Genomic DNA, 72,089 nt, shown 5'->3' with positions numbered 1-72,089 from the left:
TGTTGCAGAACAGATGAAATGGTCAATACGGCCACAGAGATATTTTTTGAAAAGGCACTCAATGATAATATCAAGAGACGAAATAATATCACAAGTTCCAACTGATGAGAGACTATAGTTATACCTATACCCTTACCTGCGCAAGGATAAAAATATGGAAAAAGAAGTTAAAAAAAATAGTACGCCGTTCGTAAACGAAAGTACAGGAAAGGAAATAAAACACAGGACTTGTAAACGTCAATTGGATACACTTTATAGGGAGATCTCTGATTTTTCTAACATCATTGAGAGATAAGACAATTAAAATAAATTTTCATAACGCATTATGACACACCAGCAGCAACGTACAAGATTGGGGATTCCATCTAGTCAAAGCAAGTGCGGCAAACGAAGCTATGAGCACGAAAACAATAAAAATAAATCCAGGTGTAGAAATGCACTGGGATCACCAGTTAGCAGTGGCGAGCGTGGCAGTAGAGAAGAAAAAAAGGAACCGCATTCTAACAGATACCGTATAGGAAATGAACGTAGTCGCTGGTTTACCGACGAAAAACAAGAATAAGAGGAAGGAAGAGAGTGGCTGAGAGGCTCACCTATTATTTATTGTGTTTTTACGAGAACAGACATCGTATTGAAAAAAAAATAATAAAAAATAAATAAATAAAAGCAATTCAACAATATATTCGTGTATACGGCTGCACCTCTCTAGTATATATATATATATATATATATATATATATATATATATATATATTTACATGTTCAACTCTCCAGAAATAGATTATGACTTGAGTTTTATAAAACATTCTTAGAAAGTTTTCTCTTTAGATTTTGATTACCTCACTTAATATTATTCTAGTGGTCTGACAATAATTATAAAAATTGTATTAGAACAAAATTTTTCTTTATTATATAAAACCTTACCATTTTATACATCCTGCATTTTTCTGGTAAGTGTCCCAATGTAGTAAATCTAACCGTATGTTTTGAAAAAAAGCAAAAATTATTATTTGAAAAAAATAAAACAGATTGGTTTGAGTTGAGTAAAATCGATGCATGTTTCAGAAAACCATTGTTGTAAAAATAACTTAAAAATATAGAACAAAATAAAAAAACGTGAAAAAATATAATACAGCAATAGCAGATCCTGAGGTTCATAAAATTTTTTTAAAAGTTATTATTATTAAAAAAAATTGTTCAGTAAGCAATATTAATCGATAATATAAAAAATACATAACAGTAGTAAGTACAAAGCGTTTAAAGCTTTTGCAATCACTGTATAGGTTTAATCAATCATAGCATTAAAATCGATGTAAGTTTTGATCAAGCCAGCACAATTATGCCTCCTTTTGGATAACGGTAATTTTTTGCGACGTTATTCATTTCAGAGCACATTCATGACTATAACGTACCAAAGAAATACAAAAGTTATTCCACGGAAGAAGATATTGTTCATTATAAAAAAAAGCCGTACTCTCTTTTACGCATAAATCAAATTTTTAAATTTAAAGATAAGTCATACTTATCGTTTAATTTACTCATCCCAAGAAAATAGTATATATTATACTTCGACTAGCGCTGATTGGTCGCTCCTATTTGTAATTCTTTGTTTGTGGGCTCTACTCCGGTGCACGTATCTTCCTAAATACGGCAGTGATGTCACGCACGCGACACGTAGTAACACTAGAATCTACTTTGTTGTTCGCCAGTGACTCCTCAGACTTATTCAGACGAACACTTACGCTATTAAATTCTAGTATTTTTATCAAAATGTCCATGGACGATTGTAATAATGGACCATCAGGTCTAGAAGGTTCAAGTGTGAAATTATCAACCTTGTTTGCACGGGAAGTTGATGTTTATGCGAGTCATCAGATCACGTCTCCCAGTAACACGCCCAAGGAGTTGAAACATCTTGTACTCCACAAAGATTTGCATACCTCAATTTCTAATGAGGTAAGGCCATGAGCAATGATACACACAAAAATAATATTAATGAAAAAAAAAAAAAATCAATAAAGTGGCATTTTTGTAGGATCAGAGGAAAATAGACTGCACAGAATTCGTCGAGGACACAATTAGCGTCGTTGTCAATATGGAGGTTCTTTATTTATTTCTTTTCCTTGTTTTACTTTTTTTCCTGTTTAATACTAAGATCGCAAATGATGAATTGCGGCTGAAAAAAGAGTTTGTTGAGTTGTGGCTAAATGATAATTACCGTTTCTTGATAAGTGTCGAATTGCGGATAAGTAACTTTCCATTCACTGATCGATGGGTAACGAGATTTTTTGTCCCACTTTACTTAGGCCCTATCAGTCTATAACTGTATTAACAGTCGTAAACATAAAAACTGGTGTGTTTAAAGAATGTGTTTCTGTACAATGAGCAAATTAGTTTGTCTAGAAAAAAATTTATCCAAATCGTAAACTGTGAATTAATGCTCGTCGTTGTTTATTTTGCCGCGAACTAATTCCGATAATCACGGTGAAAAATTGGTTAACGTTTTACGTTTCAAGCTATTGCTAATTTTTTTTCGATTGACAACAGCCTCTTGGACATGATTATGACGGTGGTTGTCATCATGTTCAATGAGGCCATTACGTAAGTTGAGCATTAGTAACGAACTCAACGCTGCACTTTATTGTACAAAACTGTTTTAAATCTACACGTGTACTTGTTATTGTACATGTGTGATCGTCTCCATTAACTTACACGGAACTTCATTTTTATGAAAGAAAAGTTTATTAAATTTTACAAAAAATGGCACTGGAGAGTATTTTCGCTACTTGCTGACTTGGCTAATGCCTGAAAAAATGGTAATGTTCTTTTTGGGGTAGTTTGTGCATCAACTTTCAAAATAGACGCCGGTACAGTATAGATAAAATTATAATTGGTATAAAGTAATGAACAACGTACACGATAGAATTAAAATGAACTTACATGTGTTGTAAATACAAAGAAAAAGTTTAACCACCCAGGAAAATTACTGAACCGGAATTCGATAGCGATTTAGAAACGGCTCAGTCTCAATTTGACGTAGATAAAAAAATGAAGCTCACTACTTAGCCGCACCTCGATACTGATAAAATGCTTACATTTACGCCAGCTCTAACTCGATATGAGCCGTTAAAATTAAGTTAAAAAAGATAAGCTGACTAGATGAGGTATGGATAAAAATCTCCGCTTGTCAGGTGTCTTAAGATACTGTTTAATTTAAATGTATGAAGCTTATTTTATTAGGAAAAAAAATGTGTTAATTAGAAAAATATGTTTAATTTTTAGCCCAGTGGTAAATCAATTTCAATTACGGGCATAAAAAAAAATGAACAAGACGACACTATAAATGCTTTCCCACAACTCATTATAAAATATAACATCCCAGATGAGTGCGATGTGGATAGCATTGAGGCAAGACTTTGCTCTGACAACGTTCTATGTATTCGTCTTCCTTAAAAAAAACGAGTCAGTTGTCGACGTACCAGATTGTAACCAAAATTAAAAATATCGAATGATTCACAGTTACAGTGAACACAAGAAAATGTTGCAAGAGAAGGAATAAAAAAATGACGTCAATTCATTACCTAATCAGTTTTATTTACAAATAATCAACCAAAACAATTACAGATCTTACAGGTTTAATCATATTGATACAAAGTGAAATTTTTTTGTCCAACACATAATACAGATACTTAGAGTTTGAGAGTCTATTGAAAAAACGCCCGTAATACGGTAGGTCTCGCAAATGTCGTATAAAATTAGCTCTTAAATTTGTTGTTCAAAATTGTTTCATGAGCTTCAAGTTTTTCGATGTGGACAAAATATTGTTGCTCAATAAACCCACAGCAAATACTCACGAAATAGTAGTTTTCGTACCTGGTGGCACATGTCACCAGGGCAAGCACAAAGAGTCCCTTGGGCCCTGCTTCGCTTTCGGTGGTTGGATGCGCACCAGGTGCGAACTTTATTTTTCCTACTGAGGACACAGTCAACGTCTAAATGTTCAAGAAAAAAACATCTTAAGTAAGAAAAAATATTATTCCTTTAACGTATTCGTGAGTAAAGGGTTTGTCTATATTTTCACCTATTCCTTTGTCTTTATGATTTCCCGTATGTTTAGCGAATTATGATAAATGAGTAACAATACAATTGTAGAGAGACAATTTTGTCAGTCGCATATTGGGTTATGAACGTTGATGATATTTATTAAAAATAGGCCAGTAAACGTAAATCTTGCATGTAAGGCACGATCAGTCTACTGGTATCCAGAGTAAAACGTGTCATTCTAAGTTTTAAGATTTGATTTGGGGACCATTCAAATAGTTAAGTATAACATAAATTCATGTTATAATACAATATCTTGTCAGTCAATGTAATAAAATTGAAAAATTTTATATTTCACAACAATTTTTTCGAGACTAAAAACTATTCTCGTAAGTTACTGCGTCAGGAGGACACTATAAACGGAAATAGCAAATCCAAAAAGATTATTTTAACATGATCTGTAAATTTTGTATTTGACACTATGTTCACAAGAAACATACAATATATTCAGATGCTGTGTAACGCGTTGTGTAATCGTAGGTAATTGTAAAAGTGAAAAGAAATGTACTTCTATTTAATGCTTATTTATCGATTAGAGTAAGTAATGCAAAAGATAACAGTTCACTAGCACGCTACGGTAGCTTCTGCCTGGCACGACCCATAGAAAACAATGATCATGTATAATTTTGCATTTGTACATTACACTGTTAACACTACATTGAGTTTTATACAAGTAACTACTCGCATACTACACATATATCTAACATAACGATTTATTGGCTGTTTTAAAGCAATTTTTTTGTTTGAAGTTTTACAACAACACTATAGACTACAAATGTTAATACAAAATGTCTATTTTTATGAGACAGAATGTTAAATATAACTTTCATTTTTAACGTTTTGTCCACATGTACTTACAGCATGAAAAAGTTAAACGCTATAATGAGTATCTTTGGACTTGATGGAGTATGTCATCAGAATTAGCATCGGGTCCGTGGAACTTCTTATGCTTGCCTTGGTTTAATGTGTGTACCATTGTTTTTATCTAGTAAAAACAATAACAATATTACTTTAAATAATAACAACACTAAGTATTAAAACGATTTTCTAAAAATCGAAATTTTAATGCACTTCCGCAGCGTTGAGTAGTAGTATAATTTTTTAGTTTTCAGCTCTCATCTGTCATCAAATCCATGACTTTTTATTCGCATTTGTCTGATTAGTTAGGTTACATAGAGTTTAAATTGATAGTCTTACATTTTAAGAATAGATTTTATTTCTTAATACTTTCAATATAAAGTTATTAATATAAATTTAGTTTCTTCCATAATCGCTTGAAAAACGAGGATAATGACGTTATTTACGCTTGAAATCGTCAATTAAAATCAGAGTCCATTTAGTCACTGTATCTTTACTATTTTTAAAATTTATTGATCCACACTTATTACGTAATGTTATGCGCCCACACAGTACTCACACGTGTATACTTATAGTGGCATACGTCAGCTTTAATTCAATATTTAAGAGTAATATTCTTCACCATTTAAACATTTTAAATATTATTATCTACTTGTGATAATTTCTTAGGGATTTTAATTTTTTTGCAACAATGCTCTAATTCATAGTATATCATCTTAAAATTCAATTTTGTGGTTTGCTGCTGTTTATTTTTTACCTTCGGGGGGTGTGCGTTTTGCGTAAATGTATATCTATCGTGAGGGGGACGTTTTTTTGGTGGATAGGGTTTTTTTTGAATTTTTTGAGGTACTCGCACAACTGCACCTGCCGGAGCGTCCAGGATGAGTGCCGGGTCGAAAGGTGCGATTACGAGTTTCGGGAGTCGCTGGAGAAGAGCCAGATTTTTTGCGCGAGCTGTTGCAGACTCCGACCGCGGGGCGAATTTCCCGTCACTTCGCGGAGGCAGTCGTTCAACAAATGCTTGGGTAATTATGGAAATACCAATACGATATTTATTATCGGCAAGTAGTGGCTGAACCTTCTCAATATGAAATTTTTAGCTATGAAAAGAAGGTTTAATTTTTAGCCATAATACGGTACATGATAATGGCAATAACTCCCTGAAAAGTAGCTATAAATTACTGGTATTTTTATCGCTTGAAAAAGGAAAGAGGAGAATTTTTGAGGAAAAAAAAATTGTGTTCAGGTATATTAGCAATAAATATACCCATCTCTCTGATGACAATTCAGTTTTGCTTCCGTTTTTTGAATAACTTTTTTTTTTTTGCCAATACTATTATATATTTATAATGTCACTAATTACGTATGTTTTTGAAAGATAACTTTTAGTATAAAAATGACACAATGTAAACAAGTTAATTATTTAAAACCTTTTTTTTTTGAATAACGTTTGCATGGTATTTCAGGGTACTTCATAAAATACAATCCGACGTTATGTATAATTTTATTGTATAGTAAATAAAAAGAAACACAGTTTGTTTCTTTTAAGAGTATATATACAAATCAAAAATAAACAATTCTATAGTACATTTTCAGGGTATATTGCTGCAACTCGGTACATTTGATTTTTTTGAAAACCCGTAAAATAAACTTTAAGATCCGCGTGAACCTGCAATTATATAGCGGATAAAAAGATTTCAATAATTATTTATTATTATATTTTAATGTTATTGTCATGTTGCTACTTTTTACTGTTCAGAAGGAGAGAAATATCAAATGCAGCCAAGACATATTACAGCAAATAGTTTTCCTACTTCAAGTTACGCTACTTATCTTGGCTGAATCTAGACACACTCAATTTTAAGTTGGCAATGATGAAAAAAAAAAAAAAAAATAATAAAAAAAAAAAAAAATATTCAGGCTGCGTGCGACTGCGGGACAACTCGAGCATGCCTCTGGACATGGGCCCCTTCGCGAGGCTCCTAAGCGCAATTCGTACAGCTGAGCCCGAAGGTTTGGCCGATGCAATGTCGGTGCCAGACCTGCGACACTTGGTGCTTACCATCTGGCACGGGCACTCGGTGCTGAGCGAAAGCTCGGAGCTGGGAGATTTGCGTCTCCCGCGTTACGAGCTCGACCAGCCCTGGAGTCCTTGGAACTGTGTGCTGCTCACGGAGGACGAAGCTGAGGCCCACTGTTGCGTTGGGGGTGGCGGGGGGTACTACTCGGACCATCTCAAACGGAAGATACGCTCGGCCCATCGGGTCGCGAGGATGGACTTTAGGTGGGAGTTTTTTTTTTTTTTTTTTTTTTCAATAACAACAACAACAACAATAATAATAACAACAATACCAGTAACAATAAAATTTTCTTGCAAGTTAAAAATAATAAGTTAACGTTATAGGAAAATCTCATTGAAACTATATATTACTCATTTAATTTTTTACAACATCTGTGCAACATACTCATTTGAATTTTTCTTGTTGAGATTACGCTTATTAATTTTCCATTGTATGTTAACTTCATAGTACTACTTAAAAAACTTATGAATTCCGCATGAACTAAACTTTAAACCTTGAAAAGTACGTTTACTGTATTGGTTTTATTCGTTGAAACGACAAAATTGTCATATCTTTTGACAAATGTGATATTTGTTTGTTTTTAAATCTCCATCTCCTTCTTACTTATATGGATGTATATTTCATAGAATAAAATTATTTTTTTGTAACGAACAGGGGCCTCATTGTATTTGAAGGACGCGTTGATTTGAAGAAAAAGAATGATGGAACGTCAGGAGCAAAAGAAGACGTCTCTACTACGATAGAACCGGCCAAAACAATGTCAAATACAATAAATTCGTGAAATTTCAGTCAGTACATTTACTTTATCCTAATAACGCATGCGTTTATTTATAACCGAAAACAATTCCAATAGAATTAGAAAGTCATGCACATAGACTTTTTAATTTTGCGATAAAATTCTTTGATATTAATCATAAATTAATTTGGTTGCTTAAGGTATTTGATATAACAATGAAAGGCATCCTATTAAAAGTTTATGGTTACAGTTCCGTTTCTTAAGAATAAATTTCAACAACATTTTCGTCATGTTTTATTTCTTTTTGAAATTTTACAAAAAACTTTCTTTGTATTTACAAAAAATGTAGTAGAAATTTACGTCAAACCTCATGTTTTCCCAGAAATTACATCAGGAACTTTTTTGATTAAACATAGGTTCGTAGAGAGGCCTTATTATGGTTCAATAGTAAATAATAAATTAGGAAACACTGTTAATTTCTTTCACAGTCGCTTAAAACTGAGATTTTTTTAACTACTATTACGGTCCGAAAACTACTTATTATTGTGATAACTTTTTTGTAATTTTTTATTTGCTTACGTTTAACTAATAGTTGTAAGGTTGTCTATCACCCACCACTTTTGAACTTTGGTTTTCTTTGAAAAAATGTATGTTATAGATTAAATTTTTATTTTTTGGAATAAATTATAAAAAATTATTTTTACCACATTGGTTTTTGAGATAATAAAGTTACGAGTTTAAAATCTTATCACAGGTTACCATGGGACTTTTCGAATACAGGCAAAAAGATCAACCTAAGTAACCGAGAAAATTCTGAGAAATATACCGTTAAAAATTTACAATTCGTACTATTTCATACAATTTTAAAACTGTTGGATCACCAGTATAAATACAAAGTAATGAATCATTTATCAATTATCTCGTAACTTGTCTGTTGCATACGTGAATGTCTCGAATATTTGGCAACAGAGTAGCCGCATAAATATATATATATATATATATATATATATATATATATATATATATACATATATGTATATATATCCATATACGAGTGTGTATGTGTATATCAAATGTATGACGAGTGACGAGCTGATCGACACTGTTGCCGTATTTTGAATGCACTAACAGATGATGCATTATAGACTGTCTTGTGAATGATAAACTACCTTAAAATCATATCATCTTAAAATTAATTTTTGTGATTCGCTGTATCACGATCATCTTCTTATGGGGTATAAGGCCACAAAGGGCGTGGCTGTGGCTCCCTGAACTGAGAGTAAACTGAAAATGGTTTCCCGTCATTGTACAAACGGTTGGTTTTTTTTGGTTTCCTAATTTTCTTGATTTTCCTACACGGTTTTTTCACTAAATACAATATTAACCGCTTGTGATATTTCTCAAACAAAAATATGATAAAGCTAAAGACAAATCCACTTAGTAAAAATACAAACAGTGGAGCGAGCTCAGTAATACCAAGTGAATTAAATGAAAATTCTTTTTCAATGCGATGCTTTTCTAGAGAAGCTGCTTTCATTCGAGATATCACTCCATTCTCTCTATACTTTTGAATACTGAAAAAAAAATTGTTAAAATTTTTTGACAATAATTTCTTACTTAAAAATACTTACTGATGATTTAAAAATTTAAGAAGTGGATCTCCTTTCTTTAAAGCAATACTTTTTTTTCTAGAATTACCTAGTGGAAGAGAGAACATATTGCAAAGTGACTTGTAAGTTTCTGAACTTCGCACCATGTTAGTTCCATAGAAAGCGACTTTTTCACTGCATATCTGAAATTAAAAGAAAACTTTGAATGATTCATGTACGCTGAAAAATAATCTGATTTTAAGTCATTAAATCTTTGTAGCTCTAAAAAACTTTTGAAAATTTCTCTGATTTGAAGTGCATTATTTTGTAACCATATTAACACGTACAACGACGCATATGACTTCTCCCACACACAGACACAGAGATATATTAGGTTTATTTTAAAATAAGAAATTATATTGTAACATGTTTCAATGGCTTCGAATTACTAGTTTTTGAGTGAAATTTTCTAGATATTTTTTTATGACTGTAATTGAATTGGTCTCATTTTCTACACAAAAATGTAAACAAAACTATACTTTAATAAACACTTTGACCAGTATTTCAAGAAAAAGTACAAAATTTTCTACGAAAAATAATTTTTAGATACTACTGTAAAAGATCATGCATTGGTAAAAATGTTTCAAAATTATTGACACACAAACTGAGTACTTTAAATTACCTGATGCAGAATTTCGTCCATGTTTGTAGGCATACTATCCATATCCTTCAACATGAAGCTTAATTTTTTGTTCATATCATTGTCCAAGCTCTAAAAAATTATCATAAGATAAATGTTTTGAAAAAATTTCAATAATTTTCATTAAGTTTGTGCTTTCAAAAATTACCGAAAAAAATTGATAAGATTTAGAGTTTTTCTCAATGATCAATTGATATGTACCATCCTCCAGAAGTTCACGTGAATTTCTAAATGGTATGTATGGTATTGAAACTGTCACAAAACTTGTGAAACAGCCTGAATACATTGAAATGATTATAAATGCCGTCAGATACAGCGATATTTTTGCTATTTTCGATGACAAGGAACCAAATTGCACATCTGTAAAATTTTAAAGGAACGTTAGTATAGCCAGGCAATATAGTTATCTCATTATATAGGTTATTTAACTGCTACGGTTCTTAGATTATATTCAACAGTATATGATGATTATACAAGTATTTGCACTTGTAAATGTCTGAACGGATATAAGTATTATGTACATATAACGTATAAAATTGTTTTGCTTAGTTGGTGTGAGAACCTTCTCCCCAGTTCTTTGGGAGATTATTGGACACTAGTTTTTTCTGGAAATATCTAACTTTTTCTAATTTTCTGTGCACACTTTTCTTTTTTTTTTAAAGAGCGTTCACCTTCAAGGTTCAAGCTATAAATCTTTGGTGAGAAGGTTAGTATTTTTTGTTAAACAGTTATAAGCGTAGTTTAATCAAATCAGGAGAGAAAGATTTGATTTGAAAGCTAATTTATTATGCCAAGGGTGTTACACCCGAATGGCAACTGCTGATATACAAAGGTTTTACAATTTTTACAATATCTCCAGCGAGAGAGAGAGTTAGAGAGAGGAAGAAAGAGAGAGATAAAGGAAACATACGTTGTTGTACCATGGGTGCAGAGTGAAAAAATCTCGCCCAGAAGGCGGGGTTTTATATGTTTGTGTTCAAGACACGAACATCGTTTTTTCTTCCGAGGGAGCAAAGAGTTTGCATCTATAGTGAGAAAATAGCAGTTTTCGTACCTGCTAGTGCATGCCTTTAGGGCAAGCACCAGATGCGAACTTTATTGTTCCAACCATGGGTGCAGCAAACCTCCAAAGTTTAGAAAAACTCCCTAAGTATAAAAAACAGGATTTACAACAATAGACACAACTATTTTTTCAATCAGTTAGAGCTCGTGAAGTTTTGAAGAAAATCGAATTCATATATACGTCAATACTTAATTATGCGTGCAATAAAATGCGTGGTTGCTTTTGGCCAGCCACACCGAAGGCAATGTAGGACATTCCTTGTCCCTGTTCAATGGAAAGGAAGATTTTCTATCTAGGTCAATGAAATCTAATCTAACGTCGATGAACATATACAGAATCCTTGGTAGAAAAAATAGCATTCGCCGTAGAATCGCCATCTTATCTTTGGCCCCAAATAAAGCCTTGGTGATGACAAAAACTTCTATTCTTTCAGATAAATTAGATTGTTCTTTATTTATATAAAAGAGCTTTATTTTTTTTTTTTTTTAATGTAAGTAAAAATTTGGAGGGCAAATTTTTCACCCTGAGATACTATAGAACCTTATATACCTTATATGCATTATTTCCTTCAATATTGGGATAATCTTGGTTGGATGGTGCTTACGTGGCGAGTACTCCTTTATGCTAAATCCGCTGTAATCGTCTAAATGTTGAAATTGAAAAAAAAAAAATAAAATAAAATAAAATCAACGAGGTAAAAAATCGATGCATTTCGTTCCTAGATCACCAAGTACGACTTGCGTTCTTAAATACCACCGTTGTTTCTCGTTTGTGCACAAGTTGCGAATATTAATTTTCTTACCAAGGGCGCAAAATGCAGTGAGCCTACTACTTACTGTGCGCCCAAGAACGGAAATAGTCGTTTTCGTACTACATTAGTATTTTTTTCCGCAAATGTATATCACTTTTTATGTAAGTATTAATAATGTATTTATTTTTTCTTTTAAATAGAGATGAATTAAATGATCTTTTAACATAAAAAGGACCTATCAAACTGATCGAACCGTCGTACAATCCAATTGTGCTTAATGATTATAAATTTTCATAAAAATCGTGTATGATGTGGTATCAATAACGAGGTGTAAATTTCTTTGCTATAATTTTGTCAGAAAACTTCTGCAACATTTTACCTGTTAATTCCTGATGCACAAAAACTCTCCATACATTCAAAAAGCCATCCGACAGTTTATAGATGAATCCTCTCCTATCATTATGTAATACTAAAACCAAACTAAAGAATATTGACGAAATAACTACGAGTGTAAGCACGAAAATCCAAATGAGCTTGCTGAAAACCTGTTTCACAAAAGTAAGTTAAACGTTCTGGATAAATTAAGTCATAAATGTTAATTTTAGAATTCAAATTGTTTTACCTCGAAATATGCAGTCCATGGAATTTCCATGGAATCAGGTAGTTTATAATATAATTTATCGTATACCTCCATGGTTTCAATCGTCATGTCATTCTCATCTACATTTTTAATTGTTAAATATTCATCAGGAAAAACAATACTCTCATTTGAATACTTCGTGGAATTAATTGTTGTATTCATGACACTTTCATTTAAGTCCTTTTTGTTATACGAAATGTTATCATACTTATATGTTAATCCTGTTTTTAATGCAACATCTTCAACTATTCTAGAATGAAAAGAAGGCTACAAACGAAACAAAAAGACAAGTTAGTTTTTTAACCCAATAGTTGTTTTGTTTCAAAATAAACCTTTTTATTTAAATCTTTCTATAAAGCAAAAGAGTTACCTTCCCAACAATTTTAACCGACCCACCAGTTAAATTTTTCCGTCTCTGAGCAATACCTCGTTTGTCTGTGACAATTAGTTGTTTCTCCTTGCTCCATTCGAATAATTTGTTAACTTGTAATTCATTCCCAGAGACGAAGGTAAACCATTCATTAATGTCTTGATTATCTCCACATTTAATTAAAATCTCGCTTAATGCGTTTAGGTGGAAATAATTTTTTTTAGGACATCGACATATGTTATCAATTTGTCCAGTGGCAGCTGACTTAAATATTAATAGCCAAACATGTGGCGATAGGTCATGATCCTCGGAAAAGTCCGAGAATTTTTTGAAATCATTGTCGCTGTTTAAAAATACAACGAAGAGTGTTTTTGAGTAATTTTTTATTTTGGGGTATTTTACGGGAAGATCCGCTATGGTCACTGCGACCGAGTAAACCTGTTTTTTCGAAAACGCCTTCACCATGTTAACTACTGAATGAATTTCTGTAATATTGGGACGAAAATTATTAATTTTAGGTATTTATCTCTTTAATTATTTACACTTTACTTTTGCTCACCTTCGTTGCTTCTATACACGATGCCTATGCTAGTCGTTTTATAAAAATTTTGTACCCCCAAAATTAATGGGATGTCACCTTCCATGTTATCGCTTGCATGACATGGCACCAATGGCATAGTGGTTAACATAATAATAATACCCGTAAGCATCATCATTTTTATCTAAAAATAGATTAAGAGAATATAAACGTTAGCTCACAGAATTAGATACATTATTAGAACAACGTACTCTATACGACTTGGATGAAGCGATACTATTTACCAAGAGTACATCTTCTAATGCATAATAAAACAAACATTAAATTGAATAAAAATATAAAATTTGTACAACTATACTATTTTTATTGCATGGTCCAAAATTAATTAGGCATGAAAATTGTAAAATATGTATTTCCATTTTATTGCTTTAAATATACGTTAGGCTAGTATTTAATTATTTCAGACAAACTTTTTTTTTTAATTATGCATAAATTATAAAATTTACTCAGGATTTTATAAAATAGTGAATGATGTGGTTAAAGTTTTGTAGAATCTTTTGATTAAACAAAAGCTTGGTGATGCGTGTAAAGTGACGTTAAGAAAAGTTTTTGCAAAAATTAAGCACTATTGTTATTAATAGGAAAAAAATTTGCTTTTGAACCATTTACTTCTTTATATAATTTTAAAGATAGCTTTAAGATATATATTGTGCAGTAATATACTTATTTTGAGTTTCAAATTTATTTACACTAAATAAAAACAACATAATATCGCGAATGACGAGATCAATATATATTTTTGCAATACAGAGAATTTAAGCATGCACTTACTGAATAATTTAAATTTGGTATTTACACTTAATTTCAAATCGGATTTAAAAAATTTTTTCAGCCTTTTTACCATATTTTGGCCTTAGTATGTTGTAAGAGTTATTTACAGGGACAATGAAATTTTTTTAAATTCTTGACTTCGTTTTATTTAGAATATCGATGAGTGCTGTGTATTGACAGTTACATGCATCTAAAATTGGAGCAAAGCAAAATTGTTACGTATATCATTGAAATTTTAACCTGATACGGGAATTTTAAGGGATTTATAATATGCTAATATGATGGATTTTTCAACTTTTTGAACAGTCAATTTTCGTAAGTTTTATAATTCACTTTTAATGTAAGTTGTATCATCCTCTACATTTTAATTTTATCGTAAATCTACGATGAAAAATTAAAGAAACAAAAAAACTGGTGTGAAATTAAATACTGAGGATGCAAAAAATAAGATAAGGGGTTTGCCGAGATCTGCTTAGCTTTTGGTAACATTTTTTTATCGAATGAAATCTCTTGCTGAAGAAAAGCTTGGTTAAGCGTGTAAACTTACGTCCAGAAAAAATAAGCGAAGTTACCGCCGGTTTGTAAAAATTAAGCACCAGTTCTATTTTTTAAGGAATATTTAATATGCGTTCAATATTCCAATACTTAAAAACTTGCATTTATTGTATATAACAAAATCCAAGCTTTTCCATGCTAATACTGCATTTTAATTGTCATAATTTGTGCCAAATAAATTTTTTTTTGATATATGCTTATAGTAAAAAAAGAGAAAATTTTAAGTTTGTTCCCACCAAGGCGCATGTAAAGTTATAATGATAATAATAATAACAATAATAATAATAATAATCATTATAATAATAACATTAATTATAATAATAATATCAATTATAATAATAATATTAATTATGATAATAATATCTATTATAATAATAATGATAATATTAATTTTAGTATTAATAAAGAATCGTAATAGAAATAATGTGAGTAGTGATTATAATGGTATTACAAATAATAGAAATAATAAGCAAAGAAACAATAACATAAAAATTAAACGTTTACTCTTTTATATAAATTCAAAGATATAATAGCTTTTAATAAATTGAGAAGTATTTTGCTGGTTTTGTTTTGAAACGGTATATCACTCAAAAGGAAACAACATTATATCGCTAAGGGCGAGATAAACCTATTTCGGCAAAGAGAAGACTTAAACATGCACTTACTTGATAACTTGACTCTCGTGACGAAAACAATAATTTCCAAGAACTCCTTGGACCAAGTTGGGCACGGCTGGAACGGACTCTCTTTCGATGCTGGGAGTTTTGGTGTCTCGAGCTTCGCAAGACACTTCTCGCCAATGACTATGGAGTTGAAAGCTAGGCTTCTTCGTCAAAATGAATCGGAAATATCGTACAAGACAATCACTTTATGTTGAAGTGTTGTCTAGCTGGCGCACTGACAGACAGTGTCGTGTTGGGGTTGTGCCTTGAAGGGTATGGTATTCTATTTCCCACTACCAAAGTTTACTGGCCATCAAGTGGGAGGAATGTCACGCCCATCAACATACTTTATCCCTTCCACACTTCCCCTCTTTTTTCTGTATTTTTGGGAACAAACAAATTTGAAGCCAATCTATGTAGGACGGATTTCAATGAAACTAATAAATGACAAATTTTTGAATCCCTTTAATACAGATTCAGTATTCTTAACGATTAACTTTTTAATTACTTTGTTATTTTTTAAAACATTTGATTATTTAAATATGTTTGTAAAAGTTTATTTGGTAAATTTAAAATAGTTTGATGTTGCTAATTTATAAAAACTTTAATTAGTTTTTAGCGTGCCAAATCTATTGAATGATCGAAATTTTTACGACCAATTTTCGTACGAATCATGATTTCTCCATTTTTTATGCAATTTAGAAATTTTTTGTTAAATTAATCCTGAAGGTGCGAATATGCTTTTTAGTTTTCTTTTATGAAATATAAATTATTGGGTAGTTGAGAGAATAAGCGTATTTTACTTGGTTTCCGGTAAAAATTGCAAAAAGTGAGAGATACTTTTTTGCGGATTGTGAGGAAGCAGTTCGGTGCACAGTCGCTAATCTTCATATGGCAAGGAGAAAATGGAGCAGTACAATAAAACCAGAGATAAGAATTTATACTAAATACCTTTTAAGTAATAATCACTTCGTATTTCTATTTTTATGAATTGATTTTATAAATTAATAAATTAAAAGACTAATCTACCGCTGAGTTTTTTTTAAACTCGAAAATTGTAATATGTTAAGTTTGTATGGTTTTAATCGTAAGAAATTTAGTATTATTTACTTATGAAACCCAATGAATGAAAAAAACTAACGATGAAAACGTTAATACCAATTGATATTGAATGAAAATTAAAAATAATAACTTGGTCTTCAGTGGATTAAGTTAAGTGAGACATTTTTTTTTTTTTTAATGTTTATTTTCTAGAGTTAAATCATTGAAGAATCGTATTATATGTGTTAGTGTTCATCTGTGTGCTGTAAATGTATATGTTGCTACTATATACAAGCAACATTATTTGAAGTCAGGGATTAATTCAAATGTTGCATTAAGATTTGAGGCATCATTTTATATTTTAGCTATTTCTCTATGATACGCTTTACTAATCTAAGTAAAAATAAAAAAAATAAAAAAATAGTAAAAATTAGGCTTTATTCCGAACACATACGTATACAAAACCCCCTCAACGCACCACATACTCCAGCGGTTAAGGACATATAATTATAGGCTTTTATAAAAGTTTCTCCAAGCTTTTCCTTGCCAAGGCCAAAATTTCCGATGGCTCATCTTTACTTTCTGGCATAAAATGAACTAGTGACTGTCTAGAATTGAGCCAAGGAAGAATATTTAATTCCCTTGTATAGCGCGTGTCCGTACTGATGCGTTCAATGTGCATGACAATAGAATTTTACCACCTTCTACTACGCAGCTATGCTTATAATATATTTACAATTATTCGTATATGTCCTGCGCGTGTTTTTATTTCTCGTTTATCTTTCCTACAATCTGTTTCTCTTCCAGCACTGACTCACTGGTAAATACTTCATGTCATTGATCTAGTGCCCATATTTGGATGTTGGTAGAAAAAAACAAGCTAGTTGTTGGTGTGTGTATTTATATTTAACGTCAATGCGGTGACGTTTTGATGAGCACGTTGCTGTTTTTTCGGAGAGGAACAAGTATCAACAATAAAAAATGTATTTTAACCAGAAACTAAAAAAATAATCAATAAAACACACCTAAATATTTTGTTCAGCATATATTGAATAAAGTTGGATGAAATATTTTTTTTTTATGTTGACGTTTGAAAAAATATTTATGCATTCATCTCTATTGTAGTTTAATTTTTAAGTTAACTACATCTCAAAAAATGAGTAACAATTTTCGTTAATGAGTGTTACTTTTTTGTATGGTACCAGATTTTTTATTTTCTTCTGAAATATGAAAAAAATAAGGTGATCCAGATGTGGATTTTTAGGGATCAATTTATAAATTTTAACCAGAGCATCCTATCAATTTTAGAGTACATAAATTTTCGACTTTTTGCATATAGTTGAAACAAAAATAAAGAAGATAGTATTCTTTTTTTTATTTTCTATACCTTAACTTCTTTCTTTGGTCTCTGCTTACAACGGGAAATATTCCATCGAGTGAACCGACGTGTGCGTCAGTGGTTTTCAATATCAATGCCATAGTTTTTAGTAAATAATATATTGAGCCACCCCTAACATCATGACTACCACCGCCAAACTAGGTCGATGGAACATGAAGTCCATTGCTCCAACCAATTACAATCCAAAGTAACGCCACGTACCTACTAACAGCAAATAAGAGCTACTGTTGCTCCTACTCTTTAAGTACGACAGCCAATCTACTCAAACTCGATAGCTTTTTTCTCCTACCCTACCTGCGCCAACGAAGGTAGGGTTGACCAAGCGCCTTTTTTCCCCTGCCACCGCAAGATTTGGATGTTTTTGGCCTCTCCTGCTACTTATTTATGAGTGTACAAGAGATGTATTGATCTTTGGCGTATAGTACGTAAAATAGTTTACAATAAAGAGATTTTGTTGCTGTTGGTTGATAGAAACGACAATTTAGTAGACGTGCAGACATTCCTACCCGTATTGGAATATCCTATCTTGTGTGTAGTATTAGGTATGACTTTAAATAGGAAAGGGAAATTCTTATTTGAAATGGTCAATAATTTTATCTTGTAAACTTTTACAAACTTGAACCTCTAGATGATACGAATACTTAAATGTTAGTCTGAGGTTCCAAATTTTTAAAAACTGAAGTCGTTTGGGATTTTAAGATTTTACGTAATGACCACGGATGACCATACCGTTTCTAATGAGAACGATGTCAATCGATGAATTTTTACTATATAGTTAGTAAAAAAGACTGAATTGCTTGACTTTAACTTGTGATTATATCGTGTTACCACATGAATAGTGCTCTCCGCAAGTTTTTGTTGCAGAACAGATGAAATGGTCAATACGGCCACAGAGATATTTTTTGAAAAGGCACTCAATGATAATATCAAGAGACGAAATAATATCACAAGTTCCAACTGATGAGAGACTATAGTTATACCTATACCCTTACCTGCGCAAGGATAAAAATATGGAAAAAGAAGTTAAAAAAAATAGTACGCCGTTCGTAAACGAAAGTACAGGAAAGGAAATAAAACACAGGACTTGTAAACGTCAATTGGATACACTTTATAGGGAGATCTCTGATTTTTCTAACATCATTGAGAGATAAGACAATTAAAATAAATTTTCATAACGCATTATGACACACCAGCAGCAACGTACAAGATTGGGGATTCCATCTAGTCAAAGCAAGTGCGGCAAACGAAGCTATGAGCACGAAAACAATAAAAATAAATCCAGGTGTAGAAATGCACTGGGATCACCAGTTAGCAGTGGCGAGCGTGGCAGTAGAGAAGAAAAAAAGGAACCGCATTCTAACAGATACCGTATAGGAAATGAACGTAGTCGCTGGTTTACCGACGAAAAACAAGAATAAGAGGAAGGAAGAGAGTGGCTGAGAGGCTCACCTATTATTTATTGTGTTTTTACGAGAACAGACATCGTATTGAAAAAAAAATAATAAAAAATAAATAAATAAAAGCAATTCAACAATATATTCGTGTATACGGCTGCACCTCTCTAGTATATATATATATATATATATATATATATATATATATATATATATATATTTACATGTTCAACTCTCCAGAAATAGATTATGACTTGAGTTTTATAAAACATTCTTAGAAAGTTTTCTCTTTAGATTTTGATTACCTCACTTAATATTATTCTAGTGGTCTGACAATAATTATAAAAATTGTATTAGAACAAAATTTTTCTTTATTATATAAAACCTTACCATTTTATACATCCTGCATTTTTCTGGTAAGTGTCCCAATGTAGTAAATCTAACCGTATGTTTTGAAAAAAAGCAAAAATTATTATTTGAAAAAAATAAAACAGATTGGTTTGAGTTGAGTAAAATCGATGCATGTTTCAGAAAACCATTGTTGTAAAAATAACTTAAAAATATAGAACAAAATAAAAAAACGTGAAAAAATATAATACAGCAATAGCAGATCCTGAGGTTCATAAAATTTTTTTAAAAGTTATTATTATTAAAAAAAATTGTTCAGTAAGCAATATTAATCGATAATATAAAAAATACATAACAGTAGTAAGTACAAAGCGTTTAAAGCTTTTGCAATCACTGTATAGGTTTAATCAATCATAGCATTAAAATCGATGTAAGTTTTGATCAAGCCAGCACAATTATGCCTCCTTTTCGATAACGGTAATTTTTTGCGACGTTATTCATTTCAGAGCACATTCATGACTATAACGTACCAAAGAAATACAAAAGTTATTCCACGGAAGAAGATATTGTTCATTATAAAAAAAAGCCGTACTCTCTTTTACGCATAAATCAAATTTTTAAATTTAAAGATAAGTCATACTTATCGTTTAATTTACTCATCCCAAGAAAATAGTATATATTATACTTCGACTAGCGCTGATTGGTCGCTCCTATTTGTAATTCTTTGTTTGTGGGCTCTACTCCGGTGCACGTATCTTCCTAAATACGGCAGTGATGTCACGCACGCGACACGTAGTAACACTAGAATCTACTTTGTTGTTCGCCAGTGACTCCTCAGACTTATTCAGACGAACACTTACGCTATTAAATTCTAGTATTTTTATCAAAATGTCCATGGACGATTGTAATAATGGACCATCAGGTCTAGAAGGTTCAAGTGTGAAATTATCAACCTTGTTTGCACGGGAAGTTGATGTTTATGCGAGTCATCAGATCACGTCTCCCAGTAACACGCCCAAGGAGTTGAAACATCTTGTACTCCACAAAGATTTGCATACCTCAATTTCTAATGAGGTAAGGCCATGAGCAATGATACACACAAAAATAATATTAATGAAAAAAAAAAAAAATCAATAAAGTGGCATTTTTGTAGGATCAGAGGAAAATAGACTGCACAGAATTCGTCGAGGACACAATTAGCGTCGTTGTCAATATGGAGGTTCTTTATTTATTTCTTTTCCTTGTTTTACTTTTTTTCCTGTTTAATACTAAGATCGCAAATGATGAATTGCGGCTGAAAAAAGAGTTTGTTGAGTTGTGGCTAAATGATAATTACCGTTTCTTGATAAGTGTCGAATTGCGGATAAGTAACTTTCCATTCACTGATCGATGGGTAACGAGATTTTTTGTCCCACTTTACTTAGGCCCTATCAGTCTATAACTGTATTAACAGTCGTAAACATAAAAACTGGTGTGTTTAAAGAATGTGTTTCTGTACAATGAGCAAATTAGTTTGTCTAGAAAAAAATTTATCCAAATCGTAAACTGTGAATTAATGCTCGTCGTTGTTTATTTTGCCGCGAACTAATTCCGATAATCACGGTGAAAAATTGGTTAACGTTTTACGTTTCAAGCTATTGCTAATTTTTTTTCGATTGACAACAGCCTCTTGGACATGATTATGACGGTGGTTGTCATCATGTTCAATGAGGCCATTACGTAAGTTGAGCATTAGTAACGAACTCAACGCTGCACTTTATTGTACAAAACTGTTTTAAATCTACACGTGTACTTGTTATTGTACATGTGTGATCGTCTCCATTAACTTACACGGAACTTCATTTTTATGAAAGAAAAGTTTATTAAATTTTACAAAAAATGGCACTGGAGAGTATTTTCGCTACTTGCTGACTTGGCTAATGCCTGAAAAAATGGTAATGTTCTTTTTGGGGTAGTTTGTGCATCAACTTTCAAAATAGACGCCGGTACAGTATAGATAAAATTATAATTGGTATAAAGTAATGAACAACGTACACGATAGAATTAAAATGAACTTACATGTGTTGTAAATACAAAGAAAAAGTTTAACCACCCAGGAAAATTACTGAACCGGAATTCGATAGCGATTTAGAAACGGCTCAGTCTCAATTTGACGTAGATAAAAAAATGAAGCTCACTACTTAGCCGCACCTCGATACTGATAAAATGCTTACATTTACGCCAGCTCTAACTCGATATGAGCCGTTAAAATTAAGTTAAAAAAGATAAGCTGACTAGATGAGGTATGGATAAAAATCTCCGCTTGTCAGGTGTCTTAAGATACTGTTTAATTTAAATGTATGAAGCTTATTTTATTAGGAAAAAAAATGTGTTAATTAGAAAAATATGTTTAATTTTTAGCCCAGTGGTAAATCAATTTCAATTACGGGCATAAAAAAAAATGAACAAGACGACACTATAAATGCTTTCCCACAACTCATTATAAAATATAACATCCCAGATGAGTGCGATGTGGATAGCATTGAGGCAAGACTTTGCTCTGACAACGTTCTATGTATTCGTCTTCCTTAAAAAAAACGAGTCAGTTGTCGACGTACCAGATTGTAACCAAAATTAAAAATATCGAATGATTCACAGTTACAGTGAACACAAGAAAATGTTGCAAGAGAAGGAATAAAAAAATGACGTCAATTCATTACCTAATCAGTTTTATTTACAAATAATCAACCAAAACAATTACAGATCTTACAGGTTTAATCATATTGATACAAAGTGAAATTTTTTTGTCCAACACATAATACAGATACTTAGAGTTTGAGAGTCTATTGAAAAAACGCCCGTAATACGGTAGGTCTCGCAAATGTCGTATAAAATTAGCTCTTAAATTTGTTGTTCAAAATTGTTTCATGAGCTTCAAGTTTTTCGATGTGGACAAAATATTGTTGCTCAATAAACCCACAGCAAATACTCACGAAATAGTAGTTTTCGTACCTGGTGGCACATGTCACCAGGGCAAGCACAAAGAGTCCCTTGGGCCCTGCTTCGCTTTCGGTGGTTGGATGCGCACCAGGTGCGAACTTTATTTTTCCTACTGAGGACACAGTCAACGTCTAAATGTTCAAGAAAAAAACATCTTAAGTAAGAAAAAATATTATTCCTTTAACGTATTCGTGAGTAAAGGGTTTGTCTATATTTTCACCTATTCCTTTGTCTTTATGATTTCCCGTATGTTTAGCGAATTATGATAAATGAGTAACAATACAATTGTAGAGAGACAATTTTGTCAGTCGCATATTGGGTTATGAACGTTGATGATATTTATTAAAAATAGGCCAGTAAACGTAAATCTTGCATGTAAGGCACGATCAGTCTACTGGTATCCAGAGTAAAACGTGTCATTCTAAGTTTTAAGATTTGATTTGGGGACCATTCAAATAGTTAAGTATAACATAAATTCATGTTATAATACAATATCTTGTCAGTCAATGTAATAAAATTGAAAAATTTTATATTTCACAACAATTTTTTCGAGACTAAAAACTATTCTCGTAAGTTACTGCGTCAGGAGGACACTATAAACGGAAATAGCAAATCCAAAAAGATTATTTTAACATGATCTGTAAATTTTGTATTTGACACTATGTTCACAAGAAACATACAATATATTCAGATGCTGTGTAACGCGTTGTGTAATCGTAGGTAATTGTAAAAGTGAAAAGAAATGTACTTCTATTTAATGCTTATTTATCGATTAGAGTAAGTAATGCAAAAGATAACAGTTCACTAGCACGCTACGGTAGCTTCTGCCTGGCACGACCCATAGAAAACAATGATCATGTATAATTTTGCATTTGTACATTACACTGTTAACACTACATTGAGTTTTATACAAGTAACTACTCGCATACTTCACATATATCTAACATAACGATTTATTGGCTGTTTTAAAGCAATTTTTTTGTTTGAAGTTTTACAACAACACTATAGACTACAAATGTTAATACAAAATGTCTATTTTTATGAGACAGAATGTTAAATATAACTTTCATTTTTAACGTTTTGTCCACATGTACTTACAGCATGAAAAAGTTAAACGCTATAATGAGTATCTTTGGACTTGATGGAGTATGTCATCAGAATTAGCATTGGGTCCGTGGAACTTCTTATGCTTGCCTTGGTTTAATGTGTGTACCATTGTTTTTATCTAGTAAAAACAATAACAATATTACTTTAAATAATAACAACACTAAGTATTAAAACGATTTTCTAAAAATCGAAATTTTAATGCACTTCCGCAGCGTTGAGTAGTAGTATAATTTTTTAGTTTTCAGCTCTCATCTGTCATCAAATCCATGACTTTTTATTCGCATTTGTCTGATTAGTTAGGTTACATAGAGTTTAAATTGATAGTCTTACATTTTAAGAATAGATTTTATTTCTTAATACTTTCAATATAAAGTTATTAATATAAATTTAGTTTCTTCCATAATCGCTTGAAAAACGAGGATAATGACGTTATTTACGCTTGAAATCGTCAATTAAAATCAGAGTCCATTTAGTCACTGTATCTTTACTATTTTTAAAATTTATTGATCCACACTTATTACGTAATGTTATGCGCCCACACAGTACTCACACGTGTATACTTATAGTGGCATACGTCAGCTTTAATTCAATATTTAAGAGTAATATTCTTCACCATTTAAACATTTTAAATATTATTATCTACTTGTGATAATTTCTTAGGGATTTTAATTTTTTTGCAACAATGCTCTAATTCATAGTATATCATCTTAAAATTCAATTTTGTGGTTTGCTGCTGTTTATTTTTTACCTTCGGGGGGTGTGCGTTTTGCGTAAATGTATATCTATCGTGAGGGGGACGTTTTTTTGGTGGATAGGGTTTTTTTTGAATTTTTTGAGGTACTCGCACAACTGCACCTGCCGGAGCGTCCAGGATGAGTGCCGGGTCGAAAGGTGCGATTACGAGTTTCGGGAGTCGCTGGAGAAGAGCCAGATTTTTTGCGCGAGCTGTTGCAGACTCCGACCGCGGGGCGAATTTCCCGTCACTTCGCGGAGGCAGTCGTTCAACAAATGCTTGGGTAATTATGGAAATACCAATACGATATTTATTATCGGCAAGTAGTGGCTGAACCTTCTCAATATGAAATTTTTAGCTATGAAAAGAAGGTTTAATTTTTAGCCATAATACGGTACATGATAATGGCAATAACTCCCTGAAAAGTAGCTATAAATTACTGGTATTTTTATCGCTTGAAAAAGGAAAGAGGAGAATTTTTGAGGAAAAAAAAATTGTGTTCAGGTATATTAGCAATAAATATACCCATCTCTCTGATGACAATTCAGTTTTGCTTCCGTTTTTTGAATAACTTTTTTTTTTTTGCCAATACTATTATATATTTATAATGTCACTAATTACGTATGTTTTTGAAAGATAACTTTTAGTATAAAAATGACACAATGTAAACAAGTTAATTATTTAAAACCTTTTTTTTTTGAATAACGTTTGCATGGTATTTCAGGGTACTTCATAAAATACAATCCGACGTTATGTATAATTTTATTGTATAGTAAATAAAAAGAAACACAGTTTGTTTCTTTTAAGAGTATATATACAAATCAAAAATAAACAATTCTATAGTACATTTTCAGGGTATATTGCTGCAACTCGGTACATTTGATTTTTTTGAAAACCCGTAAAATAAACTTTAAGATCCGCGTGAACCTGCAATTATATAGCGGATAAAAAGATTTCAATAATTATTTATTATTATATTTTAATGTTATTGTCATGTTGCTACTTTTTACTGTTCAGAAGGAGAGAAATATCAAATGCAGCCAAGACATATTACAGCAAATAGTTTTCCTACTTCAAGTTACGCTACTTATCTTGGCTGAATCTAGACACACTCAATTTTAAGTTGGCAATGATGAAAAAAAAAAAAAAAAATAATAAAAAAAAAAAAAAATATTCAGGCTGCGTGCGACTGCGGGACAACTCGAGCATGCCTCTGGACATGGGCCCCTTCGCGAGGCTCCTAAGCGCAATTCGTACAGCTGAGCCCGAAGGTTTGGCCGATGCAATGTCGGTGCCAGACCTGCGACACTTGGTGCTTACCATCTGGCACGGGCACTCGGTGCTGAGCGAAAGCTCGGAGCTGGGAGATTTGCGTCTCCCGCGTTACGAGCTCGACCAGTCCTGGAGTCCTTGGAACTGTGTGCTGCTCACGGAGGACGAAGCTGAGGCCCACTGTTGCGTTGGGGGTGGCGGGGGGTACTACTCGGACCATCTCAAACGGAAGATACGCTCGGCCCATCGGGTCGCGAGGATGGACTTTAGGTGGGAGTTTTTTTTTTTTTTTTTTTTTCAATAACAACAACAACAACAATAATAATAACAACAATACCAGTAACAATAAAATTTTCTTGCAAGTTAAAAATAATAAGTTAACGTTATAGGAAAATCTCATTGAAACTATATATTACTCATTTAATTTTTTACAACATCTGTGCAACATACTCATTTGAATTTTTCTTGTTGAGATTACGCTTATTAATTTTCCATTGTATGTTAACTTCATAGTACTACTTAAAAAACTTATGAATTCCGCATGAACTAAACTTTAAACCTTGAAAAGTACGTTTACTGTATTGGTTTTATTCGTTGAAACGACAAAATTGTCATATCTTTTGACAAATGTGATATTTGTTTGTTTTTAAATCTCCATCTCCTTCTTACTTATATGGATGTATATTTCATAGAATAAAATTATTTTTTTGTAACGAACAGGGGCCTCATTGTATTTGAAGGACGCGTTGATTTGAAGAAAAAGAATGATGGAACGTCAGGAGCAAAAGAAGACGTCTCTACTACGATAGAACCGGCCAAAACAATGTCAAATACAATAAATTCGTGAAATTTCAGTCAGTACATTTACTTTATCCTAATAACGCATGCGTTTATTTATAACCGAAAACAATTCCAATAGAATTAGAAAGTCATGCACATAGACTTTTTAATTTTGCGATAAAATTCTTTGATATTAATCATAAATTAATTTGGTTGCTTAAGGTATTTGATATAACAATGAAAGGCATCCTATTAAAAGTTTATGGTTACAGTTCCGTTTCTTAAGAATAAATTTCAACAACATTTTCGTCATGTTTTATTTCTTTTTGAAATTTTTCAAAAAACTTTCTTTGTATTTACAAAAAATGTAGTAGAAATTTACGTCAAACCTCATGTTTTCCCAGAAATTACATCAGGAACTTTTTTGATTAAACATAGGTTCGTAGAGAGGCCTTATTATGGTTCAATAGTAAATAATAAATTAGGAAACACTGTTAATTTCTTTCACAGTCGCTTAAAACTGAGATTTTTTTAACTACTATTACGGTCCGAAAACTACTTATTATTGTGATAACTTTTTTGTAATTTTTTATTTGCTTACGTTTAACTAATAGTTGTAAGGTTGTCTATCACCCACCACTTTTGAACTTTGGTTTTCTTTGAAAAAATGTATGTTATAGATTAAATTTTTATTTTTTGGAATAAATTATAAAAAATTATTTTTACCACATTGGTTTTTGAGATAATAAAGTTACGAGTTTAAAATCTTATCACAGGTTACCATGGGACTTTTCGAATACAGGCAAAAAGATCAACCTAAGTAACCGAGAAAATTCTGAGAAATATACCGTTAAAAATTTACAATTCGTACTATTTCATACAATTTTAAAACTGTTGGATCACCAGTATAAATACAAAGTAATGAATCATTTATCAATTATCTTGTAACTTGTCTGTTGCATACGTGAATGTCTCGAATATTTGGCAACAGAGTAGCCGCATAAATATATATATATATATATATATATATATACATATATGTATATATATCCATATACGAGTGTGTATGTGTATATCAAATGTATGACGAGTGACGAGCTGATCGACACTGTTGCCGTATTTTGAATGCACTAACAGATGATGCATTATAGACTGTCTTGTGAATGATAAACTACCTTAAAATCATATCATCTTAAAATTAATTTTTGTGATTCGCTGTATCACGATCATCTTCTTATGGGGTATAAGGCCACAAAGGGCGTGGCTGTGGCTCCCTGAACTGAGAGTAAACTGAAAATGGTTTCCCGTCATTGTACAAACGGTTGGTTTTTTTTGGTTTCCTAATTTTCTTGATTTTCCTACACGGTTTTTTCACTAAATACAATATTAACCGCTTGTGATATTTCTCAAACAAAAATATGATAAAGCTAAAGACAAATCCACTTAGTAAAAATACAAACAGTGGAGCGAGCTCAGTAATACCAAGTGAATTAAATGAAAATTCTTTTTCAATGCGATGCTTTTCTAGAGAAGCTGCTTTCATTCGGGATATCACTCCATTCTCTCTATACTTTTGAATACTGAAAAAAAAATTGTTAAAATTTTTTGACAATAATTTCTTACTTAAAAATACTTACTGATGATTTAAAAATTTAAGAAGTGGATCTCCTTTCTTTAAAGCAATACTTTTTTTTCTAGAATTACCTAGTGGAAGAGAGAACATATTGCAAAGTGACTTGTAAGTTTCTGAACTTCGCACCATGTTAGTTCCATAGAAAGCGACTTTTTCACTGCATATCTGAAATTAAAAGAAAACTTTGAATGATTCATGTACGCTGAAAAATAATCTGATTTTAAGTCATTAAATCTTTGTAGCTCTAAAAAACTTTTGAAAATTTCTCTGATTTGAAGTGCATTATTTTGTAACCATATTAACACGTACAACGACGCATATGACTTCTCCCACACACAGACACAGAGATATATTAGGTTCATTTTAAAATAAGAAATTATATTGTAACATGTTTCAATGGCTTCGAATTACTAGTTTTTGTGTGAAATTTTCTAGATATTTTTTTATGACTGTAATTGAATTGGTCTCATTTTCTACACAAAAATGTAAACAAAACTATACTTTAATAAACACTTTGACCAGTATTTCAAGAAAAAGTACAAAATTTTCTACGAAAAATAATTTTTAGATACTACTGTAAAAGATCATGCATTGGTAAAAATGTTTCAAAATTATTGACACACAAACTGAGTACTTTAAATTACCTGATGCAGAATTTCGTCCATGTTTGTAGGCATACTATCCATATCCTTCAACATGAAGCTTAATTTTTTGTTCATATCATTGTCCAAGCTCTAAAAAATTATCATAAGATAAATGTTTTGAAAAAATTTCAATAATTTTCATTAAGTTTGTGCTTTCAAAAATTACCGAAAAAAATTGATAAGATTTAGAGTTTTTCTCAATGATCAATTGATATGTACCATCCTCCAGAAGTTCACGTGAATTTCTAAATGGTATGTATGGTATTGAAACTGTCACAAAACTTGTGAAACAGCCTGAATACATTGAAATGATTATAAATGCCGTCAGATACAGCGATATTTTTGCTATTTTCGATGACAAGGAACCAAATTGCACATCTGTAAAATTTTAAAGGAACGTTAGTATAGCCAGGCAATATAGTTATCTCATTATATAGGTTATTTAACTGCTACGGTTCTTAGATTATATTCAACAGTATATGATGATTATACAAGTATTTGCACTTGTAAATGTCTGAACGGATATAAGTATTATGTACATATAACGTATAAAATTGTTTTGCTTAGTTGGTGTGAGAACCTTCTCCCCAGTTCTTTGGGAGATTATTGGACACTAGTTTTTTCTGGAAATATCTAACTTTTTCTAATTTTCTGTGCACACTTTTCTTTTTTTTTAAAGAGCGTTCACCTTCAAGGTTCAAGCTATAAATCTTTGGTGAGAAGGTTAGTATTTTTTGTTAAACAGTTATAAGCGTAGTTTAATCAAATCAGGAGAGAAAGATTTGATTTGAAAGCTAATTTATTATGCCAAGGGTGTTACACCCGAATGGCAACTGCTGATATACAAAGGTTTTACAATTTTTACAATATCTCCAGCGAGAGAGAGAGTTAGAGAGAGGAAGAAAGAGAGAGATAAAGGAAACATACGTTGTTGTACCATGGGTGCAGAGTGAAAAAATCTCGCCCAGAAGGCGGGGTTTTATATGTTTGTGTTCAAGACACGAACATCGTTTTTTCTTCCGAGGGAGCAAAGAGTTTGCATCTATAGTGAGAAAATAGCAGTTTTCGTACCTGCTAGTGCATGCCTTTAGGGCAAGCACCAGATGCGAACTTTATTGTTCCAACCATGGGTGCAGCAAACCTCCAAAGTTTAGAAAAACTCCCTAAGTATAAAAAACAGGATTTACAACAATAGACACAACTATTTTTTCAATCAGTTAGAGCTCGTGAAGTTTTGAAGAAAATCGAATTCATATATACGTCAATACTTAATTATGCGTGCAATAAAATGCGTGGTTGCTTTTGGCCAGCCACACCGAAGGCAATGTAGGACATTCCTTGTCCCTGTTCAATGGAAAGGAAGATTTTCTATCTAGGTCAATGAAATCTAATCTAACGTCGATGAACATATACAGAATCCTTGGTAGAAAAAATAGCATTCGCCGTAGAATCGCCATCTTATCTTTGGCCCCAAATAAAGCCTTGGTGATGACAAAAACTTCTATTCTTTCAGATAAATTAGATTGTTCTTTATTTATATAAAAGAGCTTTATTTTTTTTTTTTTTTAATGTAAGTAAAAATTTGGAGGGCAAATTTTTCACCCTGAGATACTATAGAACCTTATATACCTTATATGCATTATTTCCTTCAATATTGGGATAATCTTGGTTGGATGGTGCTTACGTGGCGAGTACTCCTTTATGCTAAATCCGCTGTAATCGTCTAAATGTTGAAATTGAAAAAAAAAAAATAAAATAAAATAAAATCAACGAGGTAAAAAATCGATGCATTTCGTTCCTAGATCACCAAGTACGACTTGCGTTCTTAAATACCACCGTTGTTTCTCGTTTGTGCACAAGTTGCGAATATTAATTTTCTTACCAAGGGCGCAAAATGCAGTGAGCCTACTACTTACTGTGCGCCCAAGAACGGAAATAGTCGTTTTCGTACTACATTAGTATTTTTTTCCGCAAATGTATATCACTTTTTATGTAAGTATTAATAATGTATTTATTTTTTCTTTTAAATAGAGATGAATTAAATGATCTTTTAACATAAAAAGGACCTATCAAACTGATCGAACCGTCGTACAATCCAATTGTGCTTAATGATTATAAATTTTCATAAAAATCGTGTATGATGTGGTATCAATAACGAGGTGTAAATTTCTTTGCTATAATTTTGTCAGAAAACTTCTGCAACATTTTACCTGTTAATTCCTGATGCACAAAAACTCTCCATACATTCAAAAAGCCATCCGACAGTTTATAGATGAATCCTCTCCTATCATTATGTAATACTAAAACCAAACTAAAGAATATTGACGAAATAACTACGAGTGTAAGCACGAAAATCCAAATGAGCTTGCTGAAAACCTGTTTCACAAAAGTAAGTTAAACGTTCTGGATAAATTAAGTCATAAATGTTAATTTTAGAATTCAAATTGTTTTACCTCGAAATATGCAGTCCATGGAATTTCCATGGAATCAGGTAGTTTATAATATAATTTATCGTATACCTCCATGGTTTCAATCGTCATGTCATTCTCATCTACATTTTTAATTGTTAAATATTCATCAGGAAAAACAATACTCTCATTTGAATACTTCGTGGAATTAATTGTTGTATTCATGACACTTTCATTTAAGTCCTTTTTGTTATACGAAATGTTATCATACTTATATGTTAATCCTGTTTTTAATGCAACATCTTCAACTATTCTAGAATGAAAAGAAGGCTACAAACGAAACAAAAAGACAAGTTAGTTTTTTAACCCAATAGTTGTTTTGTTTCAAAATAAACCTTTTTATTTAAATCTTTCTATAAAGCAAAAGAGTTACCTTCCCAACAATTTTAACCGACCCACCAGTTAAATTTTTCCGTCTCTGAGCAATACCTCGTTTGTCTGTGACAATTAGTTGTTTCTCCTTGCTCCATTCGAATAATTTGTTAACTTGTAATTCATTCCCAGAGACGAAGGTAAACCATTCATTAATGTCTTGATTATCTCCACATTTAATTAAAATCTCGCTTAATGCGTTTAGGTGGAAATAATTTTTTTTAGGACATCGACATATGTTATCAATTTGTCCAGTGGCAGCTGACTTAAATATTAATAGCCAAACATGTGGCGATAGGTCATGATCCTCGGAAAAGTCCGAGAATTTTTTGAAATCATTGTCGCTGTTTAAAAATACAACGAAGAGTGTTTTTGAGTAATTTTTTATTTTGGGGTATTTTACGGGAAGATCCGCTATGGTCACTGCGACCGAGTAAACCTGTTTTTTCGAAAACGCCTTCACCATGTTAACTACTGAATGAATTTCTGTAATATTGGGACGAAAATTATTAATTTTAGGTATTTATCTCTTTAATTATTTACACTTTACTTTTGCTCACCTTCGTTGCTTCTATACACGATGCCTATGCTAGTCGTTTTATAAAAATTTTGTACCCCCAAAATTAATGGGATGTCACCTTCCATGTTATCGCTTGCATGACATGGCACCAATGGCATAGTGGTTAACATAATAATAATACCCGTAAGCATCATCATTTTTATCTAAAAATAGATTAAGAGAATATAAACGTTAGCTCACAGAATTAGATACATTATTAGAACAACGTACTCTATACGACTTAGATGAAGCGATACTATTTACCAAGAGTACATCTTCTAATGCATAATAAAACAAACATTAAATTGAATAAAAATATAAAATTTGTACAACTATACTATTTTTATTGCATGGTCCAAAATTAATTAGGCATGAAAATTGTAAAATATGTATTTCCATTTTATTGCTTTAAATATACGTTAGGCTAGTATTTAATTATTTCAGACAAACTTTTTTTTTTAATTATGCATAAATTATAAAATTTACTCAGGATTTTATAAAATAGTGAATGATGTGGTTAAAGTTTTGTAGAATCTTTTGATTAAACAAAAGCTTGGTGATGCGTGTAAAGTGACGTTAAGAAAAGTTTTTGCAAAAATTAAGCACTATTGTTATTAATAGGAAAAAAATTTGCTTTTGAACCATTTACTTCTTTATATAATTTTAAAGATAGCTTTAAGATATATATTGTGCAGTAATATACTTATTTTGAGTTTCAAATTTATTTACACTAAATAAAAACAACATAATATCGCGAATGACGAGATCAATATATATTTTTGCAATACAGAGAATTTAAGCATGCACTTACTGAATAATTTAAATTTGGTATTTACACTTAATTTCAAATCGGATTTAAAAAATTTTTTCAGCCTTTTTACCATATTTTGGCCTTAGTATGTTGTAAGAGTTATTTACAGGGACAATGAAATTTTTTTAAATTCTTGACTTCGTTTTATTTAGAATATCGATGAGTGCTGTGTATTGACAGTTACATGCATCTAAAATTGGAGCAAAGCAAAATTGTTACGTATATCATTGAAATTTTAACCTGATACGGGAATTTTAAGGGATTTATAATATGCTAATATGATGGATTTTTCAACTTTTTGAACAGTCAATTTTCGTAAGTTTTATAATTCACTTTTAATGTAAGTTGTATCATCCTCTACATTTTAATTTTATCGTAAATCTACGATGAAAAATTAAAGAAACAAAAAAACTGGTGTGAAATTAAATACTGAGGATGCAAAAAATAAGATAAGGGGTTTGCCGAGATCTGCTTAGCTTTTGGTAACATTTTTTTATCGAATGAAATCTCTTGCTGAAGAAAAGCTTGGTTAAGCGTGTAAACTTACGTCCAGAAAAAATAAGCGAAGTTACCGCCGGTTTGTAAAAATTAAGCACCAGTTCTATTTTTTAAGGAATATTTAATATGCGTTCAATATTCCAATACTTAAAAACTTGCATTTATTGTATATAACAAAATCCAAGCTTTTCCATGCTAATACTGCATTTTAATTGTCATAATTTGTGCCAAATAAATTTTTTTTTGATATATGCTTATAGTAAAAAAAGAGAAAATTTTAAGTTTGTTCCCACCAAGGCGCATGTAAAGTTATAATGATAATAATAATAACAATAATAATAATAATAATCATTATAATAATAACATTAATTATAATAATAATATCAATTATAATAATGATATTAATTATGATAATAATATCTATTATAATAATAATAATAATATTAATTTTAGTATTAATAAAGAATCGTAATAGAAATAATGTGAGTAGTGATTATAATGGTATTACAAATAATAGAAATAATAAGCAAAGAAACAATAACATAAAAATTAAACGTTTACTCTTTTATATAAATTCAAAGATATAATAGCTTTTAATAAATTGAGAAGTATTTTGCTGGTTTTGTTTTGAAACGGTATATCACTCAAAAGGAAACAACATTATATCGCTAAGGGCGAGATAAACCTATTTCGGCAAAGAGAAGACTTAAACATGCACTTACTTGATAACTTGACTCTCGTGACGAAAACAATAATTTCCAAGAACTCCTTGGACCAAGTTGGGCACGGCTGGAACGGACTCTCTTTCGATGCTGGGAGTTTTGGTGTCTCGAGCTTCGCAAGACACTTCTCGCCAATGACTATGGAGTTGAAAGCTAGGCTTCTTCGTCAAAATGAATCGGAAATATCGTACAAGACAATCACTTTATGTTGAAGTGTTGTCTAGCTGGCGCACTGACAGACAGTGTCGTGTTGGGGTTGTGCCTTGAAGGGTATGGTATTCTATTTCCCACTACCAAAGTTTACTGGCCATCAAGTGGGAGGAATGTCACGCCCATCAACATACTTTATCCCTTCCACACTTCCCCTCTTTTTTCTGTATTTTTGGGAACAAACAAATTTGAAGCCAATCTATGTAGGACGGATTTCAATGAAACTAATAAATGACAAATTTTTGAATCCCTTTAATACAGATTCAGTATTCTTAACGATTAACTTTTTAATTACTTTGTTATTTTTTAAAACATTTGATTATTTAAATATGTTTGTAAAAGTTTATTTGGTAAATTTAAAATAGTTTGATGTTGCTAATTTATAAAAACTTTAATTAGTTTTTAGCGTGCCAAATCTATTGAATGATCGAAATTTTTACGACCAATTTTCGTACGAATCATGATTTCTCCATTTTTTATGCAATTTAGAAATTTTTTGTTAAATTAATCCTGAAGGTGCGAATATGCTTTTTAGTTTTCTTTTATGAAATATAAATTATTGGGTAGTTGAGAGAATAAGCGTATTTTACTTGGTTTCCGGTAAAAATTGCAAAAAGTGAGAGATACTTTTTTGCGGATTGTGAGGAAGCAGTTCGGTGCACAGTCGCTAATCTTCATATGGCAAGGAGAAAATGGAGCAGTACAATAAAACCAGAGATAAGAATTTATACTAAATACCTTTTAAGTAATAATCACTTCGTATTTCTATTTTTATGAATTGATTTTATAAATTAATAAATTAAAAGACTAATCTACCGCTGAGTTTTTTTTAAACTCGAAAATTGTAATATGTTAAGTTTGTATGGTTTTAATCGTAAGAAATTTAGTATTATTTACTTATGAAACCCAATGAATGAAAAAAACTAACGATGAAAACGTTAATACCAATTGATATTGAATGAAAATTAAAAATAATAACTTGGTCTTCAGTGGATTAAGTTAAGTGAGACATTTTTTTTTTTTTTAATGTTTATTTTCTAGAGTTAAATCATTGAAGAATCGTATTATATGTGTTAGTGTTCATCTGTGTGCTGTAAATGTATATGTTGCTACTATATACAAGCAACATTATTTGAAGTCAGGGATTAATTCAAATGTTGCATTAAGATTTGAGGCATCATTTTATATTTTAGCTATTTCTCTATGATACGCTTTACTAATCTAAGTAAAAATAAAAAAAATAAAAAAATAGTAAAAATTAGGCTTTATTCCGAACACATACGTATACAAAACCCCCTCAACGCACCACATACTCCAGCGGTTAAGGACATATAATTATAGGCTTTTATAAAAGTTTCTCCAAGCTTTTCCTTGCCAAGGCCAAAATTTCCGATGGCTCATCTTTACTTTCTGGCATAAAATGAACTAGTGACTGTCTAGAATTGAGCCAAGGAAGAATATTTAATTCCCTTGTATAGCGCGTGTCCGTACTGATGCGTTCAATGTGCATGACAATAGAATTTTACCACCTTCTACTACGCAGCTATGCTTATAATATATTTACAATTATTCGTATATGTCCTGCGCGTGTTTTTATTTCTCGTTTATCTTTCCTACAATCTGTTTCTCTTCCAGCACTGACTCACTGGTAAATACTTCATGTCATTGATCTAGTGCCCATATTTGGATGTTGGTAGAAAAAAACAAGCTAGTTGTTGGTGTGTGTATTTATATTTAACGTCAATGCGGTGACGTTTTGATGAGCACGTTGCTGTTTTTTCGGAGAGGAACAAGTATCAACAATAAAAAATGTATTTTAACCAGAAACTAAAAAAATAATCAATAAAACACACCTAAATATTTTGTTCAGCATATATTGAATAAAGTTGGATGAAATATTTTTTTTTTATGTTGACGTTTGAAAAAATATTTATGCATTCATCTCTATTGTAGTTTAATTTTTAAGTTAACTACATCTCAAAAAATGAGTAACAATTTTCGTTAATGAGTGTTACTTTTTTGTATGGTACCAGATTTTTTATTTTCTTCTGAAATATGAAAAAAATAAGGTGATCCAGATGTGGATTTTTAGGGATCAATTTATAAATTTTAACCAGAGCATCCTATCAATTTTAGAGTACATAAATTTTCGACTTTTTGCATATAGTTGAAACAAAAATAAAGAAGATAGTATTCTTTTTTTTATTTTCTATACCTTAACTTCTTTCTTTGGTCTCTGCTTACAACGGAAAATATTCCATCGAGTGAACCGACGTGTGCGTCAGTGGTTTTCAATATCAATGCCATAGTTTTTAGTAAATAATATATTGAGCCACCCCTAACATCATGACTACCACCGCCAAACTAGGTCGATGGAACATGAAGTCCATTGCTCCAACCAATTACAATCCAAAGTAACGCCACGTACCTACTAACAGCAAATAAGAGCTACTGTTGCTCCTACTCTTTAAGTACGACAGCCAATCTACTCAAACTCGATAGCTTTTTTCTCCTACCCTACCTGCGCCAACGAAGGTAGGGTTGACCAAGCGCCTTTTTTCCCCTGCCACCGCAAGATTTGGATGTTTTTGGCCTCTCCTGCTACTTATTTATGAGTGTACAAGAGATGTATTGATCTTTGGCGTATAGTACGTAAAATAGTTTACAATAAAGAGATTTTGTTGCTGTTGGTTGATAGAAACGACAATTTAGTAGACGTGCAGACATTCCTACCCGTATTGGAATATCCTATCTTGTGTGTAGTATTAGGTATGACTTTAAATAGGAAAGGGAAATTCTTATTTGAAATGGTCAATAATTTTATCTTGTAAACTTTTACAAACTTGAACCTCTAGATGATACGAATACTTAAATGTTAGTCTGAGGTTCCAAATTTTTAAAAACTGAAGTCGTTTGGGATTTTAAGATTTTACGTAATGACCACGGATGACCATACCGTTTCTAATGAGAACGATGTCAATCGATGAATTTTTACTATATAGTTAGTAAAAAAGACTGAATTGCTTGACTTTAACTTGTGATTATATCGTGTTACCACATGAATAGTGCTCTCCGCAAGTTTTTGTTGCAGAACAGATGAAATGGTCAATAATCTTATTCTGCAAATTTTTTCAAACTTTAACCTCTAGATGATACACATGTTTCAAAAAGAGCTTGAAGTTCTGAATTTTTTATTAAAACTGAAGTCGTTTAAGATTTCAAGATATCACCACCAGATTCAAAGTACCAAACAGGAAATACTACTAAATACTGGTATAACTTAGTAATTTATTATCTTTTTAGGGGAACTCATCGGTGCAATCTATTTTATGCAGTGTTAAAATTTTGTTAAGAAATAAAAAAAAAAAAACGAAGGACAAAAGTATTATAATTTTGGACTAAATGTAAAGTTGATTTCAAACAATCAATCTCAAGCTGGTTGAAGTAAGTTTATATTATAAAACAATTGCACCGACAGTATATTACTTTCGCTTAAACTTTTAGACCTTAATTTCTTCGAGGCTTGACATGTGCCCGATATCTGTGAAACGTAATATAGTGTGTATTCTATTTTTGCTCTTTTGAAAATAGGAATTCTCTTGGAAAGTTTTGAATATTATACGAATTTAACTTTTTTATGAATCGTTAGAATCTTCAATTTTAGGACTTTATTTTATTTTATCATTTTTTTAAGGGTTGAGAGATACTCAAATTGTTATTGTTAACGACTTCGATATAATACTTTTTTTTAAATTTAATCTCTTTTATACTGATGTGGAAACATTTTATTGAATCAAATCAAATTTCCACTATGTAGAGTTTTTGGTTGAATTTAAAAACAGACGTGATGATTGAAAAAAAAAAAAAAAAATTGACTGACCATTATGGCCGAAAGATTAAGTTTCTCAATGGACATCGAAATTATCCAATCTATGGCAGCGAGAATATAATTGTGAAAGGTCATCTAGCAAACTAACTCTTTCTTTAAAAAAATGGTCAAATTATTTTCGTTGAAGTAACAAATGATCCCCTTTTTATTCGATATTACACCAGTATGTAGGTACTAAGTTGTAAATAATTTTTAAAAAGTAAAAAATTGCAAAATATTGAATACAATTGATTGAACTTAATTTTATTTGGTAATAGTATAATAGTTTACAAGATTTTTTACCATAATGTCTAAATCTATTTTTTGTTTATTCCAGCATATTATTTTTTTATAGATTCTTTTGATTTATCTTCCGATCGAAAGATCGAGTTTAAGTATTTCCTATGCATGGCAAACCCATACAATAGAGATCGATGCTGTCCGAAACAAAAGCAATACAATTACATCGCGGACGAGCAAAAAACCACGTAAAGAAGGGAAGGCGATCTGCTAAGTTGATCGACCAAGCTCGGGTTGTGTCGTTGCCGTTGGATACTCGGTGTTGTCTAGTGGGGCTGCTGCAGCAAAACTCGAGCTTTCGTTCCTCCGTTTTGGCAATCCCGTCGTCCTCGTACCGTTGATATTGCGTCGGCGTACATTTAAAAGTTCAAATTTCAAAGTTGCTCGCAAGCGGTATTTCACACATGTTATTTGTGTACTCTCATACCCACACCCTCTTGCATATTGACAATTTTTCGTTGCCCACCTACGATTTTTCTCTCCACTGTCATCAGGTACGTTAGTCCGAGAAAACAGTCAGGACGAAAAAACTCGCTAGATATAATACAACATACTACAAGAAGAAAAAGCAGCTTGCACGGGAATCGAGTTTTTTCCACATACGTACAGCCTTTGGTAAATAGACCGCATGTGTTGTTTTTATCTTCAGGCTTATTGATTTTTAGTATTGAAAAATACACGGCGTGTGCAAGCACAAGTATTGTAGTTTTTTGATTCCTTTACTGCATCCTCGGGTTCCTTTTGCACACGCAAAATACGATTATAAAGAATCGAGCGCAGTGAGGATTGTTTTTGTAGCATTGTTTTTTTACATTCGTCCTTGCACGATAGCTTTTCTCATTGCCATGTATTTTTATTTTCTTTTCTTTTATTTGTTTAGTCACCTGCATCAACTACAAAATCATCTTTAAATGATTTTTAAATCCATGGTATCTCGAATGTTGTATAAAAAAAGTCCAGCACAGTACATGTAAAAAAAAAAATTAAATAGATAGTTAAGTATAACTACTTCACCCTCGAAAGAAAAAAAAAAAAAGTTTACATTTGTACGTACGACAAAAAAGGGGTAAGCAAAAAATCATGGTAGTGAACATCCATTTGCGCCTCTACACAAAAAGTCAACACGCATAAGTAGACGTCAAATACCTGCACAAGCTATGTAGAGAGAATGAGTGATTACGTCACGTCGCGTTTTGTTTCTGCACAAGGCTATAATATACATGTAGAGTCGCGTGTGCACGCGCGCATAGACGCGCACGTTACGCCGGCCTGACTCCATTAACGGAGATTACCCCCGAGAGTACAGGAGCACTAGGTAGACGAGAGAGGGCGAAATAGCAGCGCAGCCGAAGCGCGTGGATACCTTAAAAAAACAGGGGAGTTTTTCCTCCGTTGAAACGTGCGTAGGTCTCTGGAAAATATTTGCCACGCGAGCTCCTTCTCGACGAGATGGTGTATAGGATATTGCGCGTTCCGTCTTCGACCCATATTTATGTGGTTCTTCCCCTTCGCTCGCTGTTGATGGATAGTACAATAAAGGCGAGAACTATTTTTTTATTTTTTTATTTTTCCTTGTAGTGCTAATAATTGTTTATAGAGTTTGGATTCCAACTCAAAATCCAGGAAAAAAAGATGCTTCGAATTCACGCTCGTATACAAAAGTATTTTTATTGCACACTAATCGAGGCCGTTATCGGTATCCCTCCATGCTGTTTTGCATAATTAATTCGAGCTCTGAATCACCAGCACCACCACCTCCACTGTAGTAATCCAGTGAAAATTGTTCGCGGGGTAAAAGTGGGTAATTTCTCGCCAGCTGCTCTCCCCGCGCGAGCTGATGAATTTTAATTCGAATAACGAAAGTATATCAGCGAGTACGCGGGCGCCGAGGACTTTAATATAGGTGCTAAGAGAGTCCTTCTTTTTTTTTTTTTTTTTTTTTTTTCACGCGCTGATGGATGTATTATGCAGGTACTACCTACCTACCGTGTAAAGGGGGTCGGAGAGCTACGAGACTAAATTAATAACTCGGGAGGGTAGTCCTGTCCTTGATTACTATACCGCCCGATGGAGTGGCGCGATAACTCTTTGGCCCGACTTTTATAACGTAGTCAATTGTCCTTTCCGCGATTCTTATGAATTTTAAAAATCACACGGATCTTCGAGTTTCCCCTCAAGCGGGGTAGTGCGTGTATTTCACGGAAAATTGTCTTGATTTTTCCAATTTGATCGATCGCTTCGGATAAAAGCCTCTGTAGCAAGAACCCGGAACATCCTTGATTATACTATTGACTGTATATTGCGTATAAAATGAGCTGAAGGAAGTATGGGATAAAAATTCAATACGCTGCACATCTTAGCGGTATTACAATAGTCCTGAATTCAATCTGTGTACGTGCAGATTCCCTGCTGCATCGTTACGAAAAAACTACCATCATTTTTCAGATGAAAAGAAAAAGAAAAACATACACACACACGTGAAATTACTTTTCCGCAGCCAGCAGGAACGTCAGCACCGATTATAAAAAATGGTCACGGCGACGGAGATCGAGGACCGGAGCTCGCCGAAGCCGTTTCTCGGTGGCTGGCGCAGCGTCAACCGGGACCTCGAGTATCACAACGCGACCTCCCAAACGAGGTCCAGCGACTTTGCCGACCAGCCACGCCTCGTGTCCGTGCCCAGCCAAACCATTTCGCGTCCACTGCAAGTGGAGCGCTCGGTCGTAGCTGGCGGGGTCGAACGAGCGACCCAGGCTGGTAATTACTTCCCTGAACTATCCGACTGGACTCTGACGCCCAGGGATGGGCACGTGATGGAGCTGAGGGCTGCTGCTGCTGTCAGGATACAGAGGTGGTACAGGTACAGAGACCCTCCCTTATACACGATCGTGGGACCGATGTTGTGGGTCTTGAATTATTATTCTCTAAAAAAAGAGGTGTACATGACCTCGTATAAATTTAATTGAAAGCATTTAGTGTGCGATAGTTGAATTTACAACAGCTTCCCTGCCTGATCCTTTCCATCTTTCGTGTATTGTATGTGTACGCGTTAGGTATACGTATTCATGCAGCTTCTAATCATCTCACGTACACGCACTAAATATATGGTTATCAGTCTAATCTCGGTGCGGTCTATCGGAGACGTAAATTCGATGGGTACGTGTTTATTTTATTTTATTTTGTCCTTTACCGGTTGCCATCTCCATGTTATCGCCCATGAGTGTGTCTATATGCGTTGGAGATCAGAATATCCAGGCTTGCGACGATTTTCATCGTCCGAGGGGAGGCTTCGATTGACTCTCAGATAAGCAAGGGTCTCCTTTACGATCGGCAAAAACTCACTTAATAAACACGTACACGCATATGCGTAAAGAAGATCGTTCTGGTGTTTCCTGAATTTTCGACTAACGTAGATATACGGTATGTCGGGCAAATAGTTTGCTTGTATAAGTTGCGATTATTGCGGATGTACAAAAAGTGTTACTTACAATATATTTTTGATAAATTGGGTGTGTTTATTTCGAAATGGATCTACGTGTGATTCATTACGATGTGTAGGGAATACTTGTGTTTGGCCTTTTTTCGCGAAAAGTATCGTTACATCTGTCAAGCTTTTTTTTTATCTTCTTCCGCTTTTGTAGCAATTTTTTTTCATTTATACATCTGCGGGAGCTTTTTTGCAACGAAAATAGAGTCAGAATGAGCTATAGCAGCTGGTTGAAATTTATTTTCTAGAAGACATCGGATCTCACGTTGTAGTCTATAATGGATCCTATTTGGTTCGTTTCGTCGATATCGAAGTTAAAGGGAGATGCGCTACTATTTCATTGCTCCATATACGTACGCGTGTACTCCAACTTTTCTCGTGATACACCTATCCATTGATGGATGTCTGCATCCTCACGACTCGTTGCACAGCATCCATCTCTTTCCTGCCCTGCAGAAATCACTAACATAATGGGACCCTAGACATAAAATAAGTGCACTCGCGGAAGAGAGGAGAAGTAGAAAAAAAAGGGATAAATAATGATAGTAAAAATATTTACAGAGTTTATCGTGGTCGTCGGCAGCGTATCGAGGACAAGGATGACGACAGCTTGAATTGTTTACCTGGAAAACTCGACGCAGATGATGGGAACGGGGATCTTACGGCCAACGATCGATCGTCCTTTTCTACCCTCGAGTCGTTGGAGGATTATTATCGGTGGTCTCGATATTTTTTTAATGCGTACCTCTCAAGGATGCGTTTCGATTTTTGTTGTCTCAGTCGAGTCTTTTACGATGAGTTTTTCAATTTTTCAAAAATATATGACATATTTTTACGGTAGCTTTTAAAGATTTTTAAGGTGTTTTTTTTGTCTTTTAAAATAAATTTAAAGTGTTGATTGTAAATCTTTTTTAATCGTAGAACTAATAATTTCAAGATTGCTTAAATATAATTTTGATATCTTTAATTTTTTTTTCAATGATTATTTTTATTGCGATGTATTTTTCATTTTGTCAAAACAATGAGCACATATTATTTAAAAATCTTACGACAACATACATGTCTCATTTTAAAAATATTTTTAAGGTTACTTTGTTTATTTTTATACGAACGTGACTACTTCAACGAAAATGCACGTGTATAGGAGTGTAAGGAGCACACTTAAAAAAAAAGACAAGTTTAAAGTCACAACTTTTTACAATCGTCTTCATACAATTTATGTTTATATAAATAAAAACGAAAATCTTTATAGTGTTTCTTTTACGCCTTGAAAATACATTAAGACAATAAAAATCATGCAACGACAAAGACTTGGAGACATTAGAAAAAAAATTTTTTTCGAACCATCTTGAATGGTCGAGAAAAGATTCCTTAAAAGGATCTTGGAAGGATGAAAATGAATCGTCCTTACGAGTCAGTTGTTATGATTTTTCATTTGTCCAAACAATAGTCCAAATAGTTTGAGCAAAAGTAATTGAACTTCTCGATGCACTGCAGCACCAACCAAGCCATTCCGTCGATCCAAGAAATCAGCAGCCAACTCCACTTGATGAATAATCCAGCGGCAACCAATAATGGGGTCAACAAGCCTTTGGATCTCGCGGTTTTGCGGAGATTAGTGGAGCACTGGAGCGTCACCGAGGAAGCGAGAATTCGCGAGTCCTACAACGAAGCCGAGGCGAGGATTGCGGCACGTGCGAGGAAGCTGGAGCAGGAGGTCGAGGCTTTGCGGGCGATAGAAAGCTCAAGAAGCAGCATCGCTAGGAGAAGAGCCGAGCGTGCAAGGGCCACCTTTCTCCACGTGCTCGCGAGGCCTGTTCTGCTCAAAGGTGATTATTGATTACATTGGACCTTAGACAACAAAGTATAGTACACCTCTTATCATGTTTGGAATTGATTTGCTCCGTGAACTGACAGGATAGAGTCTCTTTAAACACAGGTAACAGTGGAAAAAGAGTACTACTTCTGAGACAAAAGCATGAAAATCGAGATACTATCTTTTGATGAATAAATGAGATATGAAACCAAATTCTCCCCAACTTTGACATTTGCAAACATGTATTTTCATATTACGTATTTACGTGGGATATCTCGAGACGAAATATTTTTCCACCATATCTTTCATTCCCCTCCTTTTTTCATCCTGGCTGTGAACTCTCGCACGGTAGCCCTGAAGTGTGAAATTGAATAACTTCTACGTTGGACGCATACAATACACACATACGCTGACGCACGTTTACAAAGAAAAAAAGTGTACAAATGTGACACATTACAGGTGTTGATCTGCTCTCAACACAATATTTATCAACACTATTGAGTTTCAATAAATGAAGTTTGTTAATTCTCAGAATGACTTTTCCATTTATTTATAGCATAGCGACCAATTTAACAAAAAAGTTCCTTCTTGCGAGCACTAAAGTACAATCCCGTAGGTTACAACGCAGGAAAGCAGCCAGTAAGCATCGACACATTGAGCGTCCAGCGAGCCCGCGAATTCAAGGACGTGTACGATGCCCTGCGGACTCTGGACGACTACGACAACAACAACGAGCAACAGTGCGACCCGAGCAACCGCGTTGAGCTCCTGTACTTGGTCAAAAGAATCGCGTCCCAGCATACATGTGCAGCATCGACGAGCCTCGAGAACTTGATAGACCAGGAACTGTATCTGCTGGAGCAGGCTGCCTCGCCGTCCTCGAGACTCGAGCCGCGGCGTCTATTGAGACACCTGAGGAGCCGCGTGAGGCTCGCCTTTCTCAACCTAGCTAGAAACGCTTTAGCTCACCACGACAATCGAGCCAAGGTAGGGGACCCCCGAAAATTTACCTAGTGTGCAGTAAACACGGTAATTTGTCTGAAATCAGAAAACCGTGAGCAATCCGATTTTTAGTAGTATGAGTCCAAGTTTGGTCAGACAGGAAAATATTTTTAAATCAGTTGTCCTGTTTATCCGATTTTAAGTAGTGCGAGTCTAAGTAAGATCAGAGAGGTGAATATTTTCAAATGAGTTTTCACATCGAACCGATTTTAAGTAGTGCGAGTCCAAGTTTTGCCAGACATGGACAGATTTAAAAAAAATATAGATACGCGTTTCTTAGAAATGTATCAATAATACAGGGGAAAAAAAATTTTAATGGATTCGCAGGAATCAACGCGGACGCGACTGTGCCCGTCATGCGGGCGTCTCAGGGGATTCGAGGCTTTTGAGACCGATCACCGCGAGCGGGTCTCGAGAATGTGTGTCGACTGCAGGGCTCTCAGGCCAGGGCGCCGACCTGGCCACTACCCAGAAATCTACGAGAGGATGCTCAGGGAGCTGCGAAGGCACGAAGCTGTTAGGTAGCCCCACCCTTTAGATCATCCCAAATTATTTCTTTTTTCCCCACTTCAATTCCCTTTTTGTTTACCGCAGACGAGACGGTGCCAGCAGCCTTGCGTTTGTCGTGGGTCCAAAGGCAGTTGGTTACCTGGTGAATGACATATGGCACGGGCGCTCGGTCTTTTCAGGGTGCGACGAGCTCGAGCGACTGCGGCTCGCGAGGCTTGACCCTCGCAAGCCCTGGACACCCTGGAATAATCTGTTGGCGACGAGACGCGAGACTCGGATGCACGAGGTGCTTGCGAGCGATTCCTCGGGCCCACCGGATGCCTACGACGGGGAGCTGGTTCGCAAACTCAGGAGGATGAATTCACTGGCGAGACTTTACTTCGAGTCAATGGTCAGGTACCACTCGGACCCGGGGATGTCTCTGTGAGGTGGGATTTTTGTACATAAGTGTTACGACCGTAACTGCTATTTTTTCAATAATGCAAATGAAGCATTGTTTCTTTGTTACGACATATTTTCGTATGATCACGCATTTTATGCTGAACCATGATGATACATTAAAAAAATAAACAGTAAAGACTATGATTATGTAGTCAGGTAAATAAAAAATATAAATATCAAAATGAACAATTCAAGACTATTAAACTTAATTTGATTATAAGTCGACGTATGGTATGCAATGTTTCACTAAATTAGTTTTATTTCAGCAGAGCAGTTGCATCGCGGATAATGAGATAACAGTTGGTATTTATTTTAAATCCAACTCTGTTATAAATAGAAAAAAATTTTTTTTAAACGAAATAAAACATAATGCATTTTGGCACATGTTTTCAACTTCTGATTATATCGTGTGAAAGATGGCCGACTCTCTCAAGTAGCGCACGTTTGCTCTCTTTGCTCTTCAATTTGTCGAAGTGTTTAAGGTGCAGAAACTCATATTTATTTGAGTCGTAGGCCTCCAAGATTAGTCCTGTAGCAGTTTGAAGTCTTTTGTACTGAAAGTGTTACCCACGGGTCGTTACTCGCTGCTTCTCCTTTGTTCGCGTGTACCGCAGCATGTTTAGGTTAACGGCGCCGTAGTGTCTGTTGACTGGTGTTGTTCTTTTTTCACGTGCTCCCGGTTATCCAGGTAGCACTTGTTAATAACTATGGCCTCTAAGGTATTAGAGGTTGCCCCAATGCAAACAAATGATCTTGTTGATCAGTCAGTGCAATTCAAGAAAGACAGGAAGAGAATTCTGTCAGTCTCTAGTATAGAGGATGCTCGTGATGACGAGAAACAGCCAAAATCATCTCGTGCCGATCTGCTAAACAACCCGGGCAACATTAACACTGAGCAAGTTAATCTTGTTCCATCTCAAGAAGCTCGAGAAGTTAATTTTGACAAACAAGCTCGCTCAGCAGTCATCTCAACATACGCTTCTGACGATAAAGGTCCATTTAGAGTTATTATCCAGAGTAAGAAAGTTCAAGGTCAACGTGCCTTCAAAAGTTTGAACAGGTACTCTATCAGTAAATCTATTTCGAAAAAGTGTAGTGTCAATCAGATTTTCTTTAAGTCCTCTAGCAAAATTGAGCTTATTTTTAACTCTCGGGTAAACGCTAATAATGTACTAACAGATCAGGAAATTCTGGATAAGGACTGTGATATATTTATTCCATTTCATCGGCTTGTAAGGAAGGGCATCATTAGAGGTGTCAACCTGGATATTGAAGAAAAAGACATCCTACAAGACTTACAGTCTAGTATAAAAATACGTAGTGTCGGAAGAATAACAAGAAAAAATCCCAAAGTAGACAGTGATCCTACTCTTCCTAAGTATATTCCAACGAAGTCCACAATTGTGACATTTCATGGGCAAGAGCTTCCTCAATATGTGTTTATGTACCATATTGCTCATGAGGTTCAACCTTTCATCTCTACACCTAGAATATGTTACTCCTGTTTTTTGCCTGGGCATATGTCTAAATTCTGCAAATCCTCACCGATGTGTGGAAAATGTGGTGAAAATAAACATGAGGATGCGTGTAAACTTGAAGTGTTTAAATGTGCTACTTGTGGTGGCTCTCATCGTGCCTTGGACGCATCATGTCCAACTATGATCAAAGAACGTGCCATTCTCAGGGTTATGGCTCTAGAAAATAAACCTCGTGAGGACGCGAGGAAGATAGTTTTTGGAACTAATCGGTCTAATAATGTTATTGCCTCTAAAGAAGCTTTTCCTAGTCTAAATAAAGAACAGCCTTTCTCTCTACAGAACCGTTTTCAACCACTGGTTCAAGAGCAATTCGTGGACTCCGATGAGGTCCCCTATTCTTTTTCTCAGGCATTACTCAATAAACCGAAGCGTCCTACAAACAATCACCTTAGTCAACAGAATAATCGCAAGTCTACATACAATAATTTTATGGCCCAAGGTAAGGACTACGCATCAAATGCTCAATTCAAAACTAGAGCTGCAGACGCCCGCGCAAAGGGCTCATCGGTGCCTAATAACAAGAGTTTCAATCATCGTTCTGGGTCGTTTAACGATAACTTATCAGCCTCGTTTACTAATCATCGTAATCTGCCTAGTTATAACTTGCAGTCCAGCCCTCGGCGTAACAGCTCTACTAGTACATCCTACTCTCAGCCTTCATCAGGACACCAGGTTCATGCTCCCGATGATTTCAACTCCAGATATGACTTACATGTGGCTAAGTTACTTGAATCAAGTTTTAATACAGTCAATTACTCGGATCTCTCTCACATTCAGGCTAGTCACAGCGAAGATGAAGATGAAGTCGTAAATTCTGGTTTTTATAAATTTTAGATCTTATAAATAAATAAAAAAACAAAAAAAAAAAAAAAGGTTATTATCTCGATATCTTTATTTATACTATTCAAGTTTATTATGGATAATACCGCGATTAATAACCCGTATACTACAGAATACTCTTTAAAAATATTACATTGGAACATCAGAAGTCTTTTAACTAAAATATTAGAGTTCAAAAAAATCACTATTGGATTTGACATTATCGTCTGTGTGGAATCTTTTCTTAAGGATAACAATGTTTTTCACCTTCCAGGATATTGTACATACAGATGCGACCGTACTTATGCTGCGGGTGGAGGCATTGTCGTCTTTATTCGCAACAGTATTAAATATAAAGAAATAGTTACTTTCTCTACAGACGATACTGTTGAACTGTGTGGTATCAATGTAACTAATCTATCCCCACCACTTGATATTTTCTTTTGTTATAGAGCTCCGGGTAATACTCTCCCACAGAGTTTCTGGGATGAAATTGTGCAAAATATTGATTCTTCGCATTAAGGTAAAGGGCCCATCTATGAGACAATTTTAAAATCGGTACCTATGCATGAGACACCCAGTTTAATTTATATACGTAATACTTAAACATGAAAAGAAATTTTTTTTAATATCATTATAATATAATCTTTTGAATAAACAAATATTTTAAAGAACTTCAAACGTTATTAAATAATAAAGAATTTTATTGTAAGACCCTGTCTCATACATAGGTACAATGTGAAAACATAACCTCAAACATGTGTTGTCCCTATTAAGAGACACTCAAGACGCATTTAAATAACATGGGTGTCTCATAGTAACGGACGTGTGTCTCATACACAGGGCCCTACAGATTCAATGTGTCTCATTAATAGGTGCATTTCCATCCTGTTTATATTTGTTTATAAAATTATTTTTTAACGTTTTATTTGAATTTAAAAATTATAATATTATTCGTAATGATCTAATGCTTTCATTGATACCAAAACTTGATATATTTCCGCTCATAGAGAGTGTACATTAATTTAATAGCAAAAAAAGTGGTAAAAAACTGTCTCATAGATGGGCCCTTTACCTTATTCTATTTTAGTTGGCGATTTTAACGCACACAATGTTTCTTGGAACTGTGAGGATACAGATAGCAATGGTATATATTTTGAAAATGCCTTTAAATCTCATGATCTTGTTTTGCACAATTTTGATACTAAAACCTATTCCGATGAACGTAGAAACTATTTTTCTTACTTAGACCTTATATTATCATCAAAGAACTTGAGTTCTTCTATTAGTTATCAAGTTGGTGAGGATAAGTTTGGATCTGACCACTTTCCTATTTGCTTCGAAGTTAATACGGCTAAATACGTCCATGTAAAAAGATCATTTAAGATTAATTCTGTTCCTACAGATTGGAATCAGGTTGGAATTTTTATGGAGAATGAAATCCTCCAGTTCTATGATGACAGTTTTGATAGTCTGTCCCCAGTTGATAAATTCATTTTTTTTTATGAATTTTTCTTAAATGCTATTAAACGATGTACCCCATCTGGAAAGAGGATCTCTAAACGTAATCATTCCAACCCCGTTCCATGGTGGGACCAAGACTGTGACCGGGCGAGAAGATTACGCACTGCAGCTTACAAAAAATGTCTTTTCTCTTGCGACCCCAATGACTGATCCTCTATAAAAAACGCTGCGCTGAAGCTAAAAAGTTATTTAGAGGCAAAAAGAAAGCTTCTTTTATTAATTTTGCTGAATCCCTTAACTTTCGCTCTAGCATGTCATATGTTTGAAATAAGTGCCGTATTTTCAAAAATGCGTGGATGAAACTCAAACCCTCGCATGTTCCCGAGAACCCGTGCTTTAATGGCTCAGATTTGACAGCCCTTAAAAAAATCTGCCCACCTTGGGCTCCTACTGACCCAGCTGTTTTTCCTCCTTGTCACGCTAACGAGTTCCTTGACGCACCTTTCTCTTTTGCAGAACTCAATGTCGCTCTTCTTCAAAAGAATACCAAGTCAGCCCCTGGCATGGACGGTATTAGTTTTGAGGCTATTAAAAAATTGTCTAATAAATTCCTTCTCCTCTTACTAGACATCTTTAACGAAATGTATACTTCCAGCACCTACCCTGAGTCCTGGAAGAATTTCTTTGTTCAGTTTATCAAGAAGCCGAACGGTGGTGGCTCAAGGACCATCTCACTTTCATCCTGCTTTTGTAAACTTATGGAAACCCTTATCAAAAATCGTATTCAATGGTATTCTGAGGTTAATCACTGGTTACCTGCCTCTCAGCACGGTTTCAGACGTGGTAACTCTTGTCTTGACAATCTTTTTAACCTTGCTCTTACGGTTGACACTGCCTTTATGGACAAGCAAAAGTGTTTGCTGTTTTTTTAGATATTGAGGGCGCTTTTGATAATGTTAACGTGAATATTCTATTAGATAAGCTGGCGCATCTGGGATGTTCCCCACAGGTTCTTCATTTTGTTAAATTTATTACCTTTGAACGATTCATTTTTACAGACCTTTTTGACTCCTTTCTTATGGCTCACAAAGGGGTACCACAAGGTTCGGTCGTTAGTCCCTTGCTGTATTCGTTATATTCTTGCTCCTTGATAACAAACATACCCCCCCAAATAAAAATTTCTATTTTTGCTGATGACGTCGCTCTTTACGTCAAGTCGTCTAAAAACAATAATATAACTCTTCTCCAAGATGCTCTGTTAACCATTGATTTCAATGCTCTTCAAATTGGTCTCAATTTATCTCTTCCTAAAACCAAATTTTTGCATATAAACAAAAGAAACGTTAAACCAGGTTCCACGTCTATCTGGCTTAATAATCTCGAGATCTTCTCTTGTTACAATGTCAAATTTTTAGGCGTCATTTTGGATTACCAATTTCTTTTCAAGAAGCATATTTCTCATGTTCAAGGCAGATGTTGCGTCGCGTTAAACATCATCCGGTTTCATTGCGGTGTCTGGTGGGGTGCCCACCCCGAAACGCTAATTATTATTTATAAAAGCTTTATCCGCTCTATTATAGAATACGCATGCTTTATTTACTATCCCAATAATGTTAACCTAAGAAACAAATTGGAAAAAATCCAATATTCGGCAATTAGACTTGCCTTATGATTTCGAGCTAGTACCCCTACAAATATTCTTCTTGAAGAATCCAAGATGATGTCTCTTAAAACTCGCACGGAATTTCTATGTAAATGCTATCTAGCGAAGATCTCTAGCTACTCGTCTTCAGAAACATTTACTCTGCTCGTGCATTATGTAACCAATTACAGTAATTTTCGTTCTAAGAGACTTTTTATATCTTGCATCAACTCCTTTCCCACTCACAATTATCCTATTTATTCGCAACAGCACTTCGGTATATATAATTATGATTTCCATTCTATTCATTCCAGTATACCTGCAGATATGTACTTTGGTAAACGTCTTTACTCCTCTAACTCCCCAGATCTGCTAATCTCCGAACTGACCAATGAGCTAGATGCTATACCAATTTTCACTGATGGCAGTAAGATCCCTGGGGCCACCGCTGTAGACTCAGCTGTATTCTGCCCCACCTTGAAGTGCCAATTTTCAACAAGTCTACCACATTATGCTTCCATTTTTTCGGCAGAATATGTGGCTATTTCAGCAGCCTTCGATCTAATATTATCATTTTCTAATCGTAATTTTATCATCTTTAGCGATTCCCTTAGTGCAATTTCTAGCCTCTCTTCTCCATCTTATAACATCTCGACCAATTATAATATTTTTAACATTAAATGTAAATATCTGTCATATACAACTAAATATCCTAACAATTTTGTAAAACTTGTATGGATTCCCTCCTACTCACGCATTTTAAATAATGATTTTGTAGATTCCTTAGCCAAATCGGCAACCTCTGTAATTTCTCCTGCAATATTACTTATAAACTACACGGACTTATTCCATCACTTTAAACAGTCCTGTTATATTATGTCCGCAAACAATAACATTTACGAGAGCCGGCACAAGGGTAAAACATATTTTGAGTTTTATCACTCTCCCCGGAAAAAGCCTTGGTTCCACGGTATAGGCTTGTCACGACAGTGCATAGTCACTATTAATAGAATGAGATCAAACCATCATAGCCTAGCTGAGAGTCTATTTTGTAAATGTATTATCAGTGATCCTAGGTGTAAGTGCGGTTATGAGGAACAATCCCTTAACCATGTTTTATGGAACTGTGATCTATATTCTAACCAAAGACTATATATGATAAGAGACCTTAAAGTGATTAACATTCGTATTGGTATATGTATCTGGTTTGTAGTACCGTTCAAGGTATAGTTTTGTAAGTGTAGCCATTTTAGAACTTGAAATTGTCGTGTTTATGTTGAGTGCCTTTTCTCATTTTTCTATCCAAAATTGTAACAGCACGTTTTGTATTGGCGCATTGTCCTGTCATTCTGTATTTTAGGTTCATTAATGTATTTTCTACGTTGCGTAGAGTATGTAATATACTGTGTAATGTAAATTTGTTGAATAAAATTAGTGTTCATGCCTCTCTAGAGGTTAGAACCTTTTAAAAAAAAAAAAAAAAGATTATATCGTGTTACTACATGAATCGTGTTCTCCGTAAGTTTTTGTTGCAGAACAGAGATTTTTACGTAGCCTAAAAAAAAATTTTTGTTAAAATTTAATACCTTTATGTTCATATAGAAGTCTAAATAAGTCTTATTTATTCATATTTTTTTTGTAAACTATTATATGATTAAAAGCAAGAAATAAAAGTTATCTCCTCCACCCTTAAACACCTGTCTTGTACATTCAACAAGTTTAATTAGGATTATTTGTGTGGCTGTAGTGTACAAATAAAACAAACTTTCAATCTTGTATAGCAAAGAATCTTATACAATCTAATAATTGGACCACAAGGATAGACTTTAGAAATAATTGAGATGTGTTTTGGAGAATAATTGTATTTTACCCAGTTTTTTGTTAAAAATTTTAAAAATTGTGTAACAATTTGCCGCGGATTGTGTGGGAGCAGTTCAGTGTGCAGTTGTTAGTCTCTACATGGCAAAGAAAAAATTAAAATGTACAAAAATCCTCCAATCAAGAAATATTACTTTATGCACTTTACGTAAAAATAACTTTGTAATTTTATTTTAATAAATTATTTCTTTTAAATCAATGAATTAAAATGTTAATTCACGCTGAGTAGTTATCGTGCCCGAAAATGTAAATATTGTATTTGTTATTTTTAGACCTTTATTTTCTACCGGCTCTATGTGTGCTCGATAATCAATTTCGAGATTTTATTTTGTTTTATTATCGTTTATTATTTTTTTTTCAAGGGGGCAGAAGAAAAAAAAATAAATAAAAAATAAATAAAATATTCAGGCTGCGTGCAACTGCAGGACAACTCGAGCATGCCTCTGGACATGGGCCCCTTCGCGAGTCTCCTAAGCGCAATTCGTACAGCTGAGCCCGAAGGTTTGGCCGATGCAATGTCGGTGCCAGACCTGCGACACTTGGTGCTTACCATATGGCACGGGCACTCGGTGCTCAGCGAAAGCTCGGAGCTGGGAGATTTGCGTCTCCCGCGTTACGAGCTCGACCAGCCCTGGAGTCCTTGGAACTGTGTGCTGCTCACGGAGGACGAAGCTGAGGCCCACTGTTGCGTCGGGGGTGGCGGGGGGTACTTCTCGGACCATCTGAAACGGAAGATACGCTTGGCCCATCGGGTCTCGAAGATAGACTTTAGGTGAGAGTTTTTTTTTTCTTTCTTTTTTGTATGATTTTTGAAATTGAGGTACGATTTAATACATATCAACATAGAGCAGGCAATGATCATAACAAGAACAACAATAATAATAATAATGATAATACCAGTAACAATAACATTTTTTTGCAAGTTGAATATAACAAGTTAACGTTATATGAAAATCCCATTGACATTTTTTGCTCATTCAGATTTTTATTATTAATATTCCATCCTATATAAACTTAATAGTACTACTTAAAAAAACTTATGGATTCTGCACGACCTCATTATTCAACCTTGACATGTGCGTATACTGTATTGGTTTTTTTTCGAGCCAACAAAACAGTCATATCTTTTGGCAAATGTGATATCATTTATTTTGTTTTTAAATCTCCATCTCCTTCTTACTTATATGGATGTATATTTCATAGAATAAAATTGTTTTTTTCTAACGAACAGAGGCCTCATTGTATTTGAAGGACGCGTTGATTTGAAGAAAAAGAATAACGGACCGTTAGGAGCAAAGAAATAAGTTTCTACTACGGCAGAAACGGCCAAAACAGCGTCAAATACAATAAATTCGTGAAATATCAGCCAGTAAATTTACTTTTTTTTTATAGTATGTCCGTTTATTTATTACCGAAAACAGTGCCAATAGAATTGACTGGAAAGCCATGCACATGGACTTTTTAATTTTGCGATAATATTCTTTGATATTAATCATAATTTAATTTAGTTGCTCAAGGGGCATTTAGTTACCATACAATATTTTATAATATTCACTATGATGGATTCGTAAAGAAAAATTATGTTTATTCAGTAGTTCTTCAGTTCTAATACCGGAAATACACGCTATTGGAGTTACCATTAGTGATTCCTCTGCCAGATTTGAAACTGATTTAATGTCTCTAAGTACATCCGAGAAGCAATGAAGTAAAAAAGCTAATTTATAAAATTCAACATTAATTTTTAGGAAAAAGAGTAGTGACATGCAGATTTACTTTTAGGTTTAAGACCTAGAAAAACGTCTTTTCAACTGAAGAATATCACAAAAAAAAGATGCCTACCACAGAGAAATATTATTAAAGGGTACTCAACAAATAATATCGAGAGTAGATTAATCTGCAGTAGAAGTCAAAATAATATCACTAGTCTTAACTGATGAGAGACTGGCGTACGTGAACAAGAAAAAAAAACATGAAAATAGAGGTAAAAACAACGAGCACGCTATTCGTAAACGGGAGCACAGCAAAGGAAATAAAACACAGGACCTATAAACGTCAATCATACACGCTTGATAGGAAGATCTCTGAGTTTTCTAACGCCTTCGAGCAATTGGTCAGTTTAAAAGAGATTATTGTAACGTATTATGACTCATCAGCAGCAACGCACAAGACTGGGGATTCCATCTAGTCAAAGCAAGTGCGGCAAACGAAGCTATGATCACGGAAACAATAAAAATAAAATCCAAGTGTAGAAATGCACTGGGGTCGGGAACCGCATTCTAGAAGATACTGTATAGGGAAAACGAACGTAGTCGCAGGTATAACGAGAAAAAATAAGAATAAGAGGAAGGAAGAGAGTGACCGAGAGGTTAACCAATTATTCATTGTGATTTTGATAGAAGAGAAATGATATTGAAAAAAAAATAACGAAAAATAAATAAGTAAAAGCAATAAATTAAAAACAAGATTAAAAGATGTCAGACTTTCTTGACACTTATAAAACTGATGCAAGTTTCAGAAAAGTATTGTTGTTAAAATAATCTTTAAACATAAAAAAAGAAAAAATGTGAAAAAATATGATATAGCAATAACGGATCCTGAGGTTCATTAACAATTTCTGAAAGTTATTATTAAATAAAAAAAATTGTTGGGTAAAAAACGTTAATCGATGATAAAAAAAATACGTAAAAATAGTAAGTCTGCAACATTTAAAGGTACTGCAATTGCCTTACAGGTTTAATCGATCATAACACTAAAATTGATGTAAGTTTTGATCAAGCTAGTACAATAATGCTTCCTTTTCGATAACGGCAATTTTTTGCGTTGTTATTAATTTTATAAATTATTTATGGCGATGATATACGGAAAAAAGCGTTCTCTTTTACACAGAAATCAAGTTTTTAAATTTAAAGTTAAATCAAACTTATTGTTTAATTAACTCATCCCAAAAAAATAGCATATGAACTTCGGATAGTGTTGATTGGTCGCACCTATTCGTCATTCTTTGTTCGTAGGCTCTACTCCGATGCACGTATCTTCCTAAATACGGCAGTGATGTCACGCACGCGACACGTAGTAACACTAGAATCTACTTTGTTGTTCGCCAGTGACTCCTCAGACTTATTCAGACTAACACTTACGCTATTATTTTCTAGTATTTTTATCAAAATGTCCATGGACGATTGTAATAATGGACCATCAGGTCTAGAAGGCTCAAATGTGCACTGCCAACAATTTTTGACAAATATAGAATTTGCGGGTCATCAGATCATGTCTCCCAGTAACACGCCCAAGGAGTTGAAACATCTTGTACTCCACAAAGATTTGCATGCCTCAATTTCTAATGACGTAAGGCCATGAGCAATGATACACACATATTTTATTTTTTTTTAATTTCAAAAAAAAAATCAATAAAGCGGCATTTTTGTAGGATCAGAGGAAAATAGACTGCACAGGATTCGTCGAGGACACAATTAGCGTCGTCGTCAATATGGAGGTTCGTTATTTATTGATTTTTCTTGATTTACTTTTTTCCTGTTTAATACTAAGATCGCAAATGATGAATTGCGGCTAAAAAAAGAGTTTGTTGAGTTGTGGCTAAATGATAATTACCGTTTCTTTATAAGTGTCGAATTGCGGATAAGTAACTTTCCATTCACTGATCGATGGGTAACGAGATTTTTTGTCCCACTTTACTTAGGCCCTAGCAGTCTATAACTGTATTAACAGTCGTAAACATAAAAACTGGTGTGTTTAAAGAATGTGTTTCTGTACAATGAGCAAATTAGTTTATCTAGAAAAAAATTTATCCAAATCGTAAACTGTGAATTAATGCTCGTCGTTGTTTATCTTGCTGCGAACTAATTCCGATAATCGCGGTGAAAAATTGGTTATCGTTTTACGTTTCAAGCTATTGCTAATTTTATTTCGATTGACAACAGCCTCCTAGACAGGATTATGACGGTGGTTGTCATCGTGTTCAATGAGGCCATTACGTAATTTGAGCATTAATAACGAACTCAACGCTGTACTTTATTGTACAAAACTGTTTTAAATCTACACATGTACTTGTTATTGTACATGTGTGATCGTCTCCATTAACTTACACGGAACTTCATTTTTATAATAGAAAAAGTTATTAAATTTTATAAAAAATGGCACTGGAAAAAATTTGCGTCTACTTGCTGACTAGGCTAATGCCTGAAAAAATGGAAATGCTCTTTTTGGGGTAGTTTGTGCATCAACTTTCAAAATAGACGCCGGTGCAGTATGGATAAAATGACAATTTGTATAAAGTAATAAACAACGTACACGATAGAATAAATATGAACTTACATGTGTTGTAAATACAAAGACATAGTTTAACCGCCCAGGAAAATTACTGAACCGGAATTCGATAAAGATTTAGAAACGGCTCAGTCTTAATTCGACGTAGATAAAAAAATGAAGCTCATTACTTAGCCGCACCTCGATACTGATAAAATGCTTACATTTACGCCAGCCGTAACTCAATATGAGCTGTTGAAATTAAGTTAAAAAAGATAAGCTGACTAGATGAGGTATGGATAAAAATCTCCGCTTGTCAGGTGTCTTATGATACTGTTTAATTTAAATGTATGAAGCTTATTTTATTAGGAAAAAAAAAATGTTAATTAGAAAAATACGTTTAATTTTTAGCCCAGTGGTAAATCAATTTTAATTACGGGCATAAAAAAAAGTGAACAAGACGACACTATAAATGCTTTCCCACAACTCATTATAAAATATAACATCCCAGATGAGTGCGATGTGGATAGCATTAAGGCAAGACTTTGCTCTGACAACGTTCTATGTATTCGTCTTCCTCCAAAAAACAAGTCAGTTTTCGATGTACCAGATTGTAACCAAAATTTAAAATATCGAATGATTCACAGTTACAGTGAACACAAGAAAATGTTGAAAGAGAAGGAATAAAAAAATGACGTCAATTCATTACCTAATCAATTTTATTTACAAATAATCAACCAAAACAATTTCAGATCTTACAGGTTTAATCATATCAATACAAAGTGAAATTTTTTTGTCCAACACATAATACAGATACTTAGAGTTTGAGAGTCTACTGCAAAAACGCCCGTAATACGGTAGGTCTCGCAAATGTCGTATAAAATTAGCTCTTGAATTTGTTGTTCAAAATTGTTTCATGAGCTTCAAGTTCTTCGATGTGGACAAAATATTGTTGCTCAATAAACCCACAGCAAATACTCACGAAATAGTAGTGTTCGTACCTGGTGGCACATGTCACCAGGGCAAGCACAAAGAGTCCCTTGGGCCCTGCTTCGCTTTTGGTGGTTGGATGCGCACCAGGTGCGAACTTTATTTTTCCTACTGAGGACACAGTCAACGTCTAAATGTTCAAGAAAAAAACCTCTTAAGTAAAAAAAAATATTATTCCTTTAACGTATTCGTGAGTAAATGGTTTGTTTATATTTTCACCTGTTCCTTTGTCTTTATGATTTCATGTATGTTTAGCGAATTATGATAAATGAGTAACAATACAATTGTAGAGAGACACTTTTGTCAGTTGCATATTAGGTTATAAACGTAGATGATATTTATTGAAAATAAGCCAGTAAACCTAAATCTTGCATGTAAGGCACGATCAGTCTACTGGTATCCAGAGTAAAACGTGTCATTTTAAGTTTTAAGATTTGATTTGGGGACCATTTAAATAGTCAAGTATTACATACATTCATGTTATAATACAATATCTTGTCAGTAAATGTAATAAAATTGAAAAATTTTATATTTCACAACAATTTTTTCGAGACTAAAAACTATTCTCGTAAGTTACTGCGTCAGGAGGACACTATAAACGGAAATAGCAAATCCAAAAAGATTATTTTAACACGATCTGTAAATTTTGTATTTAACACTATGTTCACAAGAAACATACAATACATTCAGATGCTGTGTAACGCGTTGTGTAATCTTAGGTAATTGTAAAAGTGAAAAGAAATGTACTTTTATTTAATGCTTATCGATTAGAGTAAGTAATGCAAAAGATAACAGTTCACTAGCACGCTACGGTAGCTTCTGCCTGGCACGACCCATACAAAACAATGATCATGTATAATTTTGCATTTGTACATTACACTGTTAACACTACATTGAGTTTTATACAAGTAACTACTCGCATACTACACATATATCTAACATAACGATTTATTGGCTGTTTTAAAGCATTTTTTTTGTTTGAAGTTTTACAACAACACTATAGACTACAAATGTTAATACAAAAAGTCTATTTTTATGAGACAAAATATTAAATATAACTTTCATTTTCAACGTTTTCTCCACATGTACTTACCACATGAAAAAGTTAAACGCTATAATGAGTATCTTTGCACTTGATGGAGTATGTCATCAGAATTAGCATCGGGTCCGTGGAACTTCTTATGCTTGCCTTGGTTGGATGTGTGTACCATTGTTTTTATCTAGTAAAAACAATAACAATATTACTTTAAATAATAACAACACTAAGTATTAAAACGATTTTCCAAAAATCGAAATTTTAATGCACTACAGCAGCGTTGAGTAAGTAGTAGTATAATTTTTTAGTTTTCAGCTCACATCTGTCATCAAATCAATGACTTTTTATTCGCATTTGTCTGATCAGTTAGGTTACATAGAGTTTAAATTGATAGTCTTACATTTTAAGAATAAATTTTATTTCTTAATACTTTAAATATAAAGTTATTAATATAAATTTAGTTTCTTCCGTAATCGCTTAAAAAACAAGGATAATGACGTTATTAACGCTTGAAATCATCAATTAAATTTAGAGTCTATTTAGTCAGTCTATCTTTACTATTTTTAAAATCTATTGATCCACACTTATTACGTAATGTTATGCGCCTACACACACGTGTATACTTATAGTGGCATACGTCAGCTCAAATTCAATATTTAAGAGTAATTTTCTTCACCATTTAAACATTTTAAATACTACTATCTACTTGTGATAATTTCTTTGGGATTTTAATTTTTGTACAACAATGCTCTCATTCATAGTATATTATCTTAAAATTCAATTTTGTGGTTTGCTGCTGTTTATTTTTTACCTTCGGGGGGTGTGCGTTTTGCGTGAATGTATATCCATCGTGAGGGGGACGTTTTTTATGGTGGATAGGGTTTTTTTTGAATTTTTTTAAGGTACTCGCACAACTGCACCTGCCGGAGCGTCCAGGACGAGTGCCGGGTCGAAAGGTGTGATTACGAGTTTCGGGAGTCGCTGGAGAAAAGCCAGATTTTTTGCGCGAGCTGTTGCAGACTCCGACCGCGGGGCGAATTTCCCGTCACTTCGCGGAGGCAGTCGTTCAACAAATGCTTGGGTAATTATGGAAATACCAATACGAGATTGTAACCATCGGCAAGTAGTGGCTGAACCTTCTTAATATGAAATTTTTAGCTATGAAAATAAGGTTTAGTTTTAGCCACAATACGGTACATGATAATGGCAATAATTCCCTGAAAAGTAGCTATAAATTACTGGTATTTTTATCGCTTGAAAAAGGAAAGAGGAGAATTTTTGAGGAAAAAAATTGTGTTCAGGTATATTAGCAATAAATATACCCATCTATCCGATGACAATACAGTTTTGCTTCCGTTTTTTGGATAACTTTTTTTTTTTTGCCAATACTATTATATATTTATAATGTCACTAATTACGTATGTTTTTGAAAGATAACTTTTAGTATAAAAATGACACAATGTAAACAAGTAAATTATTTAAAACCTTTTTTTTAAAATAACGTTTGCATGGTATTTCAGGGTACTTCATAAAATACAATCCGACGTTATGTATAATTTTATTGTATAGTAAATAAAAAGAAACACAGTTTGTTTCTTTTAAGAGTATATATACAAATCAAAAATAAACAATTCTATAGTACATTTTCAGGGTATATTGCTGCAACTCGGTACATTTAATTTTTTTGAAAACCCGTAAAATAAACTCTAAGATCCGCGTGAACCTGCAATTATATAGCGGATAAAAAGATTTCAATAATTATTTATTATTATATTTTAATGTTATTGTCATGTTGCTACTTTTTACTGTTCAGAAGGAGAGAAATATCAAATGCAGCCAAGACATATTACAGCAAATAGTTTTCCTACTTCAAGTTACGCAACTTATCTTGGCTGAATCTAGACACACTCAATTTTAAGTTGGCAATGATGAAAAAAAAAAAAAAATAAAATAAAAAAAATAAAATATTCAGGCTGCGTGCGACTGCGGGACAACTCGAGCATGTCTCTGGACATGGGCCCCTTCGCGAGGCTCCTAAGCGCAATTCGTACAGCTGAGCCCGAAGGTTTGGCCGATGCAATGTCGGTGCCAGACCTGCGACACTTGGTGCTTACCATCTGGCACGGGCACTCGGTGCTGAGCGAAAGCTCGGAGCTGGGAGATTTGCGTCTCCCGCGTTACGAGCTCGACCAGCCCTGGAGTCCTTGGAACTGTGTGCTGCTCACGGAGGACGAAGCTGAGGCCCACTGTTGCGTTGGGGGAGGCGGGGGGTACTACTCGGACCATCTCAAACGGAAGATACGCTTGGCCCATCGGGTCGCGAGAATGGACTTTAGGGGAAAGTCTTTTTTATGTTATTTAAAAAAATTTTTTTTATGGTATTTTAATTAAAAAAAATTTTTTTTTTACAGTTGTGAAATTGAGGTATAATTTATTTTATTTCAAGATGGCGTAAACAATAATAATAATAACAACAATAATAATAGTAACATTACCAGTAACAATATAATTTCTTTGCAAGTTGAAGATTACAAGTTAACGTAACATGAAAAACTCATTGACACTATATTTTACTCTTTTAATTTTTTACGAAATCTGTGCATCGTCTCCATTCTACTTATACTTTTTAAGATTTCCCTTATTAATATTGCATTCGATATAAACTTAATAGTACTACTTAAAAAAGCTTATGATTTCTACACGACCTCTCTTTTAAACCTTGACTCGTACGTATACTTTATTGGTTTTATTCGTTGAAACGACAAAATTGTCATATCTTTTGACAAATGTGATATCGTTTATTTTGTTTTTAATATCTCTATCTTCTTCTATCTCATGTAGATGAATATTTTATAGAACAAATTTTTTTCCTAACGAACAGAGGCCTCATTGTATTTAAAGGACGCGTTGATTTGAACAAAAAAAATATGGTACCGTCAGAAACAATAGAAGATGTCTCGACTGCTACAGACGTAATATAAAACGTTTAAAGATACTGCAATTGTCCCACAGGTTTAATCGATCATAACACTAAAATTGATGTAAGTTTTGATCAAGCTAGCACAATTATGCTTCCTTTTCGATAACGGCAATTTTTTGCGTTGTTATTAATTTCATAAATTATTTATGGCGATGATATACGGAAAAAAGCGTTCTCTTTTACACAGAAATCAAGTTGTTAAATTTAAAGTTAAATCAAACTTATTGTTTAATTAACTCATCCCAAAAAAATAGCATATGAACTTTGGATAGTGTTGATTGGTCGCACCTATTCGTCATTCTTTGTTCATGGACTCTACTCCGGTGTCTTCCTAAATACGGCAGTGGTGTCACGCGCGTGACACGTAGTAACACTAGAATCTACTTTGTTGTACGCCAGTGACTCCTCAGACTTATTCAGACTAACACTTACGCTATTATTTTCTAGTATTTTTATCAAAATGTCCATGGACGATTGTAATAATGGACCATCAGGTCTAGAAGGCTCAGGTGTAAAGGAAAAACAATTTTTAACAGATATGGATTTAGCGGGTCATCAGATCATGTCTCCCAGCAACACGCCTAAAGTGTTGAAACATATTGTACTCCACAAAGATTTGCATGCCTCAATTTCTAATGAGGTAAGGCCATGAGCAATGATACACACAAAAATAATATTAATAAAAAAAAAAAAAATCAATAAAGTGGCATTTTTGTAGGATCAGAGGGAAGTAGACTGCACGGAATTCGTCGAGGACACAATTAGCGTCGTCGTAAGTATGGAGGTTCTTTATTTATATCTTTTTCTTGTTTTACTTTTTGAACATATAATCTTTTTCCTGTTTAATACTAAGATCGCAAATGTTGAATTGTGGCTAAAAAAAGAGAGTTTGTCGAGTTGTGGCTAAGCAATAATCACCATTTCTTTATTAGTGTCAAATGGTGGCTATGTCTATTTTTAATTAATTATGTCAAATTGCGGAAAGTAACTTTCAAATTGCTACTTGGTAAATAACGAAATTTTTCCGTCACAAAGAATGTGATTCTGTGCAACAAGCAAATTAATTTTTCTAGAAAAGAAATCGATCCAAATCGTGCACTGTAAATTAGTGCTCGTCGTTGTTTATCTTGCTGCGAACTAATTCCGATAATCGCGGTGAAAAATTGGTTAACGTTTTACGTTTCAAGCTATTGCTAATTTTATTTCGATTGACAACAGCCTCCTAGACAGGATTATGACGGTGGTTGTCATCGTGTTCAATGAGGCCATTACGTAAGTTGAGCATTAATAACGAACTCAACGCTGTACTTTATTGTACAAAACTGTTTTAAATCTACACATGTACTTGTTATTGTACATGTGTGATCGTCTCCATTAACTTACACGGAACTTCATTTTTATAATAGAAAAAGTTATTAAATTTTATAAAAAATGGCACTGGAAAAAATTTGCGTCTACTTGCTGACTAGGCTAATGCCTGAAAAAATGGAAATGCTCTTTTTGGGGTAGTTTGTGCATCAACTTTCAAAATAGACGCCGGTGCAGTATGGATAAAATGACAATTTGTATAAAGTAATAAACAACGTACACGATAGAATAAATATGAACTTACATGTGTTGTAAATACAAAGACATAGTTTAACCGCCCCGGAAAATCACTCAACCGCAATTTGACTGTAATTAAGAAACGACTCAGTCATTATAGTTGAGAAAATGAAGCTCATTACATAGCCGCACTTCGCCACAGATAAAATGATTACATTTACGCCAGCCACAACTCGATAGGAGCCGCTAAAATCAAGTTGAAAAGTCTTTGCTTATTAGACTTATGTTCTGCTTCGTAAAAAATTTTGATCATACAATAGGTATGGATAAAAATCTCCGCTTGTCAGGTGTCTTAAGATACTGTTTAATTTAAATGTATGAAGCTTATTTCATTAGAAAAAAATTTGTTAGTTAGAAAAATATGTTTAATTTTCAGGTCAGTGATGAATCCATTTTTGTCAGGGGCATTAGGAAAAATGAGCAAGACGACTCTGTAAATGCTTTCCCACAACTCATTATAAAATGTACCATCCCAGATGAGTGCGATGTGGATAGCATTGAGGCAAGACTTTACTCTGACAAAGTTCTATGTGTCCGTCTTCCTTCAAAAAACGAGTCAGTTGTCGATGTACCAGACTGTAACCAAAATTAAACATATCGAATGATTCACGGTTACAGTCAACAAAAAAAATTGTAGAAACAGAAGGAATAAAAAAATGATATCATTTCATTACTTAATCAATTTTATTCATTAATAATTAAGTAAAACAATTTGCGATCTTTTAGTTTTAATCATATCAATACATAGTGAAATTTTTTGTCCAACACACAATACAGATACTTATATTTTGAGAGTCTACTGCAAAAACGCCCGTAATACGGTAAGTTTCTTAAACAAATGTACACACTCTGTGTGTGTATGTGTATATATATGTATATAAATATTGACTTTGTTCGACTACTCGAGAAGTATTTTGGCGTAATCTGCGTGGAAATTGCCCGAGCCATAGGCGTGGGTGGAAAACACGCTGATTGCGGCAATAGTAGTTTTCCAACGAGTTTGAAAAGTCTTTGTTTGCGAACTGAGAGGTTTGCGGCCCAAGCCGAAGGCGAGGTCCGTAACGAGGTTCGTAAAGGAGACTTTTCGAACGAGTATCGGAAACCTGCTTTTTTGCCCGAGGAAGTACTAGCCTCCCAAAACCACCCGAGGGCGGAAAAATACTTTTCTTTGAGCTGAGAATGCGAGTTTTTGCCTAGGGGGAATGTTGCGCTTTCGGCCATTAATTTTAAATGAAAAATTAATTTTTGTGATTTGCTGTACCACGATCACCTTCTTATGGGCTTATGGGGTATAAGGCCACAAAGGACGTGGCTGCGTGTCCCTGTACTGAGAGTAAACTGAAAATGGCTTCCCATCATTGTACAAACGGTTGGTTTTTTTTGGTTTCCTAAGTTTCTTGATTTTCCGACATTGTTTTCTTACTAAATACAGTACTATCCGTCTGTGATATTTCTCATATAACAATACGATTAAGCTAAGGACAAATCCACTTAGTAAAAATACAAACAGTGGAGCGAGCTCAGTAATACCAAATGATGTAAATGAAACTTCTTTTACAACGAGATGTCTGGGATGAAGAGCTTTTTTTTTTCGGGACATTATTCCATTCTCTCTGTTTTTCTGCAGACTGAAAAAAACGTTGTTAAAATTCTTGGAAAATAATTTTTACTTACAAATACTTACTAATGATTTAATAATCCAAGAATTGGGTCTTCTTTTCTCAAAGAAATACCTTTTTCCTAGAATTACCTAGTGAAATAGCATGGACTTTGCAACGTGACTGTAAAATTAATAAATTTGGTACTACGTCAGCTGAATAATAAGCTACCTTCTCATTGCAAATCTAAAATTAAAAAAAAACTTTGAATGATTTATACGCTGGAAAATAATCTGTTTCAATTTATTATATCTTTGTAGCTTTCAAAAACTTTTGGGAATCGCTCTGATGTACAATGTATCAGTTTGTAACTAGTACATTGTAATATTTGATAATGTCTTTATAATACTATTTTCCATGGGAAACGTTTCAGATATATTTAATGACTTTTATTGAATTGATATTCCTGATATAAATCATTTTCTATAGTAGAATGTAAGAACTCTATTCTTTGAAAAATATTTTTACTACTATTTCAAGAAAAATTATAAAATGTTATAAAAAAAGTGTTAAAAATAATTTTTGATATTTTTTGCGAAAGATGATGCATCGTCAGATATTTTAAAAATTTAACTAACACACAAACTCAATATTTGAAATTACCTGATCCAAGACTTCATCCATGTTTGTAGGCATACTATCCATATCCTTCAACAATAAGCTCAATTTTTCATTTACATCGTTCTTGGAGCTCTAATAATATCATAAAATAAGTTTTTTTATATAATGTTCAGAATTTAAATTAAGTTTGAATTTGATTACCGAAAAAATTTTAAAATTTTTAGAGCCTTTAGGGACGATGAATTTATATGTGTTGTAGTAGCTATGCGCTATTTGTCTGATAAGGGGACAGTGTACCGAAATAACCGTAACGTATTGCTTCAGAATAAATAAATACATGTGAATTCAATTATAACTAACTTTGTTCTCGTTATCACCTTTTTTTTTTTGAAAGAAATAGTACTTTTTGTTTAAAAAACATAAAAGAAAAATTAAAACCATAAGGACCGCTCGAAATGACCTAAATTTCGCTAAAGTTAATTGTACCTGATGATTCTTATAAAAATCGTGCATGATATGGTATCAATAAGGCTGTGTAAATTTTTTTGTTTTAGTTTTGTCAGAAATCCCGTAATATTTTACCTGTATATTCCTGGTGGACGAACACTCGCCATACGTTTGAAAAGCCATCCGACAGTTTATAGATAAATCCTCTTCTATCATTATGTAATACTAAAATTAAACTAAATAATATTGACGAAATAACTATAAGTATAACCAAGAAGTACCAGATACACTTGCTGAAAACCTTTTCAACAAAAATTAAATTAAACGTTACAAAGAAATAAAGTCATGATTACTTCATACTATAAATTTTTATACCTCAAAATATGCTGTCCATGGAATTTCCTTGGAATCAGGTAATTTATAATACAAAAAATCTTGAAGATCTGTGATTTCAATCGTTACCGTAGCTTCATTTCTATTTTCATTTATTAAATATTCTCCAGTCACAATAATACTTTCATTAAATAATTTTGTGGAATTGATGGACGTATTTTTAACACTTGTATTCGTTTTTTTTTGATGTAGGTGAAGTTTTTATACTCAAATGCTAATCCAGAGTCCGATGCAAAATCTTCAACTACTTTAGAATAAAAAGAAGAAGGCTGCAATATTTGCCAAAAAGTAATTAATTTCTTTTCATGCAATAATTGTTGTTTCAAAATGAACCAACGTTGTACTTAATAAATTCGTTACCTGCCCAAAAATTTTAGTCGACGCTCCTGTCAGAGTCTTCCGTCTCTCAGTGAAAACTCGATCGACTTCGAGGATTAATTTGTTTGCCTTGCTCCACTTAAATAATTTGTTAACTTGTAATTCATTCTCAGAGCTAAAGGTAAACCATTCATTAATGTCTTGATTATCTCCACATTTGATTAACACCTCACTTGCTGCGTTTAGGTGGAAATAATTTTTTTTAGGACATCGACATACGTTGACAATTTGTCCAGTGGCAGCTGACTCGAATAATAATAACCAAACATGTGGCGATAGGTTATGATCCTTGGAGAAGTGCGAGAATTTCTTGAAATCATTGTCGCTGTTTAAAAATACTATGAATAGTGTTTTTGAGTAATTTTTTATTTTGGGGTATTTCACGGGAAGATCCGCTATGGTCACTGCGATCGAGTAAACCTGTTTTTTCGAAAACGCCTTCACCATGTTAACTACTGAATGAATTTCTGTGGTATTAGGAAAACAATTATTAATTTAAGGTATTTATTTCTTTAATTAACACTTTACTTTTGCTCACCTTCGTTGCTTCTATACACGATGCCTATGCTAGTCGTTTTATAAAAATTTTGTACCCCCAAGATTAATGGGATGTTACCTTCCATGTTATCGCTTGCATGACATGGCACCAATGGCATAGTGGTTAACATAATAATTATACCCGTAAGCATCTTCATTTTTATCTAAAAATAAATTAAGAAAATATAAACGTTGGCGCACATAATTTGTTAAATCATTAGAACGACGAACTTTATACGACTCAAAAAAAGCGATACTCTTCACGGAGAGTGCAATTACTAATGCATAGTAAAACAAATATTTAATTCAATTCAAATATGATATTTGTACAGCTATACTATTTTCATTGCATGGTCTAAAATTAATTAGGCATGAAAATTGTAAAATACGCACTTTTATATTTTTGCTTTAATCATTTCAGACAAACTTTTTTTTTTAATCGTTGATAAATTATAAAATTTACTCAACACTTTATAAAATAGTGGATGATGTGGTTAAAATTTTGTAGAATCTTTTGATTAAACAAAAGTTTGTTAATGCGTATAAATTTACGTTAAGAAAAGTTTTTACGTAAATTAAGTACTACTGTTATTGATAGGAAAAAAATTTCTCTACAACCATTTACGTCTTTATATAACTTTAAAGATAGCTTTAAGATACGAATTGTGCAGTATTATACTTGTTTTGAAATTTATTTCTACTAAAAAAAACAATTTAGACACACATACGTTAACACACACTAACAATATGGTTTTACGTATTTATGCACTTAATTTCAAATCGAATTTATAAATTTTTTTTTATCCTTTTTACCATATTTTTGCCTTAGTATTTTGTAAGAGTTGTTTAAAAAGACAATAGGATGTGTTTACGATGCCTGCCTTCATTTTATTTAAAATATCAAACAGTGCTGTGTATTGACAGTTACATGCATCCAAAATTTGAGCAAAGCAAAATTGTTACGTATATCATCAAAATTTTAATCTGATACAGGCATTATAAGATAAACAATTCATAATATACTAGAAAAGATGAATTTTGCATTTTTTTCAAAAGTCAATTTTCGTAAGTTTGATTAATCACTTTTAATGTAAGTTGTATCATCCTTTACTTTTTAATTTATTCGTAAATCTATGATGAAAAATGAAAGAAACAAAAAATTGGATTGAAATTAAATACTAAGGATGCAAAAAATAAGATAACGGGTTTGCCGAAATCTGCTTAGCTTTTGGTAACATTTTTTAATCGAATGGAATCTCTTGCTGAAGAAAAGCTTGGTTGAGTGTGTAAACTTACGTCAAGACAAATTTAGCAAAGTTAGCGCCGATTTGCAATAATTAAGAACCAGTGTTAATAAAAGAAAAAATTTTTTTAAGGATTACTTAATATGCATTAAGTACTTCAATGTGTAAAAAACTGCATGTATCGTATATAAGAAAATTCAAGCTTTTGTATGCTAATATTGCATTTTAATAGTTTGAATTGGCGCCAAATAGACTTTTTTTTGACATATGCTTAGGGTGAAAAAAAAGAAAATATTATGTTTGTTTTCGCCAAGGCTCACTTCAAATTATTGTGATAATAATAATAATAATCATAATCATAATAATCATATTCATTATAATAATAATAAAAATAATATAAATTATAATAATAATAAAGAATCGTAATAGTAATAATGTGAGTAGTGATTATTACGGTACTACTAATAATAGAAATAATAAGCAAAGAAACAATAACATAAAAATTGAACATTGACTTTTTTATATAAATTCAAAGAAATAATAGCTTTTAGTAAATTGAGAAGTATTTTACTGATTTTGTTTTAAAACGGTATATCACTTAAAAGAAAAAAACATTATGTCGCTAAGGGCGAGATAAATCTATTTCGGCAAAGAGAAGACTTAAACATGCACTTACTTGATAACTTGACACTCGTGGCGCAAACAATATTTCCCAAGAACTCCTTGGACTGAGTTGGGCACGGCTCGAACGGACTCTTTTTTGATGCTGGGAGTTTTGGTGTCTCGAACTTTGCAAGACACTTCTCACCAATGGCTATGGAGTTGAAAGCTAGGCTCCTCCGTCAAACTGGATCGGAAATATCGTACAAGGTAATCACTTTATGTCGAAGTGTTGTCTAGCTGGTGCACTGACAGACAGTGTCGTGTAGGGGTTGTGCCTTGAAGGGTATGGTATTCTATTTTCCACTAACAAAATTTACTGGCCATCAAGTGGGAGGAATGTCACGCCCATCAACATACTTTGTCTCTTCCACACTTCCCCTCTTTTTTTGTATTTTTGGGAACAAACAAATTAGAAGCCAATCCATGTAGGACGGGTTACAATGAAACTAATAAATGACAAATTTTTGAATCCCTTTAATACAGATTCAGTATTCTTAACGATTAACTTTTTCATTACTTTGTTATTTCTTAAAACATTCAATTATTTAATCATGTTTATAAAAGTTTATTTGGTAAATTCAAAATAGTTTGATGTTACTTATTTTTAAGAACTTTAATTGGTTTTTAGCGTGCCAAATCTATTGAATGATCGAAATTTTTACGACCAATTTTCGTACGAATCATGATTTCTCCATTTTTTATGCAATTTAGAAATTTTTTGTTAAATTAATCCTGAAGGTGCGAATATGCTTTTTAGTTTTCTTTTATGAAATATAAATTATTGGGTAGTTGAGAGAATAAGCGTATTTTACTTGGTTTCCGGTAAAAATTGCAAAAAGTGAGAGATACTTTTTTGCGGATTGTGAGGAAGCAGTTCGGTGCACAGTCGCTAATCTTCATATGGCAAGGAGAAAATGGAGCAGTACAACAAAACCAGAGATAAGAATTTATACTAAATAACTTTTAAGTAATAATCACTTCGTATTTCTATTTTTATGAATTGATTTTATAAATTAATAAATTAAAAGACTAATCTACCGCTGAGTTTTTTTTAAACTCGAAAATTGTAATATGGTTAGTTTGTATGGTTTTAATCGCAAGAAATTAAGTATTATCTACTTATGAAACCCAATGAATGAAAAAAACTAACGACGAAAACATTATTACCAATTGATGTTGAAATAAGATTAAAAATAATAACTTGGTCTTCAGTGGATTGCGTCAAGTGAGACATTTTTTTTTTTTTCTAATGTTTATTTTATAGAGTAAAATCATTGAAGAATCGTATTATTTGTGTTAGTGTTCATCTGCGTGCTATAAATGTACATGTTGCTACTATATACAAGCAAGATTATTTGAAGACAGGGATTAAATCAAATATTGCATTAATATTTGAGGCATCAGTTTCTATTTTAGCTATTTCTCCATGAAACGCTTTACTGATCCAAGTAAAAATAAAAAAAGAAAAAAAGTAAAAATAAGGCTTTATTCTGAACACATACGTATACAAAACTCCCTCAACGCACCACATACTCCAGCAGTTAAGGACATATAATTATAGGCTTTTATAAAAGTTTCTCCAAGCTATTCCTTGCCAAGGCCAAAATTTCCGATGGCTCATCTTTACTTTCTGGCATAAAATGAACTAGTGACTGTGTAAAATTGAGCCAAGGAAGAATACTTAATTTCCTAGTATAGCGCGTGTCCGTACTGATGCGTTCAATGTGCATGACAATAGAATTTTCTACCTTCTACTACGCAGCTATGCTTATAATATATTTATAATTATTCGTGTATGTCCTGCGCGTGTTTTTACTTCTTGTTTATCTTTCCCATAATCTGTTCCTCTTCCAGCACTGACCCACTGGTAAATACTTCATGTCATTGATCCAGTGCCCGTTTTTGGATGTTGGTAGAAAAAAACAAGCTAGTTGTTGGTGTGTGTATTTATATTTAACGTCAATGCGGTGACGTTTCCATGAGTACGTTATCGTTCTTCTGGTAAGGAAAAAGTAAAAAAAATCAATATTTGTTATCGACTAGAAACTGAAAAAAAGTAAACAATAATGGTACCAGATTTCTTATATTTATTTTAAACATAAAAAAAATAATGTGATCCAGATG

At 33.2% G+C, this 72,089-nt stretch overlaps 4 protein-coding genes across 5 annotated transcripts; all 4 read left to right on the top strand.

Moving 5' to 3' along the window:
• Positions 1-1,662: 1,662 nt before the first annotated feature.
• Positions 1,663-3,547, top strand: LOC149375348 (uncharacterized). Its single transcript, XM_089589002.1, has 3 exons — positions 1,663-1,956; positions 2,036-2,101; positions 3,283-3,547. Exons 1-3 carry the CDS (start codon positions 1,771-1,773, stop codon positions 3,451-3,453), a joined length of 423 nt encoding a protein of 140 aa, XP_089445128.1. The 5' UTR covers positions 1,663-1,770; the 3' UTR covers positions 3,454-3,547.
• Positions 3,548-20,437: 16,890 nt separating this feature from the next.
• On the top strand, positions 20,438-22,322 carry LOC149375347 (uncharacterized). The gene is made up of 3 exons (XM_089589001.1): positions 20,438-20,731; positions 20,811-20,876; positions 22,058-22,322. The coding sequence occupies exons 1-3, from the start codon at positions 20,546-20,548 to the stop codon at positions 22,226-22,228; spliced, it is 423 nt and encodes a 140-aa protein (XP_089445127.1). The 5' UTR covers positions 20,438-20,545; the 3' UTR covers positions 22,229-22,322.
• Positions 22,323-41,141: 18,819 nt separating this feature from the next.
• On the top strand, positions 41,142-45,855 carry LOC149375346 (IQ motif and ubiquitin-like domain-containing protein). The gene is made up of 7 exons (XM_089588876.1): positions 41,142-41,473; positions 41,743-41,769; positions 42,662-42,817; positions 43,598-43,929; positions 44,533-44,903; positions 45,246-45,439; positions 45,513-45,855. Exons 1-7 carry the CDS (start codon positions 41,142-41,144, stop codon positions 45,853-45,855), a joined length of 1,755 nt encoding a protein of 584 aa, XP_089445002.1.
• A 17,045-nt stretch (positions 45,856-62,900) lies between these two features.
• On the top strand, positions 62,901-64,722 carry LOC149375345 (uncharacterized). 2 transcript variants are annotated; one of them, XM_089588943.1, is made up of 3 exons: positions 62,901-63,119; positions 63,198-63,251; positions 64,461-64,722. In XM_089588943.1, exons 1-3 carry the CDS (start codon positions 62,940-62,942, stop codon positions 64,674-64,676), a joined length of 450 nt encoding a protein of 149 aa, XP_089445069.1. In that variant the 5' UTR covers positions 62,901-62,939; the 3' UTR covers positions 64,677-64,722. The 2 variants fall into 2 exon arrangements, with proteins under 2 accessions (XP_089445069.1, XP_089445070.1); XM_089588944.1 differs by having other exon boundaries at positions 63,198-63,255.
• Positions 64,723-72,089: the final 7,367 nt, after the last annotated feature.

Source organism: Copidosoma floridanum, unplaced genomic scaffold (genome assembly GCF_036245765.1).
Source record: "Copidosoma floridanum isolate Cflo_tuat_1 unplaced genomic scaffold, Cflo_Japanese_pri ptg000007l, whole genome shotgun sequence".
In the NCBI taxonomy this organism is placed as follows: domain Eukaryota; kingdom Metazoa; phylum Arthropoda; class Insecta; order Hymenoptera; family Encyrtidae; genus Copidosoma; species Copidosoma floridanum.
Note: the sequence above shows the minus strand (reverse complement) of the source record. Positions and strands in the feature narration are given on the sequence as shown.

Bases quoted from the DNA above. Each gene is read 5' to 3' on its own strand.
- LOC149375348 (XM_089589002.1), top strand. From the start codon at position 1,771: ATGTCCATGGACGATTGTAATAATGGACCATCAGGTCTAGAAGGTTCA. The intron at 1,957-2,035 runs GTAAGGCCATGA...GCATTTTTGTAG, and splicing joins ATACCTCAATTTCTAATGAG to GATCAGAGGAAAATAGACTG. The intron at 2,102-3,282 runs GTTCTTTATTTA...TTTAATTTTTAG, and splicing joins GCGTCGTTGTCAATATGGAG to CCCAGTGGTAAATCAATTTC.
- LOC149375346 (XM_089588876.1), top strand. From the start codon at position 41,142: ATGGTCACGGCGACGGAGATCGAGGACCGGAGCTCGCCGAAGCCGTTT. The intron at 41,770-42,661 runs GTACGTGTTTAT...AAATATTTACAG, and splicing joins CGGAGACGTAAATTCGATGG to AGTTTATCGTGGTCGTCGGC. The intron at 43,930-44,532 runs GTGATTATTGAT...ACAATCCCGTAG, and splicing joins GAGGCCTGTTCTGCTCAAAG to GTTACAACGCAGGAAAGCAG.
- LOC149375345 (XM_089588943.1), top strand. From the start codon at position 62,940: ATGTCCATGGACGATTGTAATAATGGACCATCAGGTCTAGAAGGCTCA. The intron at 63,120-63,197 runs GTAAGGCCATGA...GCATTTTTGTAG, and splicing joins ATGCCTCAATTTCTAATGAG to GATCAGAGGGAAGTAGACTG. The intron at 63,252-64,460 runs GTAAGTATGGAG...TTTAATTTTCAG, and splicing joins AGGACACAATTAGCGTCGTC to GTCAGTGATGAATCCATTTT.
- LOC149375347 (XM_089589001.1), top strand. From the start codon at position 20,546: ATGTCCATGGACGATTGTAATAATGGACCATCAGGTCTAGAAGGTTCA. The intron at 20,732-20,810 runs GTAAGGCCATGA...GCATTTTTGTAG, and splicing joins ATACCTCAATTTCTAATGAG to GATCAGAGGAAAATAGACTG. The intron at 20,877-22,057 runs GTTCTTTATTTA...TTTAATTTTTAG, and splicing joins GCGTCGTTGTCAATATGGAG to CCCAGTGGTAAATCAATTTC.